The sequence below is a fragment of the Oncorhynchus masou genome, chromosome 28 (genome assembly GCF_036934945.1).
Source record: "Oncorhynchus masou masou isolate Uvic2021 chromosome 28, UVic_Omas_1.1, whole genome shotgun sequence".
Taxonomy (NCBI): domain Eukaryota; kingdom Metazoa; phylum Chordata; class Actinopteri; order Salmoniformes; family Salmonidae; genus Oncorhynchus; species Oncorhynchus masou.
In genome coordinates this window covers 47,672,549-47,742,597 of record NC_088239.1, presented here as the reverse complement: position 1 = coordinate 47,742,597, position 70,049 = coordinate 47,672,549, and the positions used below count along the sequence as shown (strand labels likewise).

The window sequence follows — 70,049 nt, the reverse complement described above, 5'->3', positions numbered from 1 at the left end:
ATTGGCTGTTGATTACATACTTTTTTCCCACATGGTTGTGTTCGCAATACTTGTCAGATAACAAAATGGGGTCGTGGGCCCCCCAAAAAGTTTGGCCCACCTAAAATAGCCTTTTTCCTTGTGGGAACCGGCAAAATGCCCCCCCCCCGTCCGTTCCTTGTTTTACTGTCCTTGTGAGGACTTCTCGTCCCCACAAGGATAGTAAAACCAGAAGCACACACACACACCTCTAATTGCAGGGCGTCTATCTTCTCCTCATGGCAGGTTTCTCCTTCACACCCGTACTGAACCATCTTCCCATCAGTCTTACTGGCCACCAGCCTGTGAACGTAGTTATCTACAACACACACGCACAATCAGTTAAGCACCTTAGCAATGCTACACACAGCGTTTTATACACATTGGCGTTTAAAAACACAGAAGTCTGAACTCCCCACAGTCTGCTGTACCTCCAGCATAGTCCCAGACACGGTGGTTAGTGAGCTGCATGGCGTACGTGTGTTGCGTCTCTTCAAAGTGTTTGTAGGCATGACGACTGACGTAGCGACCACAGCCAATATGACCACAGATCAGACAGATCCACAGGTTCTGGAGAGGGAGGGGCGTAGGAGGGAAACCATGAACCAGGGGGAGGGGCGTAGGAGGGAAAACATGAACCGTGCTATTTTTTTTACACCAATAGCAACTGTAAATGACAGGAGTACCTTTAGAGTTATGTAAATGTATGTCATTTTAGTATGTAAATAAGGTTTACTTCCTGTACGCCACATTCAAAGCACTTGTTCTCCTCTACAGGCTCTGGGGTCTGGCAGTACCGACACACAGGACACCTGGAACAGACCAGTCAACACCTTTAAACACACATCAAAACTACCAGCTACCACTTTTTTTGTCTCCATGCTAAAACACAATGCCATATTGTTCAAATGTGGTGTCAAAAAAGGACCCATTCAAAAAACAGGGTTAAAACAGCAGCATATGACGGTGATTCACTGGCCAGAGAGAGAGGAATGATGGAGAAAGAAAAACAAGGCCATGTTGTGAGTAGGGCCGGGATGATACCAGTATCGCGATACTCGTTAGTATCCCGGCAAGGAAACAAAACACGAAAACAGCCCTAATGTTGGCAACAAACGTCATTATGTTGCGTATTCATTTTTGCCATGGGAAAAAAATAGTGATACTGGTATCGTCCCGGCCCTAGTTGCGAGTTGAATCAGGCCCAAGTACTCACGAGGCGTCCTCCCAGCGTTGCAGACACAGGCTGTGGAAGCTGTGGTTACAGAGTGTGGTGAGAACCCCGTTCACTGACTCGTCCATCCTCTCCAGACACACGGTACACTTAGGAAGCTCTGTCAGCTCCATCACTGGAAGACTGGCGCCCTGAGGGTGGGAAAGGTTATTATAATCCATATCCTGTAGGTACACTGCTAAGACAGTCTTCAAAAGGACTAGTGTACATACGGCACCTGCTCAGACTTGATGACCTCGGCTCTCTCAACATAGACCAGCTGGCAGACTGCATCCTCTATGGAGTTGAACGTACGGCCATTACACGCTGTGTAGAAACTATCTGCGTCAGCCTGGAAGGGGGGGGGGGGTAGAAGAAAGGTGAGAGAGAGAGACCCGAGTAAATAATTACACAGTTTATAAGCAGACCTTAAATTACAACAAACGCAGTGTTCTATGACCATACTCATCTCACCTGGCTACTGAACTTAATCAGCACCATGTACTGGTTAGGGGTGGGGTCTCGTATGATCTTCATGTGCTCCATGACGTCATAAAAAGGTGCCACAAACTTCATGAGGTCGTGACTGGTCATGGTGGAGGGGACGGTCAGGATACACAGCATGGCACTGCGACGCACGTCCTCCGTCAGGGATGTCATCTTGCTGCGAGGGGACAGACAGGGGAAACCAAATTGTCTCAATACCAGTGAGATACCTCTTCAATAAATCATATCATCTTTGGTATACTGTAGTCAAAGGGAAGACTATGTATGCATGTACACTGAGCAAAAATATAAAAACGCAACAACTTCAAAGATTTTACTGAGTTACATTTAAAAATCTGTCAATTTAAGTAGATTCATTAGGCTCTAATGTATGGATTTCACATGACTGGGAAAACAGATATGCAACTGTTATATACAGTGCCTTGCGAAAGTATTCGGCCCCCTTGAACTTTGTGACCTTTAGCCACATTTCAGGCTTCAAACATAAAGATATAAAACTGTATTTTTTTGTGAAGAATCAACAACAAGTGGGACACAATCATGAAGTGGAACGACATTTATTGGATATTTCAAACTTTTTTAACAAATCAAAAACTGAAAAATTGGGAGTGCAAAATTATTCAGCCCCTTTACTTTCAGTGCAGCAAACTCTCTCCAGAAGTTCAGTGAGGATCTCTGAATGATCCAATGTTGACCTAAATGACTAATGATGATAAATACAATCCACCTGTGTGTAATCAAGTCTCCGTATAAATGCACCTGCACTGTGATAGTCTCAGAGGTCCGTTAAAAGCGCAGAGAGCATCATGAAGAACAAGGAACACACCAGGCAGGTCCGAGATACTGTTGTGAAGAAGTTTAAAGCCGGATTTGGATACAAAAAGATTTCCCAAGCTTTAAACATCCCAAGGAGCACTGTGCAAGCGATAATATTGAAATGGAAGGAGTATCAGACCACTGCAAATCTACCAACTGGCCGTCCCTCTAAACTTTCAGCTCATACAAGGAGAAGACTGATCAGAGATGCAGCCAAGAGGCCCATGATCACTCTGGATGAACTGCAGAGATCTACAGCTGAGGTGGAAGACTCTGTCCATAGGACAACAATCAGTCGTATATTGCACAAATCTGGCCTTTATGGAAGAGTGGCAAGAAGAAAGCCATTTCTTAAAGATATCCATAAAAAGTGTTGTTTAAAGTTTGCCACAAGCCACCTGGGAGACACACCAAACATGTTGAAGAAGGTGCTCTGGTCAGATGAAACCAAAATTGAACTTTTTGGCAACAATGCAAAACTTTATGTTTGGCGTAAAAGCAACACAGCTCATCACCCTGAACACACCATCTCCACTGTCAAACATGGTGGTGGCAGCATCATGGTTTGGGCCTGCTTTTCTTCAGCAGGGACAGGGAAGATGGTTAAAATTGATGGGATGATGGATGGAGCCAAATACAGGACCATTCTGGAAGAAAACCTGATGGAGTCTGCAAAAGACCTGAGACTGGGACGAAGATTTGTCTTCCAACAAGACAATGATCCAAAACATAAAGCAAAATCTACAATGGAATGGTTCAAAAATAAACATATCCAGGTGTTAGAATGGCCAAGTCAAAGTCTAGACCTGAATCCAATTGAGAATCTGTGGAAAGAACTGAAAACTGCTGTTCACAAATGCTCTCCATCCAACCTCACTGAGCTCGAGCTGTTTTGCAAGGAGGAATGGGAAAAAATTTCAGTCTCTCGACGTGCAAAACTGATAGAGACATACCCCAAGCGACTTACAGCTGTAATCGCAGCAAAAGGTGGCGCTACAAAGTATTAACTTAAGGGGGCTGAATAATTTTGCACGCCCAATTTCAGTTTTTTATTTGTTAAAAAAGTTTGAAATATTCAATAAATGTCATTCCACTTCATGATTGTGTCCCACTTGTTGTTGATTCTTCACAAAAAGATATATATATAGATATATATATATATATATATCGGCATGGATCAGAAAACCAGTCAGTAACTGGTGTGGCCACCATTTGCCTTATGCAACGCATCTCCATCAGAGTTGATCAGGCTGTTGATTGTGGTCTGTGAATTTGCCAAATCAAAAATTGGCTTTTCTATATTCATGTTTACCCTTTCCAATATTCATAAATTAATGTATTTAGATTTTTTAAAATCAAATGGCAGTATGAAGTTGCTGGATATTGGCGGTAACTGGAACACGCCATCGATCCAGAGCATTCCAAACATGCTCAATGGGTGACAAGCATGGTGAGTATGCAGGCCATGGAAGAACTGGGACCTGTTCAGCATCCAGGAATTGTGTACAGATCAACATGGGGCCGTGCATTACAATGCTGAAACATGAGGTGATGGCGGTGATGAATGGCACGACAATGGGCTTCAGGATCTTATCCCGTTATCTCTGTGCATTCAAATTGCCATCGATAAAATACAATTGTGTTCCTTGTTTGTAGCTTACGCCTGCCCATACCATAACCCCACCATGGGGCAACTCAGCAAACCGCTCGCTCACACAACTGCCCAGTACAGTTGAAACCGGTATTCATCCTTGAAGAGCACACTTCTCCAGCGTGCCAGTGGCTATTGAAGGGGAGTATTTGCCCACTGAAGTCGGTTACGACACGCCAAACTGCAGTCAGTTCAAGACCCTGGTGAGGACGACGAGCACGCAGATGGTTTGTGCAGAAATTCTTTGGTTGTGCAAACCCTCAATTTCATCAGCTGTCCGGCTGTCTGGTCTCGGACAATCCCGCAGGTGAAAAAGCCGGTTGTGGAGGTCCTGGGCTGGCGTGGTTACACGTGGTCTGCGGTTGTGAAGCCAGTTGGATATACTGCCAAATTCTCTAAAACAACGGAGGCGGATTATGGTAGAGAAATTGAGATTAATTTCTCTGGCAACAGCTCTGGTGGACATTCCTGCAGTCATCATTCCAATTGCACGCTTCCTCAAAACTTGAGACATCTTTGGCATTGTGTTGTGTATCAAAACTGCACATTCTAGAGTGGCCTTTTATTGTGCCCAGCAAAAAATGCACCTGTGTAATGATCATGCTGTTTAATCAGCTTATTGATATGCCACACCTGTCAGGTGTATGTATCTTGGCAAAGGAGAAAGGCCCACTAACAGGGATGCAAACTAAATTGATCACAAAATTTGAGCGAAATAAGCTTTTATGGAAGCTTGTATGGAACATTTCTGGGATCTTCTATTTCAGCTCATGAAACATGGGAGCAACACCTTACATGTTGCGTTTATATTTTTGTTTAGTATGTATGCATGTATACACAGTGCATTTTTAAAAATACATTGACATAAGTGTTCAGCTCTGAGACTCAAAATTGAGCTCTGGTCCATCGTGTTTCTATTGCTCATCCTTTAGATGTTTCTACAACTTGATTGGAGTCCACCTGTGGTAAATTCAATTGACTGGACATTATTTGGAAAGGCACACACACACCTGTCTACACAGAGTTCCTCTGTGGAGATGGGAGAAACTTCCAGAAGGACAACCACCTCTGCTGCACTCCACCAATCAGGCCTTTATTGTAGTGTGACCAGATGGAAGCCACTCTTCAGTAAAAGGCAAATGACAGCCCATTTGGAGTTTGCCAAAAGGCACCTAAAGGACTCTCAGACCATGAGAAACAAGAATCTCTGGTCTGATGAAACCAAGATTGAACTCTTTGTCCTGAATGCCAAGCGTCACATCTGGAGGAAACCTGGTACCATGCCTACGGTGAAACATGGTGGCAGCATCATATTGTGGGGATGCTTTTCAGTGGCAAGGACTGGGAGACTAGTCAAGATTGAGGGAAAGATGAACAGAGCAAAGTACAGAGAGATCCTTGATGAAAACCTGCTCCAGAGTGCTCAGGACCTCAGACTGGGACGAAGGTTCACCTTCCAACAGGACAACAACTAAGTACACAGCCAAGACAACATAGAAGTGGATTCAGTACAAGTCTCTGAATGTCCTTGAGTGGCCCAGCCAAGAGCCTGGACTTGAACCAGAATGAATATCTCTGCAAGGACCTGAAAATAGCTGTGCAGTGACACTCCCCATCCAACCTGACAGAGCTTGAAAGGATCTGCAGAAAAGAATGGGGAGTTCCTCCCCAAATACAGGTGTGCCAAGCTTGTAGCGTCACACCCAAGAAGACTCGAGGCTGTAATCGCCGCCAAAGGTGCATCAACAAAGTACTAAGTAAAGGGTCTGAATACTTCTGTATAATAATGATGGTCATTATGGCCAAACAATTATATTTTTTTCATCAGACCAGTGGACATTTTTCCAAAAAGTATGATCTTTGTCCCCATGTGCAGTTGCAAACTGTTGTCTGGCTTTTTTATGTTGGTTTTGGAGCAGTGGCTTTTTCATTGCTGAGCGGCCTTTCAGGTTATGTCGATATAGGACTTGTTTTACTGTTGATATAGATACTTTTGTGCCGGTTTCCTCCAGCATCTTCACAAGGTGCTTTGCTGTTGTTCTGGGATTGATTTGAACTTTTCTCACCAAAGTACATTCATCTCTAGGAGACAGAAAGCGTCTCCTTCCTGAGCGGTATGACGGCTGCATGGTCCCATGGTGTTTATACTTGCGTACTACTGTTTGTACAGATGAATGTGGTACCTTCAGGCAAGGTTGAACCAGACTTGTGGAGGTCTACAATTTCTTTTCTGAGGTCTTGACTGACTTCTTTTGATTTTCCCATGATGTCAAGCAAAGAGGCACTGACTTTGAAGGTATGCCTTGAAATACATCCACAGGTACACCTCCAATTGACTCAAATTATCTCAATTAGCATTTTTGAAGCTTCTAAAGCCATGACATCATTTTCTGGAATTTTCCAAGCTGTTTAAAAGGCACAGTCACCTTAATGTATGTAAACTTCTGACCCTCTGGAATTGTGATACAGTGAATTATAAGTGAAATAATCTGTCCGTAAACAATAGTTGGAAAAATTACTTGTGTCATGTGTAACCGGTGTGAAATGGCTAGCTATTTAGCAGTGGTGCGCGCTAATAGCGTTTCAATTGGTGACATCACTCCCTCAGACCTTGAATTAGTGGTTCCCCTTGCTCTGAAGGGCCGCGGCTTTTGTGGAGCGATGGATAACAATGTTTCGTGGGAGTCAGTTGTTGATGTGTGCAGAGGGTCCCTGGTTCAAGCCCAGGTAGGGGCGAGGAGAGGTACGAAGCTATACTGTTACACATGCACAAAGTAGATGTCCTAACCGACTTGCCAAAACTACAGTTTGTTAACAAGAAATTTGTGGAGTGGTTGAAAAACGAGTTTTAATGACTCCAACCTAAGTGTATGTAAAATTACGATTTCTACTGTATGTTTGTATATATACACACACACACACACAACATTTAGCAGCTGCTTTTATCCGATGGGACTTAGTCATGCGCACATACATTTTACATATGGGTGGTCCCAAACCCACTATCCTGACATGGCCAGCGCCATGCTCTACCAACTGAGCTAGTCTACTAAATGACTGAAATGTTATTGAAATATAAAGCCAAGGGTTTTCGACTGAGTGTTGCATATAGCAGTTGAGACTCACTTGGTCTTGTAGAGGTGCATGATGCCGTGGACTATCTCCACTGAGGGGTTTCCACTGAAGAAGGAGATCTGGTCTGGAAGATGCTTGGAGGGCGAGTCTGGAGCCGTCTCTGTGCCATCGGCACTGTCCTCTGTAGCGCCCTCATTAGGGTCTCTCTCGTCTGGTTGATTCTCTAGAGGGCGGGCTCCTCCACCCTCCTCTCCCTCTGCCCCAGTCTGCTCAACCTTTCCTTTATCTACAGAGGAGAGATGAGGTTTAACTAGAGACTTCTGTTCCCGAAGACTGACAGACGGATATTCACAGCTGTATTTTCTTTATGAAATCTCAGAATGTCATAACACATCCCAACCCTTATTAAAAAAACACTCAATTTATTACAGCATTATTAAACCCCAACAATCAATAATACATTGGTGTGTGTACATAATTGCATTAATTAAATATGTAATCCATATAGCTATACACCCTCATTTTTTACCAGGGTTGGGCGCGATGGTCTCGATGACCATGTCTCCCATGGCTCTGCTGCCGATGTGCTGGTGTAGGACTGCTGCTCTCTCCAGCTCGGTCTTCCCACTCAGAGAAAGCCTGGCTGAGCCCAGAGCTTTCTCCTGCAAATCCTCCTCTGACATATCCTCAGCTACAGGGGCAAAGAGAGGGACAGGTAGAAAGAGGGAGACTAGACAAACACAAAGCATCAACTTATGGAACGATACAATACCTATTATCATCATCCAAAACAGTGCGTGTATGTGTGTAGATAATTTGCCATAATGGCTGAGTCACTGAAGTTACTCTGAGCCAAATGTGTTCCAGAAAACGTAACCTGAGCAGGTCTCTACTCCTTAGAGGCGAGAGCTTCTTGCTCTGATGCTGAGGCTCAGAATATTAAATGTTTTAGCCTAGCTAGTTCTCATGCTCCTAGTCCTCATACTCCTGAGGAAGAGTGAAAAAAAGAGTGAAAAAAACAAAACAATTTGTCACTGTGGACGAGCTAATAAACAGTTGCTAGCTAACTAGCTTCTGCTAGTATCTAGCAAGTTGGTGACGTCGATAGTAAATCTGAAATGATTAAACTCACCGGCGGTGTATTGAAAATTCCGTGGAGAGAGAGACTGGTCTGCGAGCTCCAGACGGATAACGACCAGTGATACACTCATGTGTTATGAAAGAATGACGATTCTTCTCTACGAAAAACCAAACCAAACCAAAACAAAGACTGTCTGACAGCTAGCAAGTTACAGCTAACCTAGCCAGCAGCTACTTACGTGAGTATCTAAGTTAACAAGCCAAATGTCTGGTTAAAGAGAAGGATAAATTATGACGTTTAACGAAACACCAACATGACGACTTTTTAGCGATCACTCACATACCACTGAATTATCAAAATATGTGTTTCAAGAATTCACCATTTAGCTTCGAAAATGGATCTGACCCCGTGAGGAACTTCTTCCGGGTTATTAAATTGACGTCATGATAAAAACTGTTTGCCTAGGTATAATAATAATAACTAAAGCAGCACTGGAACTGCGTCCAATATGTCTGACCGTTGTTTTCATGTTTATCTACTCACGTTCACATACACCGATTCATGGGATCGACTAGTTACCACAGCCGCAAAGTCCAAATTGGGCTAAATCGTTAAAATGAATGAAAACAACAATTAATTTAAAGTAAGGCATACGGTTATCAGTGTGGTTTGGTTTCAAATCGGATCTTAAGAAGATCAAGTATATATTTGTGGCTATGATTATGGATATACTGACAAGAGACAATTGGCCTAGCGTCGTCCGGGTTTGGCCGTCATTGTAAATAATAAGTAATTATTATTAACTGATTTGCCTAGTTAAATAAGGACTACATAAACAAAATACATGTTTCTCCGCCCTATCAATGGAAGTCGTTGTCCACAAAGCGGCACGACGGGCTGCCGAGCCCCTGCCTATCCTTTCTTTGGATTGGTGGATACATCTTATTATAATTTTTTAAATATTCGACGAGGGTTGTTGACGCCTGTATTCAAAGGAAGATAGCCTTATAGTATGAATATTCATAGCCATCTCGAGACAACTCTTTTTTCTCAAAGTTGCCGGCATGTCACGTGTCCTACGTATATCAATCAAATGTATTTATAAAGCCCTTTTTCATCAGCCGATGTCACAAAGTGCTGTACAGAAACCGAGCCTAAAACCCCAAACAGCAAGCAATGCAGATGTAGAAGTGTGTGGCTAGGAACAACTCTCTAGAAAGACAGGAACCTAGGAAGAGACCTAGAGAGGAACCAGGCTCTGAGGGGTGGCCAGTCCTCTTCTGACTGTGCTGGGTTAAGATTATAACAGTACATGGCCAAGATGTTCAAATATTCATAGATGACCAACAGGGTCAAATAATAATAATCCCAGTGGTTGTAGAGGGTGGAACAGGACCCAAGATCCATAGATAATGCTGTACAGTGCATATAAGTATGCCCCAATGCAATTCTGAAGTCTAATACACACACAGTGCGATTTCAACAGGTATGCACTTTTTTTGTGTCAAATTAACTAAATTCCAAACTTGTTTAGCATTATATAGTCCAATTGTGGTACTGTTCCACTACATTTATTTTGAAAGCGAACTGCTGAGTCCACTATTGTTGCTCACACTTTAATGACAGTTTAGTCATTTAGCAGATGCTCTTCTCTAGGGCAATTTACAGGAGCACTTATAGGGTTAAGTGCCTTGCTCAAGAGCACATCAACAGATATTTCACCTCGTCGTCTTGGTGAAAAACCAGTTACTGGCCCAATGATCTTAGCTACCTGTGAGTTCAAGACACAGGGGTGCCAATATATGCATTTTTTTCCCGTACAACTTGATTTTATTTTGAGTAGGATAGCAGCCCAAACGAGAAATAACTACCAATATTGGTTGTAACCATCGGAAAGCCACCTTGATGTTTGTGTGCATCTGTTAGAGCCAATTTATGCTTGATCAGTAAAATGTGGAAGGAGGCGCCATATGGATGCTGTGGTGAAATTGCTGAGCCTCTGGTGGATGCAGAGGCCAATGAGCTCGTAGGGCATCGTGTGCGCCTCTCAAAAGTTCTAACTATGTGGAGTCTCCATATAGCTCAGCATTGACATGATTGGTTTGTGGTAGGTGAGGGCGGGAGGTCCTGAACAAACAAACTCACTTCCTTGACACAGCTCTGCGCTGCACTGTGAAGCACAAGAAGTATGAATGCCCTGGCTTCTGCAGAGGCCATATCACCGTAAATGCTTCCTGACTTATGCAGAGACCTTATCACCGTAAATGCTGCACGGCCAATGCAGACGGCGGATTGACCATGTACCTTTAAGTTGTTGTTTATAGACGTTTATATATGGGCAGAGGAAAATATTATAAAGGACAGCCACAATGATACAATCTACTATTCAATTGGGAGAATTTGCACTGCAAGTCGACAACAAAACAACATGAAGCAGTATCCTTCCCTCTCGTTTGTCGCAGTAAGGAACGGAAAGTAGCTAGATAGTGTAGCCACAAGCATAAACTGGTTAGTTGGGAAGACCTCCTCTGGACGATAGACTGAACCGAATCCGTTGGTATCCACTCGACTCTCACTGCGCGACAAATTGAATCAATTTGGGCACCAGGCGTGTCAATACACAACTGTGAACTCGGAAAAATAAAAGGTCAAATAATGTGGTCAGTGATAATCAGGTTGGAAAGTCGGAGCTCTAGAAGAGGCCCCAGTTGGATGACTTTCATATCTATTTTTTCCAGTCGGATCTAGTCTTTTCCAAGTTTTTTTGAACGCTCGGAAGTCGGAGATTTCCGAGTTCCCAATTGTTTTGAAGGGGGCATTAGTTCCACTATGAATCATAAAACCCGGAAATGGTTGCAATCTTTTTTTCACCATTCATTTTTCCATCAGGGATTTTAGAACTACTTTATGTAAGGTCTGTATTTCGTGTAGGCTTACCATGACAATCCCAGACAAGGTAATTTGTATCAATAATTACCATAGCTATTTTTTTTGAGTAAATTGAGGCGAATATATTGATAAAACTGACCTTGTCCGAGAGAGAATTACACAGCTATCAAAAATCACGCCAAGGGAAGCCTACACCAGACGCACAATTAATTTACATTTGTTATAAAATAAAATAAAAATGAATGGTGGAAAAACTATTGCAACAATTTCTATGTTTTTATGGGTATTATGACATGTCCACTGTGGCGGACTATTGCCACGTTCAAAACAGCTGTGAACTAGTACAGTACATTACTGGTAAGGACGGGAGTGGGGATCATTTCAAGTGATCTGGAGTTTAGTTAAAGTGGCAATCTGCAGTTGCTAAATATTTTTTTTGACATATAAACCATTGATATGTACCCATTGATTCTTGAAGAATATAACTTAGAAATGCCTCATTAACCTAGTTCAACTGTCGTACCCCATTAGAACCCAAAATGTAAGCTTGTTTTGTACCAATGTTTTTAAACAATGTAAACACAAACAAACACTGTATAGCATCAACATGGTTAAACTAAAATTTCGATATAACGAATGGCCGGTCCTTGCATTCTTAGCCCTGTCTGTGAATTTGAGTGGTTGCGTATCTTCAGCCCCACCCCTCAGCTTTTTAGCAAAACAGTGGCGGGGAATGTGCTTTGTTATTGTTACAACTGCTGTTTGCCACTTTAAGACGTCACCCTTTAACGCAGATCGGTAGATCACTAATATTGTGATCAATTACATTTTCTTGGAGACATTTTAAATTATAGTTCTGGTCTAATCTGAAATATTTTGTATCTCTAGAACAGGTGAGTCGGAGGGGTTTGATAGACCAAGGGCAAGAGTGATCCGATAATGGGGTCAGGTGCAGCAAAGAAAGACCTAGCAAAGCTGCAGCTGGCTCAAAACAAAGCAACACACCCTGCGCTTAACTGCACACACAGAACTAACATCATAAACATGCATGATAGTCTTTCATGGTTGAGGAGAAATGTACAACTTCTCCTCTAATCTTTTTAAGAAACATTTCTGTGTTGAAAATGCCTAATCACAGGTATAATCTATTTGCATACACTTCAAACAGACATACAGTACATACCCCACAAGACACACTGTTATGGGTTTCTTCACTGTGTTATGCGTCTCTCAGTTATGTATAGAGAGAGCATGTCATCGTGGAATGCTCTGCCACCAGAGGTTACTCAGGAAAAAGTTTCGCTTTAAAAAACAGATTTTAAAAAACCCAACAAATTGTATCACAGCACCTCTCCTCTTTCCAAAGGTCTAATTTAACTGTATATAATATGAATATGTATGAATAGTGTGTAAATAGTATATATATATATATATATTTTTATCTCTTGGTGTCTTTCCAATATATAACTCTTATTTTGTATTATTATTGTTTCATGTATTTATAGTTCATTTATTTATTGAAAGTCCTTGTCTATAACTGTTCTGTATTTTGACATTTATTTGTACGTTTTATGTGGACCCCAAGAAGAGTTGCTGCTGCATGTGCAATAGCTAATGGGGATCCTAATAAACTAAAATAAACTCCTAGTGGCACAGCTTAACACAACAGGCACGTGTCATTGTGAACTGGATGAAAGAAATAACAGTCTGATATTTTCAAATGATAACATGTCAGTCAATATGGGCTAATGGCAGTTGACAGACATACTTAGACTGTATTGTAACATTTATTTTTCATAAACTGTTTTGAATTTATTGAAAATTCAGTTGAATTCTACTGAAATCCTACTCCCGCTTTTAATTCCTGTCTGTCAGATTGGATTTTAACAGAAGAAGTAGCATGACTTTTGGTTAGTATTTTTTATTTTTGGTAGTTCAGTAGGAATTTGTTTTGGGGGATATTTTACTACCCCGTACAGTAGGTGGCGGCAATACACTTTATGAGTGTAGTCTGCCAATAAACCTCAAAGAAGAAGAAAAATCCCTGCCTGTTTGACGCGACTGCGCATGCTCGGCCATATACCCTGGTAACCTCCAACATGGCGGCGAGAGGCCATGTGCAAGACCCTAACGACAGGAGACTCAGACCCATTTACGGTAACAATTCGCAGAAAAGCAGCTAATCTCTGTCTGGTTAAATGTTTTGTCAGTGTTTATCGACCTACTGGAGAGGTCGTCTGGTCAGTACCTTGTGTCTGGGACTCGGTGGGCAGTACCGCGGCCCCCGAAGTCTTAGCCCCGTTCTCAATTCGCCTGCAGTGCTGAATGACAGTGCACCTTGAGTGGATGTCAGCACAATTCTGACAGCGCACAGCTGCAGACCGTTTGCCCACCAATAGCGCACAATGAGACAGCTTTGCTTTAAACGAAACCCCAAAAGAGCTTCAACGATCAGTCTCTCTCACTCGTAAAGTTCAGGTCTCCTATATTTGACAGCTAGCTAGTTACCGGTAAGCTACCTAATAAGCTAGCTAGCCAGCCATGTTAGTATGCAGAAACCGAGATGAATCTGAACCGCATTGCAAATAGTTCTGTTAGCTAGCTAGGTAGCTAGTTGTTCAGATACAGTACATCGGGGTGTATTATTAGTTACACAAATTGATCGGATACATTTTAACGTCCGAGCTAGCTCAGCTCGCTAGAAAATGCAGCCACAGGGGCAAGACAAAGTGTTCATGGTTGTGATCTGTGATGCCAACGTTAGCTAGCTGGTTAACTTGCATTATTAGCGGGTGTGTTTCATTTCGTGCCTCATTTTGCTGATTTTAGGTGATCAGATCAGTGATCATAGCTAGTTAACGGTAACGTTATGTGTCAGATGGGCATAAGAGGATTAAAGTTGGCTAACTTGATAGGCCTGGTTGTGTTGATGCTGCAACGTTAGCCTCTGTTTTTGGCCATTCGATTACATTCTAGTGACGTGTTCCATCATACAGATAACTAGATCCAGTTAGATTTATATCAATGATTGCTATAATAAACACTCACCATTGTTGAGGCTTCTGTTTTCTCTCAACTTTTCTCTTTCCTCAAAAGCTCTGCTAAAACCATGTAGAGTTGATTATCATCACGTGACAGATGCTGTCAGTGAGTGGGCACACAATGAAAAATAGACCTGCTATATGGGTCTAGATACTGTATATACGTTGGCACTGATCTTGGAGAACTTGGTTCATGAAGAGTGGGAAACCGTAATGGCCAACACGAGACACAATGATTATGGCCTAGCTGCCGTTTGGGCTGATGACATAGTGTAGAACACTGTGTGTGTCTGTCTGGCAGGGTTAATTTTGGCACCCAGCTGTCTAGAAGCCTAGACTCCAAGCTAGTGCTGGTAAAGGGACTGTGTGTGTGCTTGTGTGCTCTGCTGTGATCCACGGGAGGACCACGGTGAGAGACAGTTGTGTGTATCAAGGTCGCAAACAATGGCAGAGGTCAGAGACCGAATACACAGACACTGTCGATCGGTCATACAAATAGACATTCTAATCTCGTCACACTCTTGGGCACTCCCACAAATACACACATGCCCAAACACCTCCACTCAAGACAGTACACATAGTGAACCACATAAACACGTGCACACACACCACAGAGTGTATTTTCAGGTTTAGTTTATCAGACAGGCAGTATCAGAGTGCTGCAGTCTCAGCTGGTTTTAGAAATTTACTCCTCTCTTGTTTTTTTTGTCGTCTTCTAAACATCAGGGCCATAACTCTTTCTCCACCTCTCCCAGTTACTGTGTTATTGTTGTTGTCATGTAATTCATACATCTTAAAAATGCCATTTTAGAAACTCCTTTTAGAGCCTGAGACTGGCTTTGGTTGAATTATTGAAATCTGTGCCGGTCTATAAAAAAACTGTGGATGCTGCGGCATCTTAGGACTCTGTGAATGGTTTGTAGAGAAATAGAAGGAATAGCTCATTTGCCCTTTGTGTGGGACTTAACTGGGTGTGGGCGTGTGCGTCATACTATGTACTGTATGGAGTAGGTTGACTGATGCTGTGATGTCATCTCCCATCAGACTACTTGGACAATGGCAACAATAAGATGGCGATCCAGCAGGCTGACAAACTGCTGAAGAAACACAAGGACCTGCATTGTGCAAAGGTGGGTGGGACTCTGGCTCTGGGCTGTATTTAGGGCCCAAGATGGAGCCCAGAGTTGTTCAAAACTGACCCCATAGGCCCCTACCTCAAACCCTACCACTAACCTCTACTCCCCACCCCTATGATGATGATGATGGCATGTTACTGAGGCAGATCTCCCTCTCCCCAGGTGTTGAAGGCCATCGGTCTGCAGCGAACAGGGAAGCAAGATGAGGCGTTTAGCCTGGCCCAGGAGGTGGCCACCCTGGAACCTACCGACGACAACTCACTACAGGCTCTCACTATACTGTACCGAGAGATGCACCACCGTGAGTACACACACACACACACACACACACACACACACACACACACACACACACACACACACACACACACACACACACACACACACACACACACACACACACACACACACACACACACAGAGAGAGAGAACTCTCTATATGATCTTTTCGATGCTGTGGCGCTGTTGACTCTCCCCCTCCTCTCCCTCTGTAGCTGAGTTGGTGACTAAGCTGTATGAAGCTGCGGTGAAGAAGGTTCCCCTCAGCGAGGAGTATCACTCTCACCTGTTCATGGCCTACGCCCGCGTTGGGGAGTACAAGAAGATGCAGCAGGTCAGAACACACACACAGTAATAACATGTGAACAAATGATGTATTGTGCCACAGTAATTCATGTATTTTGTGTAGTTCTATCTAATGTCTCTCTTTCTCTCTGGCTGTAGGCAGGGATGGCTTTGTATAAGATCGTTCCTAAGAACCCCTACTACTTCTGGTCTGTCATGAGTCTTGTCATGCAGGTAGGCATGGTCTCTTACTATACAGTTGAAGTCGGAAGTTTACATACATCTTAGCCAAATACATTTAAACTCAGTTTTTCACAATTCCTGACATTTAATCATAGTAAAAAATCCCTGTCTTAGGTCACTTAGGGTCACCACTTTATTTTAAGAATGTGAAATGTCAGAATAATAGTAGAGAGTGATTTATTTCAGCTTTTATTTCTTTCATCACATTCCCAGTGGGTCAGAAGTTTGCACACACTCAATTAGTACTTGGTAGCATTGCCTTTAAATTGTTTAACTTGGGTCAAACGTTTTGGGTAGCTTTCCACAAGCTTCCCACAATAAGTTGGGTGAATTTTGGCCCATTCCTCCTGACAGAGCTGGTGTAACTGAGTCAGGTTTGTAGGCTTCCATGCTCGCACACGCGTTTTCAGTTCGGCCCACAAATTTTCTATAGGATTGAGGTCAGTGCTTTGTGATGGCCTCTCCAATGCCTTGACTTTGTTGTCCTTAAGCCATTTTGCCACAACTTTGGAAGTATGTTTGGGGTCATTCTCCATTTGGAAGACCTATTTGCGTCCAAGCTTTAACTTCCTGACTGATGTTTTGAGATGTTTCTTCAATATATCCACGTAATTTTTACTCCCTCATGATGCCATCTATTTTGTGAAGTGCACCAGTCCCTCCTGCAGCAAAGCACCCCCACAACATGATGCTGCTACCCCCGTGCTTCACGGTTGGGATGGTGTTCTTCGGCTTGCAAGACTCCCCCTTTTTCCTCCAAACATAATGGTGGTCATTATGGCCATACAATTATATTTCTGTTTCATCAGACCAGAGGACATTTCTCCAAAATGTACAATCTTTGTCCCCATCTGCAGTTGCAAACTGTAGTCTGGCTTTTTCTGGCGGTTTTGGAGCAGTTGCTTCTTCCTTGCTGAGCGGCCTTTCAGGTTATGTTTGATATAGGACTCGTTTTACTGTGGATATAGATACTTTTGTGCCTGTTTCCTCCAGCATGTTCACAAGATCCTTTGCTATTGTTCTGGGATTGATTTGCACTTTTCGCACCAAAGTACGTTCCCCTGTAGGAGACAGAACGCATCTCCTTCCTGAACGGTATGACGGCTGCGTGGTCCCATGGTGTTTATACTTGCATACTATTGTTTGTACAGATGAACCTGGTACTTTCAGGCATTTGGAAATTGCTCCCAAAGGATGAACCAGACTTGTGGAGGTCAACAATTTTTTTTCTGAGGTCTTGGCTGTTTTCTTTTGAGTTTCCCATGATGTCAAGCGAAGAGGCACTGAGTTTGAAGGTAGACCTTGAAATACATCCACAGGTACACCCCCAATTGACTCAAATTATGTCATTTAGCCTATCAGAAGCTTCTAAAGCCATGACATCATTTTCTGGAATTTTCCAAGCTGTTTAAAGCACAGTCAACTTAGTATATGTAAACTTCTGACCCACTGGAATTGTGATACAATGAATTATAAGTGAAATAAGTCAAAATGACTTGTCTCATGCACAAAGTAAATGTCCTTAACTGACTTGCCAAAACTATAGTTTTGTTGACAAGAAATTTGTGGAGTGGTTGAAAAACAAGTTTTAATGACTCCAACGTAAGTGTATGTAAATGTCCGACTTCAACTGTATATATACCCAGTGGCCAGTTTATTAATTCACAGAAATGGATTGCTCCTACCGACAGTGAGTCAGGTGGCTGTGGCTTTCTTTATAAAGCAGGCAGACTGGGATCAATGCATTCAGTTACTGTTCCATTGTACGTTAGAATGGGCAAAACGAGTGACCTAAGCGACCGCATCCAGTATCTCAGAAACGTCCACCTTCCTGGGCCTTTCACGCACTGCATTGTCTAAGGTTTACAGAGAATGGTGCAACAAACGAAAACATCCAGTCAGCGTCAGTCCTGTGGGAGTAAACAGCTCATTGACAAGAGAAGTCAAAGGAGAATGACAAGAATAGTGCAAGCAAACAGGTGGGCCACAAACCGACAAATAAAAGCGCAGTACAAAAGTGGTGCGCAGAACATCGTCTCGGAATGCACACCTCGTCTGTCCTTGTCACAGATGGGCTATTGCAGCAGACGATCACACCGGGTTCCACTCCTATCAGATGAAAACAAGAAGAAGCGGCTCCAGTGGGCACAAGATCACCAACACTGGACAATGGAGGAGTTGAAAATCATTGCCTGGTCCGACGAATCCCATTTCCTGTTGCGTCATACTGATGACAGAGTCAGGAGTCCATGGCCCCATCCTGCCTGGTGTCAACGATACAGGCTGGTGGTGGTGGGGAACTGTTGCGGGGAATGTTTTCCTGGCACACGTTAGGTCCCTTGATACCAAATGAGCAATGATTGAACGCCACGCCCCGAAGAATTCAGGCAGTCCTGGATGCAAAGGGGAGTCAGGCCCTGTACTAGATGGCTGTACCTAATACACTGGAGACTGAGTGTATATAGCTTGTGTGACTGAGTATGTATGTGTAATTCTGTGTGTGTGACACTGTGTGGGTGACTCACTCTGTGTGTATGACTTTGTATGTGTGAGTCTGTACGTGTGACCATGGGTGGTGGTTTGCTTGCATGTGTGTCATTGCTCTGTGTGTTTCAGGCCATCTCTGCGCAGGATGAGAAGCTGGCCCAGACCATGTTCCTGCCCCTGGCTGAGCGCATGGTGGAGAAGATGGTGAAGGAGGAGAAGATCGAGGCTGAGGCTGAGGTGCAGCTGTACTTTATGATCCTGGAGCGACTGGGGAAGTGTGTGGAGGCTCTTGACGTGGTCCGCGGTCCACTGGGAGGTAAGAGTGGTGTGTGTGTGTGTACGCAGAACAGAGATTGTGTGTGTGTTAGAGACCCAGAGAGAGGATCTGTGCAGCTTGTAGGTTGTGAATTATTCATGTCTTTCTACTCATTCTGTTTATGTGCATGCTTCCATAGAGAAGTTGACCAGTGAGTTGCGGAGCAGAGAGAATAAGTGTATGATGATGTACCAACGACTGCAGCTCTGGCCTGAATGCAACGCTCTGTCCTACAAGCTGCTGCTCAAAAAGTGAGAACCCACACACATATTCCGATAAATAGTCACATTTATGCGCATTCAGCATTTCTGTGTCTTAAAACTCTCCCACACTAACTCCCAATCTTTCTTCCGTTCTCCTCTCCTCACCTGTCTCCTCTCTCCTTTCTCCTCTCTTCTATCATTTCTCCTCTCCTTTCTCCTTTCTCCTCTCTCTCTTCTCTTCTTTCTCCTCTCTTCTCTCCTTTCTCCTCTCCTTTCTTCTCTTCTTTCCTTTCTCTTCTCTCCTTTCTCTCCTTTCCTTTCTCTCTCTCCTTTCTCTTCTTTCCTTTCTCTTCTCTCCTTTCTCTTCTCTTCTTTCCTTTCTCTTCTCTTCTCTCCTTTCTCTCTCTCCTTTCTCTTCTCTTCTTTCCTTTCTCATCTCTCCTTTCTCATCTCTTCTCTTTTCTCTCTCTCCTTTCTCATCTCTTCTCTTCTCCTTTCTCTCCTTTCTCTTCTTCTTTCCTTTCTCATCTCCTTTCCTTTCTCTTCTCTCCTTTCTCTCCTCTCTCCTCTCCTTTCTCTTCTCTTATTTCATTTCTCTTCTTTCCTTTCTTCTCTCCTTTCTCTTCTCTCCTTTCTTCTCTCCTTTCTCTTCTCTCCTTTCTCTCTCTCCTTTCTCTTCTTTCCTTTCTCCTCTCCTTTCTTTTCTCTTCTCTCCTTTCTCTCTCTCCTCTCCTTTCTCTTCTCTTCTCTTCTTTCCTTTCTCTTCTCTTCTTTCCTTTCTCTTCTCTTCTCTCCTTTCTCTTCTCTCCTTTCTCTTCTCTTCTCTTCTCTCATTTCTCTTCTCTCCTTCTCTCCTTTCTCTTCTATTCTTTCCTTTCTCTTTCCTTTCTCCTCTCCGTTCTCTTCTCTTCTTTCCTCTCTCTCCTTTCTCTTCTTTCCTTTCTCTCTCTCCTTTCTCCTTTCTCCTCCTTTCTCTTCTCTCCTTTCTCTTCTCTTCTTTCCTTTCTCTCATTTCTCTTCTCTTCTTTCCTTTCTCTCCTTTCTCTTCTCTTCTCTCGTTTCTCTCTCTCCTTTCTCTTCTCCTTTCTCTTCTCTTATTTCCTTTCTCTTCTTTCCTTTCTCTTCTCTCCTTCTCTTCTCTTCTCTCCTTTCTCTTCTCTTATTTCATTTCTCTTCTCTCCTTTCTCTTATTTCATTTCTCTTCTCTCCTTTCTCTTCTCTTATTTCATTTCTCTTCTCTCCTTTCTCTTCTCTTCTTTCCTTTCTCTTCTTTCCTTTCTCCTCTCCTTTCTCTTCTCTCCTTTATCTTCTTTCCTTTCTCTCTCTCCTCTCTCCTCTCCTTTCTTCTCTCCTTTCTCTTCTCTTCTTTCTTTCTCTCCTTTCTCTTCTTTCCTTTCTCTTCTCTCCTTTCTCTCTCTCCTCTCTCCTTTCTCTTCTCTTATTTCCTTTCTCTCCTCTCCTTTCTCTTCTCTTCTTTCTTTTCTCTTCTCTCCTTTCTCTCCTCTCCTTTCTCTTCTCTTATTTCCTTTCTCTTCTCCCCTTTCTCTTCTTTCCTTTCTCTTCTCTCCTTTCATTTCTCGTCTCTCATTTCTCTTCTATTTCATTTCTCTCCTCTCCTTTCATTTCTCTTCTCTCCTTTCTCCTCTCTCCTCTCCTTTCTTCTCTCCTTTCTCTTCTCTTCTTTCCTTTCTCTCCTCTCCTTTCTCTTCTCTTCTTTCTTTTCTCTCTCTCCTTTCTCTCCCTCCTCTCATTTTCTCTCATTTTGCCTCCTCTCTCGCTCCTCTCCTTTCTCCTCTCTCTCTTCTCTTCTTTCTCTCTCTCCTCTCTAGTCCTGATGATTGGCAGTTCTATCTCTCCTATTTTGACTCTCTCTTCCACCTGATGGACAAGTCCTGGAGCCAGCCTGAGGAAGGAGAGCAGTGAGTACTGTGTGTGTGTCTGTGTGAGTGAGAAAAGTTTATATAGTAGCTGACTAGACTATTCCTCTTGATGAATGCTTTACGATGTCATGTAAGACAAGACAAACTGATCTGACCCTCTCTCACTTTGTCCCTCCCTTCTTCCTCCAGCTGTGTGGAGGGCCCAGTGCAGACCACGGTGGCAGAGGCAGTGAAGTTTGTGGTGGACAGGATGGAGGAGCAAGACAAGAAGGAGTCGCGTCCTCTCAGAGGGCCTTACCTGGCCTGCCTGGAACTCATACACAGACTGAGACAGAGGGGCTGCCCAGATGAGAAAGAGCTAGGTACACACACACACACACACACACACACACACACACACACACACACACACACACACACACACACACACACACACACACACACACACACACACACACACACACACACACACACACACACACACACACACACACACACACACACACACACACACACACCAGTTTCCTTGGCTGTTTGCGTTGACTGTTTCTATTGGCTGTTGGTCTTCAGGTGACCCGTTGGAGTTGATGGTTCAGTTTTTTGGGAAGTTTGGAGACAAACCCTGCTGCATTACTGATCTGAAGATATACCTACACCTTCTTCCTCCTGAGCAACGCTCACAGGTACACACACACACTCTCACCTGCAGAATAGCAGTTGGTCAACCAACCAAGCCCTTCATGATTTCAATACCATATCTATTTCCCTCCTCTCCTGTTCTCTCTCCTTCCTCCTCCCTGTAGTTTAAAAAGCGTCTGGGGGAGTTGGTTCCGTTGGGGGAGGTGGGTGAGGATGGCTTTGGGTTTCCGGGGGACACGAAGGCATTGCAGAGACACCTGTGTGTGTGTCAGCTGAGCCGGGCGCTGGGACTGCAACATGCTCTGGACACAGAGGGCAAACTACGCCTCATCACAGAACTCAAAGCCCACTACCACCACGGACTACAATTTGGTAAGAACAGCAGCACCCCTCTCTCTCTCGCTCTCACTACCACTATGTGGGCTGCAATTTGGTAAGGGCATCCGTTCCTCGATATGTCTCTAATCCATCTTCATCCTTCCCTCTCCGTCTTTCAGTCTATCCAACATTTTATGCATCTAACTTAACTGCAGGAAGAGATGCAATGACAATTTTGTGAAGACAGATGAATGGTTTGAGTCTGACTGTAGTTAGTGTGTGTATAACAGGGAAGTCGTGTCTGAAGACAGAGCTCCAGTTCTCTGACATGTACTGTCTCATGGCCGCCCACGTCTACGTCGACCTCTGGACAGAAACTGGTGAGTCGTCTCTCTCGCTTTCTCTCTGCCCTCTCACTCGACGTACACTCTTTCTCTCTCGCCTACTCTCCCTCTCCGCCTCCTACTCTCGCTGTCTCCGGTCGTTCGTCAACATGCAAACATACATTTGTGTCTGTGCGTTGTTAGGCGATGAGAACATGCTGTGGCAGTGTCTCGGCGTGTTAGAGGAGGGCTTGTCCTTCAGTCCCTCCAACGCCCAGTTCAAACTACTGCTGCTGCTGCTCTTCTGTCGCCTGGGAGCCTTCCAGCCCGTAGTGGACCTCTACTCCAGCCTGGATGCCAAGCATGTGCAGCATGACACCATAGGGTGGGTTTATAGTACGAACACATCACCACACAATACGGTTACCATACTCAATGCACTGGTCCTTATATTCTCTCCTCTCTCCCAGGTATCTGTTAACTCGTTATGCAGGGTCGTTGGGGCAGTTTGCTGCAGCCTCCCAGTCCTGTAACTTCTCCCTCAGGTTTTTCCACTCCAACCAGAAAGATGTGAGTCCCCGTCGCATCTAAATACGTCCTTAAATATGTCATATATTCTGGTGACACTTCCCCGAGTTTTTTCTCTCACCTCGGTCCTCTTTCCTCGTCTCTTCTCCCCCAGACCTCCGAGTACATCATCCAGGCCTATAAGTATGGAGCGTTTGAGAAGATCCCAGAATTCATAGCGTTTAGAACCCGGCTCAACCAATCGTTGCACTTCGCTCAGGTCCGCACAGAGAGGATGTTACTGGACCTGTACACCGAGGCTGACGTGTTAGTACCCACGCACGCATACGCACACGCACACACACACACACACACACACACACACACACACACACACACACACACACGCACACACCTGTAACATATTCCTGTTTTGTTCCAGCACATTGAGTCTGGAGGAGAGTGTGAAGGCGATGGGTGTGTGTCCTGAGGAAGATGATATTCCCTGGGACAACATGAGAGACAACAGAGACCTGACTGTCCTCGTCAGCTGGGACCCCAAGGACAGGTACACACACACACACACACATATAACAAGGACTTATATCCACTTTTCTGCCGTCATCCTGTAGCTTTGGCGCCGTGCCCACGGCAAAATCATTGCAGCCACGCCACAAATATGGAACATGAAGAAATATCCCCGAAGATGCTTAAACAGTCCACAGACTGTTCCTCTGCAAACACAACAAGCAATGAATGGAACAAACAGACAAACCCATAGTTGAACAGTTGATCTATTTACCTAGTCATCGTGTGGTGCGTTCTAGGAGAGATGTATATTCCTCTCAAGGCAGATTGTAGTTGCGAGTGCCATAGGGAGGGAAAGATGCATTCTGACAAGTCAATGCTCAACAGTTCATCGTGTAAATCACTGGGAAAACAGCCATTCTAATGGCCGTTGTGAAAGTAAGGGGCCTCGCAGCTTTCCAGTCCTACTTTATTTATCAACTCCTAAATATTGCGCGAACTGCAGTATTTTAGCAGCGGCATGGTTACGCATGTTCCCACGTGGTAATTAGTTGTGAGTGGATAGAGGAGAGGGGCTGAAAGGAACACGGGTCAAAACAACATCCACCATCCCATTTTTGGGAGTGACTTACATTGCGATGAGAGGGGGGGGTGTGAAGGGGTTTCTTTGAGAAGAACAGGCAGTTGGGGTGTTACTCCGGGTGGCGTTTTACTGCCAAGTTACCCTAACAGGTACGCCTGCATTATTGTCACTGTTTATGCCAGTTTTGTGGGGCATCAAATTCATCAATATGATGCTGGTTAGTTAAAAGATGCCATTTAGGATCTAGCTAATGATTAGCTCAGTGAGGTAAATACAGATGGAGAACCCCATGCTTCAGCCTATTTATTTCTAGCCACTATGCTGCTCTGTTGGGCTACAGGTGATAAGGATTTCTTCTATTTTGAATTGAACCTTTATTTAACTAGGCACGTCAGTTAAGATACCTATTCTTAATTACAATGGCAGCATACCTCTGCCAAACCCTCCCCTCACCCAGACGCTGCCCTATGGGACTCCCGATCACGGCCGGTTGTGGATCAAACACGGGTCTGTAGTGACGCCTCTAGCACCTTAGACCGCTGCGCCACTCGGTCCCTTATGGACCATGCACAGGCTATATGCATGGTCCAATATGTTCAAATCATTGTATTAACAAATCATTTTACCAGTATTTTATTGGACTCATTTATGGAGATTTTATATAGTGTCATTATAATTACATTTACATTCGTTTCGGAGTAGAATGGCCTTTTAAAAGTCACCTGAACTGAGCTTCTTAGTCCTTCTGCATATAAAATGAACACAGTTAATTGTGTGTGTGTGTGTGTGTTCCAGGGAGCTGACTGAGGAGCATCGTCGTCTGTCTCTAGAAGAGGAGTCCGTCTGGTTGAAGGTTCGCTCTCTCACACTCCGCCTCCTCGCCTCATTGGCTCTGCTCGGACACGCCCCCTCGCCACGGAACTCTGATAAGACCAATGAGAATGGTATATCGGCCAAAAGCTCCACCCTCCAGACCCTACTCTCCCAGCTAGATCAGACACTTGAGACCGCTGCCCAGATCACAGAGAAACAGACACAGGTACACACACTAATATATTTAAGCAATAAGGCCTGAGGAGGTCTGGTATATGGCCAGTATACCACAGCTAAGGGCTGTTACTGCCCTTATCCGTGGTATATTGGCCTTATACCACAAACACCAGAGGTGCCCTATTGCTATTATAAACTGGTTACCAATGTAATTAGAGCATTACAAATAAATGTTTTGTCATACCCGTGGTATACATGATATACCATGTGGGCCAATCAGCATTCAGGGCTTGAACCACTCAGTTTATATAAAGTAATGTATGCTATTTAGCAGACGCTTTCATCCAAAGCGACTTACATCAGTGCCTACATGTTCATATGGGTGGCCCCAGCAGGAATCATACCCACGACCCTGAAATTGGTAGCGCCGTGCTCTTACCAACTGAGCCACACAGGACCACTAACTGTTGTTGTGTTGTTCCAGTACCCGTTCCTGGGGCCTCCCTCCTCCCGCCTGGCCTCTGCTCTGTCTAGTGGCAGCTGTCACTGTCAGGCCTCTGCTCTGCAACTATCACTGACTCTACGAGAACTAGAGACCACTGGACTGGGTAAGACAGGGAGATGAGGGGAGGGGAGGGGGTGGAGAGAGAGAGGGATGTAGGGTCCCCTACCACTTGCCTCCAACCATCTACAGGAGCAGCAGGACTGGGAAGGAGATGGAGGGAGGGAGAGTGGGTGGAGAAGGGAGTAGCGGAGAGGGGAAGAGGAGAAAGGAGGGAGGTCTTTGTCATGCTCTTTATTCAGTTTCTCTCTCCAGACGACTCGACGGAACTCCAAACCCAGATCTGCAACGCCTTCAAATCGTCAGTAGCACAGCTCCAAGGTACACCGTCACAGATATCTTTATTAAAGATGATCAACCTGTCCATGGTAATAATGACTGTCTAATCAGCCACAGGAGATGTCATAGCTTCAGGTCTCTAGTCGAGGTATCACTAGTGGGTCATTCTTATTCCCCCATGCTGATCTGTGCCCCTCGCTCCCCTCGTCTCTTTCCCCAGAGATGTTATCCAGATGTAAAGGAGAAGTGTTGGAGATGAAAGACGGCAGATTGACGACCCGACCCTCCCTATTAGAAACGCTGGTCTTCTTCGTGGAGGTCAGTGTACTACACTTATAGTCACGCTAGACATACACAAGTAATACATCACTAAAATGTACATGTATTATCATATAAAACATGCAATGGTGTGTGTGTGTGTCCTGGTCAGACGGTGTGTGTGGTGCTGTGGGTGGCCAGTTACTCTGCCAGCGTACTGCGACCGCTCAAGTCCAGCCTACAGAAGAAGAAGAAGAAGAAGAAGGACAGCAGCAGCGCCATGGTACTCCGTTACTACCTCACCTTTATCCCCCGGCGACCCTTTTCGAAAATCAATGTTATTTAGTCCCCCCCCGCAAAACTAAAATAGCATTTCAGTCATCAGAAAACAACGTATTATTTTCGAGACGAAAGGCTATAAAGTTCTGGGGAAAGTTGTGGAATTTACATAGAACTTTGGGCTACTTTTGGTGAATTTTTTCCATATTTATTACGCCCATTCTTATACGGAAGCAAATTGAGGCAGGACCTACCTGCATTTGTCCAATAGAAACTCTTGTTTTATTGGCAAAACGTTTTGCCACTGTTTGGACTAATTATTACACTCCTGCTCTTTCTCTTCGCTAATGATGCGAGTGTGTTCAATCTTCGGTCTGTTGCGTGTACAATATCCATGCCTATTCATTGATGATAGGCCCTGCTTTACTGAAGTCGCGAGACACATGCAAGCCAAGAGATTGTGAGATACAGCTTTTAATTACCGATAGATAGGTCTAGTGCACGGTTCTGACTGTCTGCCTGGTGGCTGACATGCCTATACAGTGCCCCCCCCCCCTTCTCTCTTCTGCCCTCACTAGCTTGCTATGAAAGATGCTTTGTGTTCTCAGAAGTTTGTGTTTTCGGAAGTACTTAGGAGTCAGTTACTAGTGGAATCGATTCTTTACACAGAAATGGATTCGGACGTGGAGTCTACTCTCCACCAGTACCTCATCATCATTAATAGTTGGGGAAATGTCAGAGACAGGCAAGAAATAGCATTGAAGTCCTGTATGGCAGCCTGGTCTCATAGTCTAGACGTAACATAGTAAATATAAATCTGGGACACTCAATTTAGTATGATGGTTACATAAGACGATTGATTACTTAAGCCACCTAGCTAGAATTCGTAAAATATTTTTCCTTTCGGAAATCTGTAACTATAATACAAATTGTAATTCAGAACATATCATACGAAATGGGTGATGGACATCCACAAATGAATACATACCATAATAAACATAACATATCACACTAAATGGAGTGTGTCGGATTTATATACAGAATAATGCAAAATGCTCAGAGACCAGGTTGTGTATGGCAATACTTTGAGAAGTTAAATGTGAACGAAATGCTCACTTGGCGAGGTGAAATTGAGATACAGTAATGGTAGTACAAGTGCAACGCTTCACCATCTGAAAGGGACTTACCATGAAACCCAACCCGATGCTGGCAGCAGCACAGCTGCATTGTTAATTTGCATTTTATGAAAATGTTATCGTTTTAACAGAAACCCCACCCCCCCTCCCCAAAAGGCAGTTTAAGCATTTACATGTATTTTCTTCGTTTATTCACAATACACCATAGCCATTCACGCAGTAGCCCTCTGCCCCTACAGCCAGTGGTGCTGTGTGGCTTCCAGGAGTGGACAGGCAGCCTGCAGGGTGTTGTGACCCAGGCTCTGGATCACGTGAAGGGGCAGGAGGCCAGCCTGACGGCCCTCAAACTAGCAGCACTCACCCTGGAAGAGGGATACTCACAGACACAGGTTGGTAGTGTTAGGCGTGTATGTATGAATTATTGATTTGTGCTTAAGCATTGGCTTAGTTCAAAACATGCTTCTTTCTGTTCTTATTTTTCTGACAATCTATACCTCTACCCTGTCTTTCCCTCTCTCGCTCCCAGGAGGAGTGTGGGTTTACGAGGGCAGCCATGGACAAGGTTCAGAGTAGTTATCTTGGCTCGCTGCAGGAGCTGGGAGATCTACTGAGGAAGAGAGCCGATTCGCTGAAGAGCCTCAAGATCTGACCTGCATCAACCATCCCTCTTCAATCAACATCTTCATACCCAACTATCACCATTATACTGTCACCATTTATCGTCTAACTCCACCCACATCCAAAGCCTTCTCCCCTTGCTCGTCTCAAAGGAGAGCTGCCTGCCACCAACACACCCTCTCTTTCACTTCACCCCCTTCCCTCTCCTTTCCCACATATCCCCCGGTCTGGGTGTCTTTATTATCACACAGGATTCTCCTCTCCCTCCCGCCATTTCTCACCCTGAGAACCATCACTGCTCTCGCTCAGCACAGAACCACAGTTTGTGATACCATCACAGAGAAGCTCCTCAAAGATACTACAACAACAGATAGACAAACAAAATAAGCAATTTTAGAACTACAATAATTGATTGTACATAGTCTGCAGACAGAACATCAACTCCTTGACTGAACGTGAATGAAATATAAGCTACCCCCCCCGTAGGTCGTTTTCTTTCTTTTCTCCAGTCTGTTTCCATGGTGAAGCCCAGTTAGATTAGAATATATACTCCTCCTTTTTTCCATGTTGGACTCCTCACTCCCCAAGCCTGATCTGGGTGCCCAAACATGGACACTTGTCAATCACACTCCTCTGCTCATAAGAACAAATGGGGTGGAGATGGTGCTTAGCTTACTGTATGAAAACAAAGGACAGCTGAACAAAGACGGTTGTTAACGAATTGTACACGCAAGGAAAGCTGAACGCTGGGGCCAACTCGGTCTTGCGGGAGTGCACAACTCCAGTGATTTCAGGCCTTGCCTTTCAGCCAGTAACCTGAGAAGCCAGCTGTGTGCACTCTTTTACGGGCAACCAGTGACTGAATGGGTCAGTAAAGAGCTGGGGAGAAATGAAGACAGCCCTGGAGTACCGGAGGTGTGTACCTCTGGGTGTGGTGCACTCTTGGTTAATTCATCTCCCTGCTCCCCACCAATCAATGCCTGTCTGATTTCAGTCCTCATCCCAAACTCCTTTTCAACTTGGTCGTTGTGTTTGCTTTATTTTTTCCACTGGTCTTTTTTATTTGTTTTTAATTTGGTTTGAAAGCCAAATAAAAAAAGCAATCACGGGACAAGATTATAATGAATCGGAAAATACATACAGTACCTAAAATGTATTTGCAAACGCTTATTTTTGAATTCTGTGTCGGTGCGTGTAGCTCGCCTGGTTTAGCTAACACCTACAACAGAGTGGATGGTTCGTTAACACCGTAGGAGAGAAACCTGACAGTCATTTCTCTGAATAAACGGGTAGAACTATATGAAACGGTTCTGACAACGGCTAAAACCCAAAGTTAAGATATCTAAATGCAAAGGAGACAAGATAACCAACCTGTCAGATTGCAATGAAGATGGGAAATGTGTTGATGTCCTTTGTTGTAGAAAAGACCGAGTCGATCTCTCCCCTATCTTGTCAACGGTTATGAGCTGCGCTGAATCGCCACATAATTAATTTCACCAACCAAAACTGTCAGTGTATGTAACTATATACCAAAAATGTGGCTCTGTTGCTATGGCATTTTAACTGACAGCTAGACCTACACCAAGCAGGGAGAGACTTGTATCAGACAGACATCACGGGTATGTTCAGTAGCATTGTGGAACGTTCAGATAAAATGCGCTGTGTAGAGCGAGGAATCATGTCAAGTCATGACGTTTATCTGCAACGTTCATTAGTACTGTTGTACGACCCCGAGCGAGGCAGACAAAACTAGCAGATGTTTTGTGCCACGACCACCAGGGGGCACTGAAAGACTATCCAATGCAGGCAGCAGACTGACTAATATTGAAGTATATGCTTTGGCTTAGTTTGATTTGTAGGTTGTTTAGCTATTCCTTCTTTAAAACAACACATGGATGGAAGGGGAGCAACAGTTTGATCCTCCTACAAAACACACCCCTCTAAAGATGACCTTTGGACGACTCGTGCCCAAATCCCCGGATGGATCGACCCTCTCTAGAGGCTGTTAGTGGACTGAGTAGAACTTATGTTGATGTGCAGAGAAGTGGTTGACAATCTGGAATGTCATCTCACCTGATACCCACCCAGTCTTTCTTTTGGTAGAAAATGGAAAACAAAAAACACTGGAATGTCAAAAGGATTTTTTTTTAAATGAATAAATCTGTTTTGTTTCAGTCTTGTATCAATGTTGTCTTACCAAAAATACTGAGTAGACCAACTGTATTGAGCATTGTCAAATCAACAGCACACATGGTGGAGGTTTGTTCCATTTTATTAGATATTCTGTTCAATTCCATTATCTAGACCTTGCCACAGTTCAGCAGCTGTGAAACAAAATATTTTTACATTCACTACTAAATTCCCATGAATTTGACCTTGTGATCAGAAAATCTTTCAAAGGAAATGAACAGTAGATTTTGCAAGTGCTTGGTCATGATGACAAGACATACAGTATGTTATGGACTGTAAGGCTCTATTCAATCTGCATCTTTGAAGCATTACAGAGTCCGTGATAGAAATTTAAAAGGTAATTTTTCAATTGAGCCGACATATGCAGTGTTTACCGCTAATGCGGGAACATTGCCTTTAAATTGCAATCTCGCTGTAATGCTGAACTTCCATGATACGGATTTAATAGAGCCCTAAGGCCAGTGTTTCTCAATCCCTTCCTGGGAGGATCCACAGAGTTGCACGTGTTTGTGCTAACACACCTGATTAAACTAATCAGTGGCTTGGTGATAAGTAGTTGAATCAGGTGTTCGTGCTGGGATAGAACAAAAATGTGCAACCCCTCCCCTCACCCCCTGGTTGACACTGGTGTTTCTATAAAGACTAACCCACATCATGGGACAGTTATGGGTCACATTCGACCCAATAGACAATGATCCAACAGGAATGGCTGAAATCTACAAGACAAAACATTAAAAAGAGAAACAATACAATGGCCCCAAAAAATAAAACGTCACTGTTTCACTTAACAGTGTCTCACTCCAAGGGTTCATTACCCAGGAGATCAAAATCTTAAACAATATCACAATGGGAATTAACTATCAAAATCTTCAGCTAGTTTAAATAGAGATACTTTATATATCCTTATCTGTTAATGCTGCAGCAGCTACATGGTCAGCATTGCACCGATGGAGAACGTATTACTTACTGTATCTGCACTAAAATATTGTCTTTGCATACTTCAGAGAAATTCATTACCTCAGACACATTGTATTACCCTCGTACAGTCAAACTGCAGAATTGATGAAAGCCATGGGGGCGGAACATCAAATGACCACAGTCACAGATCTGGGATCAGATTATTCTCCAAATCCGAACCTTAGCCATTGGCAGAAAAAAAGAGTGAATCTTTCGAAGCAGTGTCTGAACAACATGCTGATCTGAAATCAAGAGTATGATTATATTTTACACCTGAACACCCCATTTACGATATTGTCCTGCCAAAAGTAGTGTACTATATATGGAACAGGGCGCCATTTGAGCCAGCGTCCTGCTGTATATAGTTACAGTACTGGGAGACAAGACAGGAACATTAGAGTAGACCCGACTACCATGTATTATCGTCAATATGAAATCAGAGGACGGTCAACACTGCAGTAGTAGAACTAGGCTGGTAGTCCCACAGGACAGCTGGACAGTCACAAGGACCATGTCTTTCTGTCCCTCCTAATGGTATAGCAGACCTGGGGATCATCTATCAAATACTATATATATATTTTTTTTAAAGCCACCAGTCTAGCTCTCGCTCCGATGTCATTAACACACGACGTGACTCCAAGTAGGCAGAAAGCAAAGGGGCATGAAGGAGGTACTAGATACAGCTGATTTAGCAGCACGAGGCAAAAAAATAATGACGAAATGTTTAAAACCTTAACACGTTAAAAAGGGAAATGACGACAACATACATGATCAATAGACAGTAATGCAACAACAAAAAACACAGCAAAAAAAACTAAAACATACAAGAAATGTAGAAGTATGCTAAACCACTCGATCACAACCCTTATCTGTTAGACAGATGGTTGCTGCCTGGGACAGTGGTGAGTGGAGGGAGAACAGCATGACAAACAGAACTACAATTGTCCAAGAGGATATACAAAACCCTTTACAGTATACACACACTCTTCATCAGTTATAGTAAAATAGAAGCTAGGTTGCCCTGGGGCAGACCAGCCCTCTTGTTAAAAACCAGAGGCCAATTCCATTTCAATGGAGTCCATTCAGGAAATGCATTGAAAGTCCAATCCAAGAAATGACATGTTTAAATTGGAATTTCTGGTTGAAGTCCTTAAAGGACTGAGTTGAAGTAGACCCGGCCCCCAGCCCTGGTATTGAAGCCCTAGTTTACAGGAGAGGGGTGCAGCCACAGCGCAAGGCCAATTTACAACAGGCTGGAACAGGGAGCAGCGAGAAGCCTAGCTGTACCAAAACCACTCAGAAGCAGCATCCTAAACACACACGTAGCCATAGTTGTGTCCACAGAGGATCCTAACCCTTTCTCGTTTGGACACAATCCCTAACGGCAGGGTACGGAGGCATCTGAACACACATGCACTGCCAGTCACTGTGGGTTGCAGTTGTACACATGCACTCACGAGTGTGTGGGTCTGGCTTATATGTTGTAAGGTAGCGAAGGATAATCAAGTCATGCAGAAACATCACGTTCTACGAGAGAGAGCCACAGACCTGGGACAAATCAAAAGAACAATTGTCTCCCCAGCCACCTGTCAGACAGACAGGACAGTGACCAGGGGTTAAAATGCTTCATCTACATCCCAAAATGGCACCCTGTTCAGACCCAGCGCTCAGGCCAGAAGTGGTGCACTATATGGAATAGGGTGCCATTTGGGACGCGTTTCAAGTCTGCAGACCACTACAACTGGGATAAGGGCTTGTACGGACCGTAGTCTCGGGAGGGGGAAGAAACACGGATGAAACCAACCAGAGCAATGGCTGAATGACAGATACAGTATGATAAAAACAGGGAACACAAATACACGACAAATTAAAATTGGTCCAAAGCCTGTTAATACATCATCTTATTCCAATTTTGGGGGAAATTATAACATACCGAGAACTGTAAAACAACAAATAACATTCTTATCTGTTTAAAAGGCTTTCTGTGTCTCTGGATACAAACGAAGCCCGTCTTATAATCAACTAACAATTACATTTTACCTTCTGTGCAAAGAGTTTAAAATTTTTCTTTAAATGCAAAACCGCTTTTGTTTTTCTGTGTGAATAGGAGGCATGTGATTGAGGGTCAGTACAATAACATTGACCAATCAGGACAACCCCCCCCCCCCCCCATATGAATCATTGGAGACAGGAAGTAGAGCAGAGACTTCCTCTCCTCTGTGGACATGGTAACATCATCATGGAAGGGTTTTGTTGGTCAACCTCACTGCTCATGAGCCGCAGTCATGCCTCGAACCTGACCTGACCTACGCAGCTGGGACGAGGAGGAGGGAGAAAGAACAAGAGAGATTAAAATAATGCCGGTGTCACCACAGTACCCCCTAAAGGACAAGAGTCTGTCTGTGATGAGACGGAGAAGTGAACCACTTTTGTCATTCCATCAAATGACTATTGCCTGGTTCATATAATGTACTAGCTACACTGCCAATGTTCACTTCATGAAATACAAAAAGAGTATTTCCCCTTTAGAGCACATCAACCCATCTCCATCACAGTAAAAACTCTTATCCTCTCTGTCCACATGACAGATAATTCCCCATGTAGGCAGCATGACATGCAGAAAGATGGCAGATAGCAACAGTGTAGTGGCGCAGCCCCAACACCTGAAACCACACACATAAAAACACACCATGTTCGTTAGAAAGTGGACAAAAAAACAAATGAAGGTTTGAAAAAGGAGGATGAAAGTGGTGCAGCAGAACTGCTGAGAGAGCCAGACGGAACGGAAGGCAGGCGTGATGGAAAGAGGCAGAAACAGAATGAGACAGCCACATGGAGACAGAGCCAAAGCCACCATAGACAGGACAGACTGGCTCAGAACGTTTGATTAGACTGGCAACATGCAGCTGGCAAAGAGTGAAAAAAACAACAAAAAAACAGGCGATGAGCAACAAAAAACGAGTGGGGGTGAACGAAAGATACAATGAAGACGAGTACAGGCATGGGATGAGTCCACAACGCCACGATGATGTCATTTCCTGTGTCCTGCTGGGGAACTTACTCAGCCTCTGACCTACAGGGGCGGGGGCTACTCTTCCGAGGTTGCCGAGGTTCCTCGCACGGTGCCCTTCTCACGCATCTAAAGGCAGCAGAGCAGAACTGTCAGCTGGACCAATCAGACCTCCATAGGAGGGTCAAAGGTTAAGGCCTAGTGAGGGTCACAGTCAGTCCTAGAGAGGTGATTTGTTGTTTGTGGTTCCTGATCCCTTCATGCCTCTGGAATCAGGTGTTAGTTACCTCTTCATCATCACAAACATCAAAATAAGTCTCCCCACCACAAAAAATATGAGCACTTTCTCAAACTCTAAGGCACAAGTCTAAAACCTAGGAAACAATGGCAGACATCAACTGTGCATTTGTGTATTACCTCTTCCAGCTCTTTCTTGGTCTCCTCTTCCATTCGTCGGATGTCTGCCATGGTCAGCTCCACCCAGTTGTCGATCCAACAGAACAACTGCCGATGGAAGTTAGTGAAAATACGCTTCTCTTGCTAAAAGAAGGAGAGAGGTGGAGGTAGGAGAGATGAGTGATGACAATATTAGGTATCAGTCTTTTCTCATTAGAAGCCCTAAAAGTAATGTGAAAAGGCTAAGACAGAGATAGAGAGAGAGATAAAAGCATTGTACCTTCTGGATGAAGTTCTCTACTTTGGTCTGCAGGCCCCACCACTTGAACTTGACAGTGACCAGTTTGTAGGCACACATCTTAGGACAGTCTGTCTTGTTCATCAGATCGTTCTGTCAGAGGAGAAACACAGGAAGGGTGACGAGGGAAACATTTCAAATGACATTTTCTACAATGTTGATTTTGGGACAGTAGCGTCCAGCAACGCAAACAAGAGAAGCGTGGCACGATGATTTAACCCTCTTCTAAACGAGTTCAAACGTCAACATGACCAATTAACACAGACAAGGCAGGAGGGAGTCTCGTCCTGTACCTTCCATTCAGGTGAGAGTGGTCCTCTGCCCGTCTTTGTCGATTTGAAGAGAGCAGGGTCCTCCTCTGGTTTATAGTCCTGTAGGAGAGAACGTACATTACAGAACATGCATACTGAAAACATATACACATTACAGCCCATTATAATCCTGCAGGAGTGAACACGCACACAGAGTAACTATTGAAAAGGGAGCACTATTGTACATGAAGATAATATTATCTAGAATGAAGCCTCTACCAGACTTCTCACGGTTCACATACTACTGTGTAAAAGGAGATGTGTGGATGGTACGATGATCTGAGGAACTGGGAGATCAACGCAATTCCCTTATGATGAAGGAATGCCACAAACGACCACAGGCTCTCCCCTAGTCCCCACTTTAAAAAAATTTAAGAAATAAAAAAAATTGGTCAGACCCGTGTGTGTGTGTGTGTGTGTGTGTGTGTGCACCTGCACCAGATGGACCCTCAGATTAAGCCGTGGCCCTGCCACTGATCCACTTATGTCATTAGGAGTACAGGAGCCACTACTGTAGCACATGCTCTCTCTCTGTCCTGAGTGTTCAGTCAGTACTGTACAGGAGAGACTGACAAGACAGACATGGTAGGCCCACCACAGACAGAGAAGCTCACTCCAATACCAGTCTCTCAACTACAGTGCTTGGGGATCCTGCACTGTGGCTTTTGGGTGGGAGGAAGGCTGATTACGCAGACTTACAGCGACAACAAGTCACGTCAGCAGTGTGACAGTAAGGTGACGTGTCGATGAGAGTTTCTGCACAGGCACATTTTCTGGTAGGCAGGAAGAGACTGCCAGGCTAACAGCAGATACAGGCTAGGGATGACACTAGCCTGGTAGTAATCGCGTGGACAGATGCACGTTACATTAAAAAAAATCTGTCGACAGACTGTGGGATGCGACGACTAAAAATGAATTTCATTCCGGACCGCTGATTTCCAGTTAAGAACAAATTCGTATTTACAAAAACGGCCTACTCTGGACGACGCTGGGCCAATTGTGCGCTGCATTATGGTACTTCCAATCACAGCCGGATGTGATACAGCCTGGACTCGAACCAGGGACTGTAGTGACGCCTCTTGCACTGAGATGCAGTGCCTTAGACCGCTGCGTTACTCGGGAGCATGAAACTTGCCTTGGACTTGCCAGAAAGACTCCGTTTAGAGGGGTGAGAATTCGGTAGCGTTGTTAGTGTATTTTCTAACACGTCTCCCCCAGATCTTAAACGAGTATGAAGCAATTAAGCAAGATTTTAGTTCTGGGTGTTCAAGATTAGATTGGCACACAGCCAGTCAACATGCAGTGACACAACTCGTCCACATGGGGGAGACAAATACATTGACATAACCGTCAGTGCCTGGGACAGGGGCGCTGTACTGGGACAGATTAATTTACCACCTGGGAAGAGAGCCATCTTCATGTCACTGATCTCAAACGGCTGATGAGCGGTTAAAACCTCACGGCTTAAACCAATAGTCATGTCAGGTCTGACGAGCAATATAGGACGAATCTATTTATTCAAATATTGTTTCGAAGTATTCAGAAATATTGGTCACATACACGTGTTTTGCAGGTGTGTGTGTCCACTCACCCCATGGGCCACCACATCTTTGTCTGCGATATCGATGGGGACTACCTCCACTGTCTTCCACGTCGGACCATCCAAGTCATGCACGTTTTCCAGCGTTCCCATGTCAGGTTTGTGCCACGTCTCAATCTTTATCAGGAAGTCATCTTTCATATACTCGTTCTGGACGGAGTGAAGTGAGCAAAGAAAGGATAGAAAAATCGGCCCATGTTTTAATCAAGTCTCCTAACTTAATTCTAGACGATGTGGGTCGGGGCGGCAGCCATATTGGGTGTACCATTCCAAATGTTTAATTAGTTACTACACCTCCTCTGTACAGTAGCCTTAAAACGTTAGCCAATGGAAAGCTACAGAATGCCTTAAATAGAGAACCAATGGGAATCTCTAATGCTGAGAAAGCCTTGAATGGAGGCCGGAGGCCTATTTAAACCCAACAGCTAAGCTAATTAACTGATCGGACTGAAACGACATGTCTGGTTAGTGAACTTCTGCACTCTGCCCAACTAAACCTTGGCGTGCTAGCATTAGCAGCGCAGCTAGCTACACACCACCACACTACGGAAGTCACACTAACGGGAATGAGTGTCAACAACACTACCCCACACAGACAATGGCAAGAGTCTGGGGATGATGGTGTGTGTGTGTGGTCCGTTCACTACTCACCGTTATAACTGCAGCAGATGGATAACACAAGCAATAGAAGAAAGAAGGAAACATTGGTTAACTTTCAATAAAAACTATTAAAATGTGACAATGTTGGCCAGTCCCAATCAGAATTGGTCTCGATTGAGTGTTGAAACAAGAGTTGTGGGACTCACCGGTGCGACAGAATGGGTAGGCGTTCCAGGCTTTTTCATGGAAGACTAATGCTCCCTCTGGTGCAATATACCTCAACCAGGCTGGGACTTTACTGCCAAGAGAGACAGGAGTCAATCATATGGCTGCAGTTTACACATGTAGTTTCCACTAACTGGTCTTTTGAGATCAGCTCTTTTATCAGTAACTGGGCAAAAGATCAGAATTGGGCTGCCTATGTAAACAAAATCTTAGGAAACTATGCATGTACACTCCTCCACCACCCCAATACTGTATGTGTGTAGCTCTTGTGTGGCAGATTTGGTGTGTGTGTGTGTGTACCTCTTTAGATGGTAGACTTTGTGCGTGTACTGTCCCTTCTCTCCCTCGTCCTCGTAGGGTTCATTTATCAGCACCTCGATGCCCTCTCCTCCCCCCGTCTCATTCTTACTGGCCTCTGCTACAGTGAACAGCTGACCGACTTGGTACTACAACCGAGAGAAGAACACAGAAATGTGTCACATACACGCAGAACATCAAAGTGTCACTAAACACACATCAATGGGGCCAATCACTGACAGAGTCACTGTTAGTGGTTGAAAGGGGATGTTATTTGACGTTGTGTTTATATGGTTTATGACCATCCACATTAAGGGTTAGTGGTTTAGGATATGGCAAGCTAATGACATTTCTCACACACAAACTCTATACATATCAGAAAGAGTGTTGTGACTTCATGGACTAGGAGCCGGACAACACAAAGCTCTGCATTGTGTGTGTGTAGAAAAAGATTGTGAGTGTGTGTCGTTGCGTTGCGTCGACAGTACCACAGAAAGACGGCCAATACAGTCACCGGCCCAATTCTGCAACCCTGTCTTATTGTTCTTTAACAAGGGACCTATTGTACCCCTGCATCGGCCCGAACACACACAAAGTTCCACTTTAGGGACAAGAGAGGAGGAAAGGAGATTCTCAGACAAATTGGAACAGTGGGCCTTAGTTGGCTGCAATGTATTTGGCTTGTTTTGAATTGATTCTAAGGGAGAGATAGGGAGGGAGGAAGATTTTTTTTGTGGGGGGGAGGGGGGCACATCTAGAGGTGATGGGGAAGCCAGGCAAACACCTTGACGAAGGGTTTTTATACCAACATGTACAACTCTGCCTAGGGATCAATAACGCCCAACTACTCCATATCATGAATATACACTGAGTGTACAAAACATTAAGAACACCTTCCTAATATTGAGTTGCACCACCTTTTGCCCTCAGAACAGCCTCAATTCTTCAGGGGGATGGGACTCTACAAGGTGTCGAACACGTTCCACAGGGATGCTGGCCCATATGTTGACTCCAATGCTTCCCACAGTTGTGTCAAGTTGGCTGGATGTCCTTTGGGTGGTGGGCCATTCTTGAAACATTTAGGAAACTGTTGAGCATGAAAAACCCAGCAGCAGCAGAGAAACCCAGTGCGCCTGCCACTTACTACCCATACCCCGTTCAAAGTATTTGGGTAACAGACAACAGAAGTGTCGAGGCTTAAATATCCTTCTTTAACTTGTCCCAAGGCTTAAAAATCCTCCCCTTTATCTACACTTGAAGTGGATTGAAGTGGATTTAAAAAGGTGACATCAATAAGGGATCATAGATGACACCTGGATTCACCTGGTCAGTCTGTCTTTGAAAGAGCAGTCATTCCTAACATGTTGTACACTCAGTGTACAGTAGTTGAAACTACAACCACACATTACAAGCCTTCAGCGCTGCAGCCTGCTCTGAAGTTAATCTTTATACGGAAGGGAGGTGATTGACCTCAGTCCGTAGGACCTGACTAAGCAGGAAATGGCCTTCCCTGTCAGGATATATGACCCCTCCGGGGTGGTGACTTTACAGCTGTCACACTGTGTACCTGCACTAAAAAAATTTATATGCTGCTACAACATCACATGCTTCAGGAGAACATCATGTGTTCATCATGCTGGAGTATTAATGCTGTGACAAAACGGACTGCAGTGGAAAGAAAGGCATGCCACAGACATTCACTGATATAGGCTGCTGCTACTTGGGATGTGACAAACAGACATGTACCAAGGCACATTGAAGCTGTTCTGGTGGCCCAACACCCTATTAAGACACTATGTTGGATTTTCCTTTGGGTCACTGACAAAAACACAGGGATGGAATTTGAGCAAGCTAAATATGTTGGGCACCGCACTGGTAAACAGTGTGCAGAATGGCACTTATTTATGATAGTTTGACAGCTCGCTGATTAAGTTGTTTGACGTGTTCCCAGCAGTCAGTCCGTACTTCAGCAGTTTTTCCAACTTAACGACGATGTGCGGAGAGCTTTATATACACGTGTGGCAAAAATTCAAAAGATGCATATCTCCTACTAACGTTACAGCATTGTTGCATTAGGTATGTCATTTTTTGTTATTGTCTTTATGAAGATCGGGAGTTATTAGTGGTAGTTTTGTGATAACAGCACTGTGATAAAAATTGTGTGAAAGATGTTTTTGTTTTTCTGTCAGAGATTTGTTCTTAACGTTAACATCCCAATTTCATTTAAACGTTTACACACCTAGTTGGTATTATTATCAATCCTGCTGCTCACTCACTGTTACCCCTGCCCAGGGCCGACTCCAGGCAAAAGCCGCCGCCCCCTTAAATTTGTAAAAGTTTCCTTTGTCAGCTAACAATTTGATTGTTTAATTAGTTAGAACTGCAGAAAAGTAGGTCTAAAACTTTTTTAATCTCTGCGCTGCATGGCAAAATTTGTGGAATTGTAGTAAATTCACTTTAAAAATGTACATTTCTCTTCGGCGGCAGGGGGGGATACTATGTTTTGCTCGCTTAAGGCCCCCAAAAGGCTAGAGCCGGCCCTGCCCCTATGTGCATATCTACCCCTACTACCACTGTATCCCTGCACATTGAAATGATACTGACCTTGTACACAGTATAGCGTACATTCTCGTGTTTTACTTCTCATCCGATTTCTTTGTTGTACATCTGACCTAGTATAAATTCTGTGCTCTTTAAGATCCTATTCTGGATTTTGACCTTTAACATTAAACACTGCATTGTTGAGGAAGAGCTTGTAAGTCAGCATTTCACACCAGATACATCCTGTGCATGCAACAGATACACCTACTGTCACAAACAAATCAAAGTTTATCAGGGCATTATCAATTCCAACACCAATTATGACCTGCTTTCATACATGTAGACTTGCATGCATGAAAGCAGGAAACTAGCATAACAATTGTGTTTGTGTGGGCTATGACATGGTTGTACTCACCTCTTGCACAGAGATCGGTAGGATCACACGGCTGTAAGAGAGAGAAAGAAATAAAGATAAACATAAGAAAACAAAGATGTTCTACTAGTGTTTTGATTTATTAGGACGCCCATTAGCCGACGACATCTAGTCTTACTGGGGTCCGACACACAACGAACGAGACATCACTGACAAAATACTTTACATACATTTAAAACCTTAACATGTAGTGTGTGTGTGTGTGTTACACACAGTGTCACATGAAGAGACTAAAGGGGTCCTTGCAGTAAACCAAACCATATCCATGCCTCAGCCTGTCTTGGCAGAGTTCAACCAGAGCCAGGAGTGAACTCCAGTAACCCCACACACTGTGAGACTTGTCGGTTCTTCATCATTCAGACGCACTGAGCTGAACATTTTCTAATAGGAAAGAACTAACATTTTTAAAAACGGACGATTTTACACAGTTGATTTGAACATTTAATTTGGGTACTCATTCATCTTGTTCTGGGAATATGAAGAGATTTGTCTGCCCTACACAGTACTTTCCAGTGAATGTCCACCAGATCTGTTGCCAGAGAATTTCATGTTCATTTCTCTACCAAATGCCACCAACATCGTTTGAGAGAATTTGGCAGTGCGTCCAAACAGCCTCACAACCGTAGACCACCTACGTGTATGGCGTTGTGTGGGCGAGCAGTTTGCTGATGTTAACGTTGTGAACAGAGTGCCCCATGGTGGCAGTGGGGTCATGGCACAGCCAGGCATTAGCTACAGACAACGAACACAATTCAATTATATTGATGGCAATTTGAATGCACAGAGATACCGTAATGAGATCTTGAGCCACCTTTCATGCCATTCATCACCTCATGTTTCAGCATGATAATGCACGGCCCCATCTCGCAAGGATCTGTACACAATTCCTGGAAGCTGAAAATGTCCCAGTTCTGGCCTGCATACTCACCAGACATGTCACCCATTGAGCAAGTTTGGGATGCTCTGGATCGACGTGTACGACGAAGTGTTCCAATTCCCACCAACTTTACACAGTCATTGAAGAGGAGCAGGACAACATTCCACAATCAATAGCCTGATCAATTCTATGAGAAGGAGATGTGTCACGTTGCATGAGGAAAATGGTGGTCACACCAGATACTGACTGGTTTTCTGATCCACACCCCTACCTTAAAAAAAAAAAGGCATCTATGACCAAGAGATGCATATCTGTATTCCCAGTCATGTGAAATCCATAGGTTAGGGTCTAAAGAATGTATTTCATTTGACAGATTTCCTTATATGAACTGTAACTCAGTCAAATCTTTGAAATGGTTGCGTTTATATTTTTGTTCAGTATATGTAGGAGTAATTTCTCACGAAACGTAGACCAATAAAGACCCGGTCTTGAGGGATTTTAACTAAATGTAATCCATAGAATAGTCCTTTGGAGAAAGGATTGTTAACATACTGTATATTTGACATATTAAATGACATTTTGGCCTTAATCAGGCCTCCTTTAAGACTCCATAATGTTTCATCTGTAGATGCTACAAATCTAAAATCGGAGTCATGAAGCTTTACCACTTTCTCTGTAATATGAGTAGTATTTTGATTTCAATAAATTAAAATACATTAATTTATGAATTTTGGAAAGTATAAACACAAATATAGAAAACAATTTGGCAAATTTTTTCTCCAGTCAAATGTCAACTTGAATGGGGATGTCTATGATCTTTTAAATAAGTTTCCTATGGCAGATTGATTAATTAAATAAATAAATTAGTTTAAAACCATGGATATTCTCAAACACTCAAGTCAACATTCTCTGATGTGTGGGCCTTCAACCATCTTTGTAGTACCTTTTGAAAGTTGAAATTTCAATTGTATTCACATTTTAGTTAAATTTATCAGCCAAAACATGACACCCACCCTGTATTCAAGAGCCAACCGATGGTGGGCACAACAGACACCTCTGAAGATGTAGCTTAGACCCTATTTTACATCATACACTGAGTGTACAAAACATTAGGAACACCTGCTCTTTCCATGACAAGTTGAAAGCTATGACCTCTTATTTATGTCACTTGTTAAATCCACTTTAAAATCAGTGCAGATGAAGGGGAGGAGACAGGTTAAAGAAGGATTTAAGCCTTGAGGCAATGTTGTCTGTTACCTAAAAAAAATGCACATGGATTGTGTATGTGTGGCATTAAGAAGGTGAATGGAAAAGAGAAAATTATTTAAGTGCCTTTGAAAGGGGTATGGAAGTAAAGGTGGCAGGAGCACCGTTTGTGTCAAGAACTGCAAAGCTGCTGGGTTTTTCATGCTCAACAGTTTCCCGTATGTATCAAGAATGGTCCACCAAAGGACATAAAGCAAACTTAACACAACTGTGGGGCGCATTGGGGGGGGGGGGGGCAGGGTAGCCCAGTGGTTAGAGCATTGGACTAGTAACCAACAGGCTGCAAGTTCAAATCCCCAAGCTGACAAGGTACAAATCTGTCATTCTGCTCCTGAACAGGCAGTTAACCCACTGTTCCTAGGCCATCATTGAAAATAAGAATGTGTTCCCAACTGACTTGCCAAGTTAAATAAAGGTAAAATTAAAATTAGAGTCAAAATGGCCCAGCATGCCTGTGGAATGCTTTCGACACCTTGTAGAACCCCGACAAACAGAAAGTGTATATGAACATATACTATGTTATATATAAAATAGTTTGACACCTCTGTAAGCTATCAAATTCAACCGTTTATCTTTTTCAGTGACAACGACATGGATGTCTCATGGTAGGTTGGGGTATGCAAAATGGGTCAACTTTGAGAACCTCGATCTCCTGAATCTTCTGGCATTCATGTCCAAAAAGTCCATTTTTCTGACCACTTCTACCATGGGCAAATGTGTATGGAAGGTTTAGTTCAAATCAAAAGGGGTGCGGTCAGAAAGTGATTGAAATCATATGGAAATAAGTCAAATCTTAATCTTTCCAAAACAAAGTCCAAGGAGTGGCTGCAAAAATCACAATGATGTCCTCAGTTCAGAAGGTTATTTGAAGTTAGTCGATTCAGCACATGTGCACTCCAGGATAAGAGGAGACATGTTTAGTTTACTCTGATAGTGTGCTGTACACAAAACCAGCTGTGTCCACCGCATGGTCTGCAAATACACCATACGGGTTCTACATAGTAGAGCAATTACAAGCCCTAGCTATGGTAACTGACTTCCCACAGACATCATACAACATGATACAGGAAAGCAGAGCTGTCCGTGGGAAGACCTTTGGAAAAGGCAAACAGATTTATTGATCTTTCAGTCATGTCCCAAGTAGTTTAATTCCTGGATCACCTGAGGAATATCTGGTGAGCTGACTGTTCAGTCACCACCCATAGACCTTAAAAGGGAATAGGCACCGCTTTAGTTTTCTTGACAACCGATAGGGGATATGTCATGACACCCTGAGCAAAACGACTTCACACACACACACACACACACAACTTGAGCCTGGGTCTGTTGGGGAATTAATCAATTTAAATCTAGACAGCCCTAAACCAAATCTGGATGAAACACTAGGACAGTCACTGCACACTTGGTCAGCATGTCAGGAATGACTTGGTCATCTACAGCATTGAGCAATACTGCCAGTGCATTTAGTGCGCTTGCTTTGCGGTGATGTGACTCACACTATATCAAGCAAGACAACGGGGGAGGATAATTTATTGCCATTTGATTACAATGCTTGATGATGCAGCCAAACACAAGTGTGAGTGAACTGAAGGCCGGTAACGAGCTATATATGGTTGCCATGAAACCCGCTGCAGCTGAAGAGACAAGCAAACATTTAGCGCTTAACAAAATCATCAGGGAAACGTGCACCCTGCAAGTAAAGTCAGACGGAGATAAAAGCTTCTACACTGTCGGCCGGTTGCATGTTATGCCAGGAAAGAGTAGACTGAACACAACAGATACTGTCTTTGACAACACGGTCTAAAAATAACGGGCTAGGTAGTTGCTGGCTAGGTAATTGTAATTAGCTTAAGTGTCATTTAGCCACCCAAGCTGATGGTTAGCTTGCATGCTAGCTCGTGAACGATTTACTTGGAAAAGTGAACGTTAGCTAGCAAAATAACTAGCATAGTAGTGTGTGCCGACTCGCACAGTCATTTGAGTTGTATGGTATTTTTGCATTTCGTAGAAACGTCTCACTGACGGAGTCTTGAGTACCTCGTCTTGTTTAACAGAGCCCCCTGAGATGGAACCTTGATAATCTGTCACTCGCGAGACCGAAGCTTATGGCACCGTGTTAACCAGCTAACCTATATGCTAACTTTACAGGAGTAGACACATAGCTACCCCGTTAGTTACTTCGTTTCCTCCATTCAGATTCATTCAAAGGTAACGTTAGCTCGCTATCGCTGTTGTCTAGGCCTAGATACCGGTATCGTGAAGACATCCTGATCCACCCAAACACTCACAATATCCTCTCAGCTGCCACAAATACGCAAAGACTTATTTCAAATTACAGTCACGTTGACTCAATAAATTGCCGAATATAATTATATGTTAAATACTTCAACTCACTATTCCTTGATAAGCACCATCTTCTCCTCCCGGGCTGCGGCTGCGCAAGGTTCTCTACGTCACCAGCAATTATCAACAACGAATTGTTTCCGCCCACGGGAGTCGCCGATTGGTCAGAACTTGCATACCTTGTGAACCGGGATGGAGACGAGTCAGCGCTATCTAGATTCCTTGCGACTTTTTTTTTTGGATTCCTTGAGACTTCCTATGCCGAACTCGGTCCTCGTGACACGAAGGATTGCACGTTTTGTTTTTTTGCCCAACCACTACACAGTTGCAAACGTTGATCAATTGAAGCATCTGTATATTGTTAGGGGGAAAAAACTAAACGTGCACCGAGTTTGGAAAACGCTGCCCTAACCTTAACCCTTATTTACATATCAACTGCAATGGGGGGTATGGACGTCCCAAGTTCCAGAATAGCACAGACCGATGGAGAAGGGACGATTAATAAATGTTGGTATAAATGATCAATAATATGTCTTATGTGTGTTATATATATATATCTTACTAATCTCTGGTTCGAATCATAAAAATATCAAGGTTTCCAGAGGTTTCTCTGGGCAAGAACTATCCCAAATAGCAGTACAGGTAGACAGTATGTGTCTAAACAAATGTCACTTATCTCAATATTATTGGTAATTACAATCATTACATTTCCATAACCAAAACATGTATATGGGTTTTGCTCTAAAGAACCAGGATGTCACCAGCCAAGTCCTCACTTTCAACAAGCATCATCATAGGCACACCTAATTCCATCTCTTACCGCTATGGCAAGCTTGATCAAATTCTTATTTTATAGTGTATAAAGTTGATCACACTATAAATATCATGGTTGAGGGTTCAGTTTTGTTCACGAAGGCAGGAGCAAAGTCCAGGCCGGCAGTAACATCCCTGTTAATAACAATTAAAATGAGACAAGAGAGCAAAACTTGTTTTAATTGAAAAGAATTTACTGAGAAAAAAAAGATGCATCTGCAAAAGGTGTTTTAAAAAGACAATACATGTTTCAATAGTAAGAGAGTTCATGCTTTCAGACTGACACTACATTGACATAGGTCTTCTCACATGTCTTTTCAGCAATTTAATACAAATATGATATGTGTTTTTATTTGTGTACTGTTTGCTTTTTAATATATAATACATTTAATACTGATGACAAAACACTGGATTTAATTTACAAAATAAAATAACAACATAACAGTTACAATCCTTTATAATAACAGTTAACAATAATTATATTCAAATAAGTCATACATTTTATTGTTTTAGATAGAAAGTAAAAACACAATTTTTGCATTTTCAGTCATCGTAACAGTCTCCGAGCCTGAGACAGAGTCTGCCTGTATAAGGTGTCTTTACAGTGTAGAAGGAGACATGAGGACTACATGCTCTGTTGTCAGTGAGGAACCATAGGCACCATAACCCAGGGTTATTATTACAGACCAATCTGACCCTCTGTCCTTCAGTGACTGCATGCACTCTTCTCCTCTATGATCTAGCACTGATCTGTCCTCCCCACTAGGGGGCAGTCAGTCACCGCAAAGTGCAAATCGGAACTTCAGTTTTGGTGGTCCCCAGTGGACCTTCTTGCTAACGTAATGTTCAGTCCCTTTCATAGCTCGCAGCCCAGCTAGTAAAACCCACCAGAAGAGCCTTAGAGTCAGGAGCAGATCTCTAACCATGAAGAGTCTCTAACCCACGGCTCTCCAACCCTGTTCCTGGAGAGCTACCGTCCTGTTGGTTGTCGCTCCAACCCTAATCTAGCGCACCCGATTCTAATAATTGGCTGGTTGATGAGCTGAATTGGGTAAGTTACAACTGGGGTTGCATTAAAAGCCTACAGGAGGGTAGCTCTCCAGGAACAGGGTTGGTGAGCTCTGCTCTATCCCCTCTCAGCATTTAGAGGAGGGGAAGAACTTCCCAGGCGAGGGGAACTTGAAGCCATTCCCAGAGGGCAGTCTGACAGGGTGTGGGGGTGCTCCAGGACTACCTCCCCTGGAGGAGTCAGTAGCAGTCTGAGGAGGAGGCGCCACTGGTGGTTTTGAACCCAGCATTCGATGTCCGTTAAGCGAGTTGATGGGGCTCTGGGGCCCCTCAGCGTCCTGGTTCTTGTTGTTGGACCCATGTCTTGGAGAGAGGTGGAGAAGCCCCAGGACATCTTTCTGGACCGTGCTCATCTTCTTCCCCCCATCTCGGAGCACTCTGCCTGGGCCGGGAACCTCCTGCCTCTGGGTGGCATTGGACCAGAAGGTTTTCAGGTTGTGGATGGCCTGGACCCTCTCGTCCACCAGGCCTGCCTGTTTCAACCGGCGCAGGCCAGGGGTTTCAGCCAGGCTGGAGCGGGACGCGGTAGAGCCTGTAGAGGAGTAGGAGAGGGCAGGGGAGGGGGCCAGGGAGAGGGCTGGGGAGGCGGCCAGGGACAGGAGGCTGCCGGCTGGAGAAGGGTGGCCTGAGCTGGGGGAGATGGAGATGCTATTGGGGGAGTGTGAGATGTGCGGGGTGTAAGGGGAGCTGGGGTATTTAAGTCTGAGCTGCGCATGGATGTGGGGGTCTGGGGTTCTGGAGGGTGAGGGGTGGGGGTGAGAGAAAGAGAGGGAGGAAGAGAGGGAGGAGAGGGCCGGGCTGTTGTAGCCGGAGCTGATCTTCTGTAAGGACGAGCAACGAGAGGGGGGTTTGGGCCTGGTGGAGAGGAGAGGGGTGGAGATGGGTGAGAGAGTGGCAGGGAGGGGTGAGAGAGGACTGGAGAGGGAGAGAGGTGAAGCCCGGGCCTGTAGGCTGGCTCTACTACTGGGTCTGCTGAAAGCGCTGGATTCAGACGAACGGAAGCCCAAACCAACTCCAGTGGGGGTCAGGGGGGCTAAGGTGGAGGAGGGTGTACATTCTTGTCCTCTTAGCCCCTTCTCCCCTCCCCCATTGCCTGCCCTTCCTGTCCTCCCCCTCTGGAGGCTCTCCAAAGCCTGCATGTGGCTCTGGGTCTCTTCCAGGATCCTGGTGGCCAGCTCCTGGGGGTCCAGAGGGGTGAAGGGTGGCTTGTCTTCCTGGGACTTGACGGTGCTGTCTGTCTCTGTACTGGACTGGTCAGACTCCGAGAGGACTGCCTCTGTACTGACCACCTGACCTTCAGACAAGCTCTGAGAACTGGGGAGGAGAGGAGGGAGAGAGATGTTTAACTTGACGTGACAAGTTGGTGAAGTTGCGAACAGTTAAAGCAAACAAGTGTCTTTTTTAGCCTAGTAAGAAAAAAAAAGCAACAGCTTACCCCTGGGACTTAACGTGTGTGTTAGGGCTGGGGGTATGGCCAGGGGCGGGGGGAGGACTTTGAGCGGTGAGGTGGGAGTGCTGACACTCCCCTTGGAGGAGATCGAGACGGGGTACCCCCTCCCTGCCGCCCCTCCCCTCCCTGCTCCTCTAATGTGTCTGTGTCCCCCAGGGAAGGGTAAGGTGTCACACTCCCTCCCGCCTCCTCCCCCTCCTCCCAGAGGCTCACTGCTGATGATAGAGAATCCTTCATACTTATCCTCCCCCTCTGTCCCTCCGCCTACTCCTCTGTGATTCGTTAATCTGTTTCTCGACACATTTCCTGTGTGTCGTTGAGAGACTCCTCCGCGGTGCCGCTCCAGTTCTTGCTGCCGCGAACGCTGGCTGATGCCATCACTTCCTGCGGGTTCAGGGCGGGACAGGAAGCTGAGAGAGGAGGCGAGGGAGCTGAGGCTGTAGAGGGAGATGGCGTCGCATGAGAGACTGTCTGGGCCGCCAAGCGGGGGCGAGAAGGGAGGCTGGGGGAGGTTAAGGGGGACAGAGGCACACTGGGAGGAGGAAAGAGACTCTAGAGATGAAGAGCTGTCCAGGCTGAGGCGTCTGGGGAGCTCTGTGGAGTCTGCAAGGGAGAGAGGAGAAGATGGAGGTGAGACAGGGGTAAGATGAAACGGTGAAGCACACTGTAACTATAGGAAGTCCAGATGCCTAGATCCTGTAACAATGTAGAGAGAGGACTTGGAGACTCTTACCAAACAGTGCCAGTAGAGACTGCAGAGCAAAGTGCATTGTCCGTCTGCAAGCCTGTTTGCCAGTCTTCAATAGCACCTCCTCCTGTCCTGCCTCACACAGGTCAAAACCTGGAGGGAAACAGAGAAGGGAAAAGAATGACACACACAGCTAACGCTTTAGCTCAATGGGCTAACACAGCCTTGTGCCATGAAGGAGACCTGGGTTCAAACTTGACACACCCACAGTGGCTCTCAAAAGATGAGATTGGCCGACCCTGCTATAATACAAGTATATCTACCGCTCAGTGCGGTGATGACTCACCCAGCGCAGCCAGAAACTCATGACAACCAGGAAGTCTCCACAGCTGGACACTAATGGATACCTGGATGGGAGCCAATGAGAACTCCTGCTCCTTGTCACATGTCTGTTGCTGAACCAATACCTGGTGGAGCTGGAGACAGGGAGAGGTAGTTTATTAGGTTATCGTAGTTTAGGTTACTTCTGCCTTGTCCTACTTTTTTGCCTCAGTATGAGTTTCTCATGCCAGAAAGATACAACACACAACTTACCATTCCCACCATATTTTTAACAGCCTTCAAGTGGTGGGTAAGAGGGAGAGCGAAAGAGATAGAGGACTTAAATTGTTAGGAGCAGACCATTAGAAAGTAACAAATCTTATAAATGAAGACCACGCAGGGACTACCACTATTTATAAGCCCTAAAAAAATCCAAGAAGTTATGATGATATTGATATTGACCCCATGCAAACATTACCAGGCCCATCACATGCATATTCAAATCATATTTCTGGGGGAGCACTTTTGTGAAACAACCAAACTGGGCAAACTGCCAATCGCCATAGCCTACCCATGAGAGAACGGGGGTAGGGCGGGTCCCAAAGTCAAATTTATTTCTACATGATATCAAGTTGATTCTTATACATGCTATTTAAAATACTATTAACATGGATTATCAAGCTATTTGATTCTAGATTTTAGGACAATTGGGGTTATCAGAAACTCACGCGTAAAAATAGTTTGATGAATCTTTTTAATCTGGCTTTATTTTAGTAATAGCACAAATATATGTCAAATCAGGTAATGATACATTTTTATGTTTTGGGGTGATTGAAATGCATCAGAAAGGTATCGGAAAGTTCAGGAAAACATCAGGGATGATCATCAAACAATCTTTGTGTGTGATCTTCTGAAATAGAGAAAACAGCTTGTCAATTAATCAGTGTGTCTGTGTGCATTGAGGCCTACCTTGTTGATTAGCTGTTCTCCAGTCTCAGCAGCAATGACCAGTTTACAGAGGGCCTGGAATGCTGAATGAGGCAGACCTGGATGACAGAAAGGATTGATTGATAGTTTTCCATGTAGGGACTGGAGTATAGTGCTGTGCTGGCAGTCTGATTGGTTTATTATTTGGTTGAACGATTGACTAATTCATTGATAGGTTACCTAGTAGTGACTGCAGAGTGGTGCTGCAGAGCTGCAGCCGGTCTCCAGGGTCGGCCATAGGGAAGAAGACAGCAGCGGGGAGACCACTGCCGGTACCGGGACAATCTAACCGGAACCCCACGGCTGACAGCAGGGCCTGCCATCCCGGTACGCCACCAACCTGGTGGATTCATAGAAAACAGATATATTCATTACGATAACACAGAATAACTAAGTAATGAGAAACACCAAAGACCTTACACTGAAGTAAAGAGCGCACACACACACACACACACGCACGTATGCAAACACACACACATACACACCTTGTTCTCCACACTCTGCTGCAAGGTGTACATAGCATTACTCTGACCACTCTGTATGCGCTGGAGAGACTTCTCAACCTGAGGGATGGAGGGTAAATCATATTATTAGGCAAGGTTCTTTAAAGTCTCGTGAATGGACATAGGTGAGACGGCAAACTTTGTGCATGATCATTACCAGGTGCAAAAGTACTCTCAGGGAGTCTCTAGCCCTCTCAGGGTATTGGAGGATCTCTGCCAGAGCCTGTCCAATCAGAGATGAGGGGCTGTTCAGCTTCACATCACAGCCAATCAGCATGAAGCCTGTGAGAAAACAGGAAGTGGAGTGAATTACGTGTGATGTGTGTGTGTGTGTGTGTGTGTGTGTGTGTGTGTGTGTGTGAGTGTGTACTAACCCGCCCAGTTAGAAGGGTGTGAGAAGTGTGTGCTGCTCTGTAGAGTCTTCATGGCCTCAGTGAGAGCTGCACTGGCCTTGGTCCCATTCAGCAGCGCCGTGTAGAAGGTGTGTGTGAACACCTTGGAGGCTGCCATGGGAACGGGCCACAGTGACACACACACACACTGCACCCCCGCTGCAAGGAAGGCACGAGTCAGACCCACCACCCCGTCAGCTGTCACCCTGCTAACACACTCCTGGTACGACCTGAGTGCAGAGAAGAGAGATAACAAGTTTATAAACATAGGAGTACGGCATAAAAATAAATAAAAACTGCTTGGTTGATAATTCGGTATTTGTTTGTGTGTGTGGCTCACCCCAGCACCACCAGTTTGATAGGCAGTCTCAGGTCCAGTATGTCTGCCGCAGTGAGCAGAAACTCCTGAAGTGGTGGACTGTCACACACACTCTCTGCATCACACACACTTCCTCCGTCATCGCTCCCGTCCTCCAGTTGCTCAGTCCTTGCTCCCACATCCCCAGTCTCGTTTGAAAGCGTTCCCCCACACGGTGCACTCTCCTTGGGCCGTGTTCCCGAGTCCATCCCTGTATCCTGGCTGGGGGAGAGAACCAGGGCAGCCAGCTTCCAGGAGACATGAGTAGCAAAGTGAACACACTCTGCCTGGCCCATGGCTGCTATCACATGGTCCTAGAGAAGAGAAAAGAGAAGTGAGGAGAATGTTTCCTGATTGTGCGTCTCAATAAACCACAGGAGTAGAACACACATGCTTTATTTTCAGTACCTTGGTGGCCTGTGTTCCAGTGAGGGGCTGGCAGCCCAGCAGTTCCCCCAGGCGGAGGGCCTCGTCGTGTGCAGAAGGCAGCGGACCCCACAGCCAACGCTCCATCACCCTGGAGGGCAGGCGTGGAGCCCCTACTACTGCAGTCATGGAACCCCCACCGTTGTAGAGGAAGGGAGCCCCGCGACGAGGGAAGGACTGGAGGTGGGGAGGTGACGCAGATTTAAATGATTGATCGGTCAATGACACAATCAATAACACAATTATTATTATGGCAGCATGGTTATCAGTATATTGAATTGTGCAGGTTGTGCTGTTGTCTTGTGTAGTGTGTGTGTGTGTGTGTGTGTGCCTTGAGGAAATTTGAGTGTGCGCTGTACTATACACCCACCTTAGCTACAGGCCCCAGGCTCCCTAAAGATGGGACAGCTAGAAGGTTGAACCTCTCATACAGGTACTCATTAGAAGAGCTACCTTTGAGCAGAGCGAAGGGAACCAGGTACAGCTCTCCCTCTAACACCAACACCAGCTGTCTATGTCTGCCCACTGCACCGCTACTGGGCATCAGCACCTAGCGAGGGATGGCGGGGAGGGCGAGAGAGAGCGAGGGTGAAGGAATGAGTATAGACAGATAGAAGATGTAATTCGATCTAGGTCAAATGGTAACGCGTGTGTGACGGTAAACACACACACACACACTCTTACCCCCTCCATAGGTGCAATGAGCAGGTGGTGAAGTGCTCGTAGGGGGGGTTTGCCGAGGGAGCTGGGTGGGGGTCTACAGGGTAGAGAGGGGGTCTCGCTCACTGGAGACACTGTAGAACTGACCAGACAGGAAGAACTCCTACTATCCCTGTAGAAATATGCAAAAAGAGGCTTGTTGTTTAACAACGGGTGCTGTCTACAACAAGTAGATATTGCATAGGAACGTGCGACGTGACACTCTCTCCATATGAAACATCAGACTTGATTTGAAATATGGCGACGTTTTGAGTCTTCCTGCAGAAGACACCCACCCACCTGTTGAAGAGGTTGTTTCTGGAAACCATGCGTAGGTAGTCTGTCGGGTCGCTGGCTGAGCCCAGACGTTCCTCAAACTGCTGTTCCAACAGATCACCCGCTTCGCTCTCTGTCTCACCGCTGTTACACACACACACACACACACACACACACACACACACACACACACACACACACACACACACACACACACACACACACACACACACACACACACACACACACACACACACACAGTAAGGTGCTGTTGGCTAGGGCAGCAGTACTGCAGTGGTTGTCAGTGAGAACAATTTGTGAGGGGGAACATTTGCTGACACAACACAGAGGTCCATGACAAATTAGCCTGCAGTGCTGGCGCCGATGGGAGCTGCGTGTGGTATTCAACTTTATTACCCTCCGAGGTGTGATAGTCTCTCTCTACTTTATTAAAGATTGTTTGGCGCTTCACTGACGGGTAGCCAATGTGCAGTGTGTGTGTGTGTGCAGTGTGTGTGTGAGAAAGCGAGAGAGGCTGTGAACTCCCATTATCATTTGGAGGGGTGCAATACGTGTCACCTCTGAACAGGCCCATCCATTCTACAGAGGGAGGGAGGGAGGGAGGGAGGGAGGGAGGGAGGGAGGGAGGGAGGGAGGGAGGGAGGGAGGGAGGGAGGGAGGGAGGGAGGGAGGGAGGGAGGGAAAGACAGAGCACCGAGCCAAACAATAAAGAGCGTTTGTAGTCTATCAGTGAAGCACTGCACAATATTTGAATAAAACAAAGACCATTGCAAGGGAAAGACACACACATACCTGCAGTAGTAGTCGTCAACTCCCAGAGCCTCTCTAGCTGCAGTGATGTGCTGCTCCAGAGTCTGGCAGCCACTAACTCCTCCCCCCTGGATCTCTGAAGCCTGCAGCTCGGCTCCTCCCTCACCCAGGTACACCTCGTGGAACTTCACTATACCTGCACACAACAGAGGGTGAGGGATTTAGAGGTGTGTGTATATGTGTGTGTGTCTCTGTGTGTATGTACCTACCTGTGCCTGGTGCCAGTAGCCAGCTGTAGAGGTACCCTGCGGCCAGAGAGAAGTACAGTACCAGTGACTTTTGACTGTTGACCGTATTCAGGATGTGTTCTACGGTTACCGGGGAGTAAGGGTCAGGGGTCGGTGTATAAGGGTCAGAGGTCAGGGGTTGGTGACCCTGCTGCCGCTCCACCAGGAGGTCGGCGAACGCCCGGGTCCGACCCCGCTCTGCCACTGCTAGGGCCTCGTCATAATGACCTGGAGAGGAGAGAGGGATGAACAGAGGGATGAGAAGAGAAGAGAGAGAGTGATAAGAGATGGGAAAGTGTAAGTAGAGAAAGAGAGAGAAAGAGAGAGAAAGAGAGAGCGAAATAGAGACAGGAAGAGAGAAAGAGAGAGAGAGAGAAAGAGATAGAGGGAGAAATAGATAGAAGTGGCTCAATAAGCTTGAGAGAGTGAGAAAGTGAAGGAGATGGATAACAAGAGAGATGACATAAAAACTGAAAGAGAGTAACGAGAGTGTTACCCAGGCTGACGAGGATCCTCTGGAGAGCCTGGTATGATGATGTCTGCAGGTCAAACAGAGTCAGCCTGTAGTCTGAGCTGAGTTGGGCTTCATGCCGAATCGACTCAAACAAGGCAGACGCTCGGTACAGCTGGAGAGAGAGAAAGAGAATACACACCTACATCACACATTCATTCACACCTGAATACACACCCATGTGGCACCCCCATCGTGATATACATGCAATTCGTTTTAATTTTAAACATAGGGAATGTCAAAACCCCTAAGGTTAGAATCAGAGACTGCAGTTTCATAGTCAACCAGCAGGTGTCAGCAGGACTCAAGAGAGGCAACATTAACTTTGAAACACACAAGTTGGTACCTGGTTCTGGGCCTCCTCCAGGTTGCTGCTGGCCCACAGTGACAGGCCCAGACGATGACGGATCCTAGCCTCCTCCTCTCTCCTCCCACACTGCTCTGCTAAACGCAGACCTGAAACAGAGAAAGAGAGAGGAAAGAGAGAGAGGGAGTCTCAAAACATCATCAAATCACCCCTCTCCTACTCTCCCTCTTTCTCCAAGAACCATGTCTTCATTCATACTCTCTCTCGATCTCTCTCTCCTCTCACCTTCCTGCAGGTACATGACAGCCTGTGTGTAGTTCTGTAGCGCATGGTGTGTCCTCCCCAGGCTGCCGTACGCCAGTGTCTTGGCTGTGAGGTCATTATTCTGCGCTGCCACACTCAGGTGCTGCTCCTGATGACATCACCACAGACAGAAAGGTCAAGTCCCAAACCGTTTACTTGACAGAACCCACAGCAGAGAGGAAGAGGCGAAGCAAGAGGGATAACTGGGCCCAAAATATGTCTTCTCCAGCAGGAGGAATTTTTCCTTTTTTTCGCTCACCAAGTGAAACGTTTTTGTATGGAGGTCAATGAGAGTGCCAAATTTGGTTGACAAAAAATGTAATGGCTTATGTGCTAAGTGTGTCTTACTTGATCTAATATAAGTTTTAGAATGATTCGGTTGTTACAATTGACATCCTGGCAACTGTGAGAAAAAACACTTTATTTCGGAGTTGTGCCTGTTGTTCACATGAGTATCTGCCCTCTCATTGGCTAGAATGGTCCAACCTGATCTTGCCTCCTCCCGACTGCCTTCCATTTTTTAAGACATTTATTTTCATTGTTAGAGCGTCAGCTTGAGTATCTGGTCAATATAATGGATAATCTGTGACCATAGCGTGTGTTTACCTGACAGGCCACAGCCCTTTCGTAGTTTCCCAGCTCCTCATAGGTCAATCCCAGGTTCCCGTAGGCCCTCCCCTGACTCCTCACACTTCCAGTTTCCTCCGCAATCTCTAATGCCCTCTGGTGCCACTGGAGAGAGAAACAGAGATGGATGGATGGACAGACGGACACAGACAAACAAACAATGGACCATTGCACGGGGAATATAATAATATCATTATAAGAACCAACCTGTAGAGCTGTCTCATTCTCTCCCATCAGCTGGTACACTCCACCCAACGCACTGCTTGCTTCGCCCTCTAGTGCCCGGTCCTGGAACAGATTTAGAATATAATATATTATAGATTTATAACACATATATATATATATATATATATATATATATATATATATATACACACATATACACGCATACATATATACATATATACCGCACATATATTTATATATACACACACATACCTATATACACATACATATATACACACATATATATATATATATATATATACATGCATCGAGCGAGAGAGAGAGAGGGGGGGAGAGAGAGGGAGAGAGAGAGAGAGAGAGGGGGAGAGACACAGAGAGAGAGAGAGACAGAGACAGAGAGAGACAGAGAGACAGAGACAGAGAGAGAGAGTTTTGACTATTTTCTACATTGTAGAATAATAGTGAAGACATCAAAACTATGAAATAACACAAATGGAATCATGTAGTAACCAAAGAAGTGCCACTTCCACTACAGGTATTTATTCCTACCTTCCTCCCATCAGTCATTCACTCATTCGAGAGGTAGAAGTCTTACCCCTGCGGTGGAGGCGATGTTGAGTTGATGCTCCAGGCAGGATAAGGCTTGTTCATAATTCCCCAGCTGGCTGTGTAGGTCTCCCAGCTCCCCATATGCCTGGGCCTGGGCCTTCCTTCCTCCCTCTCCACCTCCCGATCCTCCCAGCTCATGGGCCACCACCAGACGCTTCTCAAAACACACCAACGCCTGCTGGAGACTACCTAGAGATCTGACAGGAGAGGAGGAAGGGAGGAGATAGGAGTTAGTTTTGTTTCGTCCCATATCTCTCTTTAGAGTTGCTAACGTAGGCCTGCTGTTTGCTGCAGATGAGTCACTATTGCACTCAGAAGGAGCCCTACCAATGATTTACATAAATGTGACTCGTTTCAGGAAACTAGGCGTATGTCACTACTTCACAGGAGAGCCATTTGAACGTAAACTTTTTATTTTTATCATAATGCATTTTTTGGGCAGAAAAGCATTCTGGAACATGTGAACTTTCATGTGCCTTAATAACAAACGTGTATGCCATCTGTAAATACAAATACAATTGTTAAATTACGAGCCTAGTTGGTTTAGCCACAGAAAAAGTCAGCAACCTTCCCGCTAGCCATGATTGGCTGAGACAATGAGTGGGCTGGACATGCCGAGAGACATGCTGTGGGCTGGACATGCCGGTCTGTCACTTCTGTCTATAATATGAGCTGGTCAGTATGTGTAGGTAATCCTTTCCAAAGTGCATTTAAAAAAAAGATATTGTAGTAGAATTCCATAAGTGTTGCTCTCCACTTTCTGGAGGACCGAGTTTTGAAATCAGTGTATGATAGCTAAGGAGAAAATTCTGCCGGTTGATTCCAAATATGCAGACAAAGTTGAAAATAGAACACACAGAAGGCTGTTGTATTAAAACACCTGTCTCTGGATTACATCTTCAAACTAAGGGCAACCATCCATGACAAAGAGGGAGAAGCGTCCATCCATATATATGGGTAAGACAGTCTAGATAGCTACATTTTCAGATATTACACATTTCTAATTTTGTCAGGAAGTAGTTATAATTTCAAGTTAAAGTGCACTGTTAGCTAGCTAGCTAGCTAATGTTACATGTATGATCTGTGTAGTAAAATTATTCAAATCTCACAGTCATTTGCATTGCTAGTTATAGCCTAATGTTAGCTAGCTAAAATTGAACTGTTGGTTAGCTACCTGCAGATTCATGCAGGGTAGTAATGTTATGATTTGGGATTATGGTTCATTGTTTAGCTAGCTGTCTAAACAAAAGACTCCACTATGCAAGTAACTATTTCAATAGAATGTTTATGATGTCACTGCGACAACTGTCGATAGACGTAGCTGGTAAATTCCCTCTGGCTATCTACTCCAAATTCAGAGCACTCTCGTCTGAGTGTGCCAGAGCGCAGAATAACTGACGAATTTACAAATGGCTGGTGTCAGAAAGGGTCAGTAAATGTTGGCAGAAAAGCATAATTACATTTTTGCCAACAACATGGTTTTAGTTGGCAAACGCTCTGGCAGTTTGCAAACGCTCTGGATAACATTAAAAAAGCCTAACCATCTCTGCTAGGGCGAGTAAAAAGGTCAGAGTGAGCTGTTCTCTCATTTGTGTCTGGAAGTAGCTAACAAGCTAGCCAACGTTAGCCAGTTAGCTTGGGTGCTTGACTACTGTTGTTAGGTCAGAATACTCGGATCGACCCTACTCCTTGGCCAGAGCATCCAGTGTGAGCTCTGAACGCTCCGAGAGCGAAACACTCTGAATTTACAAGCGAACAATGTGACAACGCTATGAGTTTATAAACGCCCAGAGCACACTCTGGCACTTTGGATTAAATTTATGAACACACCCTTGGTATAACCCAGTCTTGAAACGTTGGTTGTTTAGTACATAGCCTCACACGTGAATCCTTAAAGAGATGGGTGAGGCTAAAGCTTAAGGGGGTGTGAAAAATGCTAAATGGGTGTAGACAAAGAAGAGCTCTCCACTAGGTACCAAAACATTCAAGGGACATTTTCTCAAAAGTGAGATTACAAGTTTATCAACTTTCAAAGCAGAATTACCTTCCCATTGTTCTTCAACTGTAGTGTATGATATACCAGTCTCTACTTTTATCTAATGTAAAAATGTTGCTACGTAAGAGCGAATTGAGCCGGACGGTCACAAATGCATTTCATATTAAGTACACATAAGCCACACCATAAAACACTCCACTCTCAAAACAGCAAAAGCTTCTAGTTTCCCACAGAGCTATATGTGAAACATAAGGAGGCTAACAAGCTAACAATTAAGCAATAACTTCAGGACATGTTGATTTTGCTAGTATGAGATGAAAATAAACATGCACAGCTTTGGGAGAGGGAATGTCAAAGAGGCTGTGTCTGATAATGAACATCAAGCTGTGGCTTTTATCAGTATAATTACATCACTTATTCTTTCATTATTCTGTCCTTCCCTCACCAGGGATCAGCAGAGAGGGAGAGAGAGAGAGAGCAAGAAAGAAAGATGGATAAAAGGAGTAGGGGGTTAAAAGAGAAAGAATAGAGAGATATAAAGAGGAAGCAACAGCCAGACAGAGAGAGTGTGTGTGTGTGTGTGTGTGTATGTGTGTGTCTTTTACCTGTGTGCGTTACCCAGTCCCCTGTAGGCTCTCTCCTGGTCCTGAACATGGTTGAGACTCTGAGCCACAGTCAGAAACATGTCACAGTACTTTATAGCTTCCTCAAAGTCTCCCAGAGAGTCATAACAGTCTGCTAGGTTCCCGTAGGCCCTGCCTCTATCCAGCACACACTCAGCCCCACTCAGCTGCTCCAGCATGGCCAACTGCTGCTCAAAATACCCAATGGCCTCCTCCAGGACGCCCATGTTCATCTTGGCGATGCCCATGTTGCCCTGGACCTGTGCCTCCACGCAGGCATCTCTGAGGCCCTGTGTCAGGGTGAGCTGGGCCTGGTAACACTGGAAGGCTGTGGGGTAGTCTGTCAGGGCCATGTGGACGGCTGCCAGGCGGCCCAGAGCACTACACTGCCCCCGCTGGTCGTCTAGAGCAGTGCGGGCAGACAGCTCCTGCTGGTGGAAGGACAGGGCCAGGTCGTACTGACGGAGGAGTCTGGGGGAGGACATTTCTATTACTTCCCAGTCAATATTAACTAAAAACTTATGAGAAGTTAATAAATAACATTTTAGATGCTATCTGGGCTAGAAGCCTACCTGTGGGCAGAGCCTAGCGCTGAGTAGGCGTCAGCCTCCATCTTGTGTTCTTTGACCTCCTGAGCCAGGGTGAGCTGCTGCTGGTAGAACCTCACCGCCCCGGCCACGTCACCCCGACACACACACACATCCCCCAGGTTTCCCAGGGCACGGAACACTGCCTGGACACACACACACACACACACACACACACACACACACACACACACACACACACACACACACACACACACACACACACACACACACACTTTTAATGTAGAATCTCGCCACCCCTGTCAAGTCCCCCCAACACACACGCAGACCCACTTCCAACCCATTCCTCCAATCCCAGTTGTGCTAATGACTGTCTGTACCTGAGTGTTGTTCAGAGCCTGAGCCAGGGACAGCAGGTATCTCTGACAGTCCTCAGCCTTGCTATATTCCCCCAGGGCTTTGTAGGCCAGACCCAGGTTACAGTAGGCTTTAGCCTGGGACAACTTATCACCCAGGTCTTTAGCCAGGGCCAGGTCCTGCTCATAATACCTGTCAGTAAAGGAAAAAAAAGAAAATGACTAAGAGTGTGTGGCTCATCTTCTTCACAAAGTTGAGACCTTTGTGTCATTTATTTGGAGAGGTCAGGACAACCTTTATGAGTTATTATTATACATACAAGGTGCATGAAGAGTGTGTCCTACCTGACGGCTTCCCTGTACTGTCCCAAGCAGTAGTGTGTGTAGGCCAGGTTGTGGCAGACCTTGCCCTCTCCCTCCAGGTCCTGTAGCTGAGGTGACAGGGTCAGGTACTGCTGGTAGTACGGAACCGCCGGGGCATACTCCCCTCTACAGCAGTGGAAGTTACCCAGGTTACCTACACACACACACACAAACACACACACCCTTTACCTTTAGGAATCATTCAAGTTGATTTAATATTGTTTTGTATTATTTTGTCCATCTGTCCGTCCGTTACCTAGTGCCCTGGCCGTGCTCTGCGTGTCTCGTAGCTCGCGTGCGATGGTCAGGTGGTGCAGGTAGTGCTGGAGAGCCTGGTCGTGAGCGCCCAACGCCTGATAAGCTACAGCCAGGTTACCATGGGTAGAGGCCTGGGAGGGACGGTCATTCACCTGGGAGAGGAAAGAAAGGTCAATACCAGGGCCGCATTCAGCAGAACACAAAGTTGGCCAACGTTCAGATAGAAATGTATGATGCAGAACAAACATATCTCTTTGGTATATAAAATAAGGAATCACGTCAGCTCTAGTCATGGCATTTCTATATGCAACATTCTACAATGGTTTCATCCTGAACATGGCCCAGGTGTCTGCCTCCAGTGATATCGGCTATCTACGATACCGTACAGCCAGATCGTACGTCCCCAAAGCGCTCTGTGTGTGTTTGTTCACGTGTGTGCGTTCACGTGTGTATTCAAGTGTGCATCCTCACCTCGAGTGATATGTGCAGTTCCTGCCGGTGGTAGCGTACAGCTTGGTCATACATCCTCAGAGCGTTGTAGGCATTTCCCATGTTCCCATATGCCCTGCCCTGAGCAGCATAGTCCCCCAGCTCCTGGACCAAACACAGGTGGGCCTTGTGGAGCTTCAACGCTGCATCGTACTCCCCCTTCATCTGATGGATTATACCTGAGAGAGAGAGGCACAGAGGGGCATTTTCAGTCCAGTCAGTGAGAGTGAGTGACGGCCAAACAGAGATTAGACATGAGGATGACCGATTAGGATCGCAGTCGACCGTCTGACACTAGGCCTATTCAGGAGGACGGAACATTACGGAACATTCAGATAGGGAATTGTCGGGTACACCATCAAGCACAACTACAGTTAACCTGTTTTCTTGCTAATGGACTCTTTTGGCACCGCTAATAACCAGTCGTCATTGTCCCCCACCTCCACCTCCCAGCTGTGAATCCCTGAGGCGAATCCCTTTGAACCCAGAATGTCTAAGTACCCACTAAACCTCTCTGGGTTGTCTGGAAGGCTCCTATCCTCAGTCTTCGTTCTTAGGCTGGTCAGGTCCTCTGAGAGATGGAGAGAGCATGAAGCTGTGTTTGGGTCCAGAACTACAGGTGTGCAGTCCAAAATTCGCTGCATCTTCTGCTAGACCTATAAGCCAAGGTTGCCCAGGTGATTGCCACGTCGACCAGAGCTCCAGAGACAAGCGGAGGTTCAAGAGGAGAATCTCTGCTTTCATCTTCACGGTCTTGAAGCTTTGCAGGAATGCGGTGTCATCACCCGACAGCTTCTCCTCTCCCTCCCTGATTCTTTTAGACAGAGATGACATCCTTTTAATCTTCTCCCCTCTTCCTCCCTCAGCTTGGCTATTCTCTCTGCCTCTCAAATTCCTCTTTTATCTCTGTTTTCTGGGCCTGCGCCCCGATGTAAGATGACATTTTCTCCCAGGAGGGTTTGGTCTTGTCAACGACAGCCATTTTATTCTGTAGCGCCGTCAGTGGTGTTCTGAGCTCCTCCCTCTGTGTAGCAGCCTTCTTCACAGAGTAGAAACTGTGGCCTGCATGCTCAGAAATACTCTACACACTCACCCTCCAGGCAGAACAAGCCAAGCTTATGTTAGCGGAGGCCACACATTATGTAGGCCTGTGAAGTGTGTTTGGCGCATTGGAGCCTGTGGGGGTTCTCCATGCGAGGTCTCCTCTTTGGCTATCTTTCTGGGCAGCTGGCTGTCTGTGCACTGCTTTTCCCTCTGCAGGGTCTCAGGGTTGCCGAGAAACGTCTGTCTGCAGACAGAGCAGACCTTGGTCCCGCCCTGCTTCCAGGTGGCCTCCAGGCAGATCCTGCAGAAGCTATGGCTGCAGTAGAGGATGATGGGTCTGTGAAGATCTCACAGCAGATGGGACATGACAGGTCATCCTCCAGAGGGGAGAGACAGGCTGCCATCCTCTCTGGACAACTGGAGAGCGAATGAGAGAGGTTGCTAGAATTATATTTTTAAGACATTGAGAAAGAGCCAGTGCCAATGAGAGTGTGAGTACGTGTGTTGTGTGTTAGTGTGTTCAAATACAACGTTGGTTAGATATAGAGAGACTGTCTAAGAGGATGCTGCAGTAGTCATAATGGCAGCTTAACTTTGCCCAGCAACCCTAGCTACGGAACTGTAACGTGATATGTGATGCTCCATATCACAGTTATGGCTTAGCTACTGTAAAGTATAGCAAACAATTTTTCAACTAACCTGTTCCTGGCTGTCACGCCCTGACCATAGAGAGATTTTTATTCTCTATGTTGCTTAGGTCGGGGTGTGACTAGGGTGGGTCATATAGGTGATTTATATTTCTATGCTGGCCTGGTATGGTTCCCAATCAGAGGCAGCTGTTTATCGTTATCTCTGATTGGGGATCATATTTAGGCAGCCATTTCCCCTTTGTGTTGTGGTGGGATCTTGACTATGGATAGTTGCCTGTTAGTACTATTGTTAGCTTCACGTTTCGTTTGAGATTTATTGTTTTGATTTGCTGTGAGTTTCAATTAGTAATAAAAAGATGTGGAACCCAGATCACGCTGCACTTTGGTCCACTTACTATAACGAGCGTGACACTGGCGATATTTTCTTTGTTCTCGATACGGGGAAAATGTGTATCTTATAAATGTCCAGTTGCAGGTGGTTCTATCAAAAACCTTAGAAACGACTAGATCCTGCAAAGATACTGGGCGGCTCACAATTGGCCCTGTGTCGTCCGGGTTAGGCCATCATTGTAAATAAGAATTTGTTATTAACATGCCTGACTAGTTAAATAAATGTTAAAAACCAAAACAATGTAATCATAATAATGTGCAGAACCTAAGATGGCGAGGAACCTCCAAGTGCGGTACAAAACATGGACTTAATATCTTTAATAATTGTCTCTGGTTTTGGTAGCACCATCTGCAACTGGACATTTATTAGATACACATTTTCCCTGTATCGAGAACAAAGAAAAATATCGTCAGGAACAGGTTAGTTGAAAAATTATTTGCTGTACTTTACAGTAGCTTAGCCATAACTGTGATATGGAGCATCACATAGCTATCACATTACAATTCAGTAGCTACCAGCAACCTTAGCTAGCGGATTATAACGGACTAATGTGATGTTTCATTAGCCGTTACAGGTTAGGGACCGTTTGCATAGCACAGAGAATTTACAACCAACCTTAACTTGTCGATACTCAGTGGTGTAAAGTACTTATGTAAAACTACTTTAAAGTACTACTTAAGTCGTTTTTTGGGTTATCTGTACTTTACTTTACTATTTATATATTTGACAACTTTTAATTTTACTCCACTACATTCCTAAAGAAAATTATGTACTTTTACTCCATACATTTCCTTGACACCCAAAAGTACTCGTTACATTTTGAATTCTTAACAGGACAGGAAAATGGTCCAATTCATGCACTTATCAAGACAACATCCCTGCTCATCCCTACAGCCTCTGATTTGGCGGACTCACTAAACACAAATGCTTCATTTGTGAATGATATCTAAGTGTTGGAGTGTGCCCGATTATACGTCAATTTAAAAAACAAGAAAATTGTGCCAATCGACTTTGCAATATATATGGAATTTGAAAATATTTATACTTTTACTTCGATAAGTATATATTTTTTAATTCCATTTACTTTTGATACTTTAAGTATATTTAAAATCAAATACTTTAGACTTTTACTCAAGTAGTATTTTACTGGGTGACTTTCACTTTTACTTTTTCTGTTAAGGTATCTTTACTTTTACTCAAGTATGACAATTGGGTACTTTTTCCACCACTGTTGAAACTCTCTTTATTCCCGACTTGGAAGACAACCAATGTCTTCTAAACATCTATGTCTAGTTTCAGGGGGTGTGTGCCTCAATCTTGTCTATTTCAAATCTTCTCTCATTGATCAAGACATGCGAGTGTCATCTTGACATGCAGCTCTTTGTGGTGGACACCCACCTGTCTCAATCAAATATTTTTATGGACGGCTCTATGACCATGTGATGAGTGGAGGAGAGAGACAGCGAGGGAGACTGTCTGTCGGTCTGATCCAGTGTGTGTGTGTGTGTGTTTCCACAATTTGTTGGGCCATTGACCACTGAACCTGTAGTGTGTGTCTGTATGTGAAATGTTCAAACGTAAAGAACGACTTGCCCCAATAATACATGTGAGATTTACAAGGGAATTACCAGGGCTCAGCCACATACCCTCCCCCTGAAAACCCCTTTAAATCAATTAAGGTGGTTCGGGTTGAACCGGGCTATGGCCCGTCAAGTGACCGGGTGAAGCTGCTGAGGCAGGAGCACCCTGCTCAAATCTAAAAGTAATCAGTGCCGCTCAGTGATGTTGTCAAGAAGATTATTTCCTTGTAACAATTTTCGTTGGTGGAAGAAGGAGAGGAGGACCAAAGTGCAGCGTGGTAGGTATCCATAATACTTTTAATCAATAATGAATACACAAACAAAAAAATGATAAACAAACAGTTCTGACAGATGCAACAAACACTAACCAGAAAATAACTACCCACAAACAAGAGTGGGAAAACAGGCTACCTAAGTATGGTTCTCAATCAGAGACAACGACAGACAGCTGTCCCTGAACCATACCTGGCCAAAAACAAAGAAATACAAAAAAATAGAAAAAAGAACATAGATTGTCCACCCTAGTCACACCCTGGCCTAACCAAAATAGAGAATAAAAAGCCTCTCTATGGCCAGGGCGTGATACACCTGCTCGCAGAGGGTCAATATCATCAAGAACATGGAAGCAAAAGTGAGAAGTCTCTTCAAAGCAAGTAGAAACCTTAGTGAGACTTTTTCTTGCTGTTCCTGCATCCTCTGCTGAGGCTGAGAGAAGCTTCAGTGCCCTGAGAAGACTGAAAATATGTCTCAGAACATCAATGACACAGAAGAGACTGAACAGTGTGGCTGTTTGCCATGTTCACCAAGTTAGACCAGACAAAAACCTGTGTGGTCTGAGAACTTTTTCCACTTTGTAAAACATGTTCAGTCAGCAACAGAAGAAGCATGCTACACCCGAGGGAAGCTCAACTAATCCAACCGGCATTTGACAGGGATCTTACAAGAAGATTTCTGGGAGAATGTAATGATCGTTTACTCAGGAAGTTCCACAGAGCATCAAGGAAGCTGCAGCTCTTTTGAAAAGGTAAGATTGTTTCAATCTAGCTGGTAGGTTTGTGTCAAAATCTTGCCTTAGTGTGTAGGGCGCTGTCCATGGTGCTGATAGAGCGCAGTGAGATTTCGTGCCATTTGAACCTGTCACTTCTTGGTCAAAAGCGTTTCTTTTACTTGTATGTTTGTTGTGGTATAGCATGATATAAGCCGAATTCAATACAATTCCAATGCAATAACCCAAGTGATGCCCCTGGGTATAGCTACACATCGAGATGTTTCATTACAGAAATAAATAGGCTACGTTCTATTGTCGTTTTATTGTTAGCCAATTGGTTTTCGTTGCTGTGGAACTGTGCATATTGCTGGTACTGCTTAATTAATTCCAGGGGGAGGGTCAATGTAAATAGTCCGGGTGGCCATTTGATTAATTGTTCCGCAGTCTTATAGCTCGGGGGTAGAAGCTGTTAAGGAGTCTTTTGGACCTAGACTTGGAGCTCCGGTACCACTTGCCATGTGGTAGCAGAGAGAACAGTCTATAACTTGGCTGACTGGAGTCTGTGACAATTTTTCTTCCTCTGAAACGCCTAGTATATAGGTCCTGGATGGCAGGAAGCTTGGCCCCAATGATGTATTGGGCCATACGCACTACCCTCTGTAGCGCCTTACGGTCGGATACCGAGCAGTTGCCATAACAGGTGGTGATGCAACCGGTCAGGGTGCTCTCGATGGTTCAGCTGTAGAACTTTTTGAGGATCTGGGGACCCATGCCAAATCTCTTCAGTCTCCTGAGGGGAAAAAGGCGTTGTCGTGCCCTCTTCATGATTGTCTTGGTGTGTTTGGACCATGATAGTTTGTTGGTCATGTGGACACCAAGGAACTTGAAACTCTCGACCCGCTCCACTATAGCCCTGTCGATGTTAATGGGGGCCTGTTTGGCTGTCTCATAGTTGTCGGTGATCAGGCCTACCACTATTGTGTCTTTAGCAAACTTAATGATGGTGTTGGAGTCGTGCTTGGCCACGCAGTCATGGGTGAACAGGGAGTACAGAAAGTGGATAAGCATGCACCCCTGAGAGGCCCCCGTGTTAAGGATCAATGTCGCAGATGTGTTGTTGCCTACCCTTACCATCTGGGGGGGGGGGGTGGCCCATCAGGAAGTCCAGGATCCAGTTGCAGAGGGAGGTGTTTAGTCCCAGGGTCCTTAGCTTAGTGGGCACTATGGTGTTGAACACTGAGCTGTAGTCAATGAACAGCATTCTCACATAGGTATCCTTTTTGTCCAGGTGGGAAAGGGCCGTGTGGAGTGCAATTGAGATTGCGTCATCTGTGGATCTGTTGGGGCGGAATGCGAATTGGAGTTGGTTTAGGTTTCTGGGATGATGGTGTTGATGTGAGCCATGACCAGCCTTTCAAAGCACTTCAAGGCTACCGACGTGAGTGCCACAGGGCGGTGACCTTCGCACAAGGACTATGGTGGTCTGCTAGAAACATGTAGGTATTACAGATTCGGTCAGGGAGAGCTTGAAAATGTCAGTGAAGACACTTGCCAGTTGGTCCATGCATGCTCTGAGTACATGCCCTGATAATCCGTCTGTCCCTGCGGCCTTGTGAATGTTGACCTGTTTAAAGGTCTTGCTCACATTGGCTATGGAGAGCATGATTACACAGTCATCTGGAACAGCTGGTGCTCTCATGCATGCTTATGACCTTATACAGCTTGTTGAGTGCGGTCTTAGTGGCAGCATCGGTTTGTGGTGATAAATAGACAGATATGTATAATATAGATGAGAACTCTCTTGGTAGATAGTGTGGTCTGTGAATGTTGACCTGTAGATAGTGTGGTCTACAGCTTATCATGAGGTACTCTACCTCAGGCGAGACAAAACCTGAAGACCTCTTTAATATTAGACATTGCGCACCAGCTGTTATTGACAAATACTGTAGACACACACACCCGCCTCTTGTCTTAACAGACGTAGCTGCTCTGTCCTGCCGATGCATGGAAAACCCAGCCAGCTCTATATTATCCGTGTCGTCGTTCAGCCATGACTCAGTGAAACATAAGATATTAGTTTTTAATGTCCATTTCGATCATAGATCATGGAGTTTGTTTTCCAGTGATTGCACGTTGGCCAATAGAACCGATGGTAGTGGCGATTTCCCCACTCGCTTACGAATCATCACAAGGTACCCCGACCTTCTCCCTCTGTATCTCCGCCTTTTCTTCACGCGAATAAAAGGGATTTGGGCCTGGTCTCTGGAAAGCAGTGTATCCGTCACGTCAGACTTATTAAAGAAAAACTCTTTGTCCAGTAATCGCTGTTCTGATGTCCTTAAGCTCTTTTCGGTCATAAGTAACGGCAGCAACTTTATGTACAAAATAAGTTACAAACAAAATAGCACAGTTGGTTAGGAGCCCTTTAAAACGGCAGCCATTTAATGCATTTGTTTACTGTTAATATAACTAGCCTAAATATAGATTGTGTCATGCCTTTACCAATCTGATATTTTGTCTACTAAGTGGTACTGCTGTTTTGTTCCATTCGCATTCATTCACATTCGCAGTTGTGTCAGTATTCTAAACCAAACTGGTATTCATTATTTTTGTTTGCATGCATGAATAACTAGGTTACTACTTTCAGCATTTAGTTTGCATTGTTTTGGTAAGACAGCTCTGTGTATGGCTGCATTCACATAAGGCAATTCACCTGTTACAAACAGCTTATTTATCTTGTAGACTATATTCATTACCGAAATGGCCTAGCTGTAGGGCATTGTCCATTGTGCTGAAACAGTGTAGTAGAGGTAGGCTACAGATTTCAAAAACACTCAATGAGTCTCGGCATTTGAACTTCATCTTTATTGATGTATAGTGTGGTTGTATAAGCAGAATTCAATATAATTCCAATACAAGAGCCCAAAAATGTTTGGCCCCTGACCAATTTCAGTTCACAATGAAGCGTGACAGAGAGCTCTGGGCCCGGTTTCTCGATAGCTATGGAAATTAGGCTTACAAGTGTTTTTTTAATGATGTGTCACGTTCTGCCCTTAGTTTCTTTGTTTTGTCTTTGTATGGCGTGAGTTGGGGTGGGCATTCTGTTTGTTTTTCTATGTTGGTTTATGTGTTTATTATTTTGTTCCAGTGTTCAGTTGTGTTTTTTGAATAAATCAATATGGACACTTACCACGCTGCGTTTTGGTCCAATCCTTACTCCTCCTCAGACGAGGAAATCCGTTACATGATGCATTTTTTAATTTTTTTTACAACGGATGAAGATCTAACATGCATTTCCCAAAACACCATGCAGAGAGAACGTTCGCTAAGGAGAAGGGTGTAATTGCGGCCCGCAATTTAGGGCGTTCCTGCATGTTGGCATTCCTGCATCTGCAGGAGCCCCTCTTTATACTTCTATTGGTACATTTTTAAGATAGGACTTACACTATAATTACCTTCTAATACTTAACCTATAATAATGCACTAAATCAAGATTTGGCACATTATTGCGCACGTTAAATATATTGAGGAAAAAATTGGACAGTAGCTCAATAAAACTCAATTGAATTAAATTGGATTTCAATATATCATTGAAATATATAGGCCTGTAGCCTATACTGTAGGTCCCGAAAACTCAATTCTGGACCTCAATGCCAGTTCCACTGCATTTTTCATTGTTCCCATCTAATCAGGGACT

The 70,049-nt window shown here is 44.8% G+C and overlaps 4 protein-coding genes across 7 annotated transcripts in view; 1 reads left to right on the top strand and 3 right to left on the bottom strand.

Annotated features, from left to right (window-relative positions):
• brap (BRCA1 associated protein) overlaps window positions 1-8,896 on the bottom strand; it is a 13,119-nt gene extending 4,223 nt beyond the window's left edge. Inside the window, exons 1-9 of one of the 2 annotated variants that reach the window (XM_064942288.1) lie at window positions 8,413-8,896; window positions 7,810-7,971; window positions 7,332-7,566; window positions 1,706-1,895; window positions 1,470-1,583; window positions 1,235-1,383; window positions 755-830; window positions 450-588; window positions 228-337 (exon numbers count right to left, since the gene is read on the bottom strand). In XM_064942288.1, the coding sequence (XP_064798360.1) occupies window positions 228-337; window positions 450-588; window positions 755-830; window positions 1,235-1,383; window positions 1,470-1,583; window positions 1,706-1,895; window positions 7,332-7,566; window positions 7,810-7,971; window positions 8,413-8,491 (1,254 nt within the window). In that variant the 5' untranslated portion in view covers window positions 8,492-8,896. Of the gene's footprint in view, window positions 1-227; window positions 338-449; window positions 589-754; window positions 831-1,234; window positions 1,384-1,469; window positions 1,584-1,705; window positions 1,896-7,331; window positions 7,567-7,809; window positions 7,972-8,052; window positions 8,366-8,412 lie in introns of those variants that run through there. The other variant, XM_064942289.1, reaches the window with a different exon arrangement.
• Window positions 8,897-13,300: 4,404 nt separating this feature from the next.
• Window positions 13,301-30,314, top strand: LOC135517728 (N-alpha-acetyltransferase 25, NatB auxiliary subunit-like). Its single transcript, XM_064942287.1, has 23 exons — window positions 13,301-13,407; window positions 15,336-15,421; window positions 15,590-15,728; window positions 15,922-16,040; window positions 16,151-16,225; window positions 18,851-19,037; window positions 19,177-19,288; window positions 21,070-21,159; window positions 21,310-21,482; window positions 21,691-21,803; window positions 21,924-22,131; window positions 22,368-22,457; window positions 22,605-22,785; window positions 22,871-22,970; window positions 23,083-23,234; window positions 23,350-23,475; window positions 24,814-25,057; window positions 25,493-25,616; window positions 25,826-25,891; window positions 26,070-26,167; window positions 26,280-26,390; window positions 27,762-27,911; window positions 28,049-30,314. The coding sequence occupies exons 1-23, from the start codon at window positions 13,350-13,352 to the stop codon at window positions 28,169-28,171; spliced, it is 2,925 nt and encodes a 974-aa protein (XP_064798359.1). The 5' UTR covers window positions 13,301-13,349; the 3' UTR covers window positions 28,172-30,314.
• An 82-nt stretch (window positions 30,315-30,396) lies between these two features.
• Window positions 30,397-45,599, bottom strand: LOC135517727 (phosphatidylinositol transfer protein beta isoform-like). The gene is made up of 11 exons (XM_064942286.1): window positions 45,536-45,599; window positions 40,981-41,011; window positions 38,028-38,173; window positions 37,709-37,800; window positions 37,554-37,561; window positions 36,894-37,052; window positions 35,285-35,362; window positions 34,974-35,084; window positions 34,715-34,837; window positions 34,349-34,426; window positions 30,397-33,601 (listed from the first exon to the last, which is right to left on the bottom strand). The coding sequence occupies exons 1-10, from the start codon at window positions 45,553-45,555 to the stop codon at window positions 34,376-34,378; spliced, it is 819 nt and encodes a 272-aa protein (XP_064798358.1). The 5' UTR covers window positions 45,556-45,599; the 3' UTR covers window positions 30,397-33,601; window positions 34,349-34,375.
• An 857-nt stretch (window positions 45,600-46,456) lies between these two features.
• Window positions 46,457-70,049, bottom strand: part of LOC135517726 (tetratricopeptide repeat protein 28-like) — a 105,145-nt gene continuing 81,552 nt past the window's right edge. For 2 of the 3 annotated variants that reach the window (XM_064942282.1, XM_064942283.1), the window contains 28 exons: window positions 61,682-61,878; window positions 61,209-61,362; window positions 60,935-61,106; window positions 60,614-60,782; window positions 60,258-60,418; window positions 59,668-60,156; window positions 57,053-57,263; window positions 56,479-56,559; window positions 56,251-56,376; window positions 55,627-55,753; window positions 55,381-55,490; window positions 55,020-55,149; window positions 54,506-54,751; window positions 54,279-54,432; window positions 53,490-53,609; window positions 53,175-53,322; window positions 52,861-53,040; window positions 52,473-52,667; window positions 52,047-52,378; window positions 51,689-51,936; window positions 51,472-51,596; window positions 51,297-51,374; window positions 50,992-51,151; window positions 50,794-50,870; window positions 49,850-49,979; window positions 49,549-49,656; window positions 48,801-49,418; window positions 48,339-48,679 (listed from right to left, as the gene is read on the bottom strand). In XM_064942282.1, coding sequence (XP_064798354.1) covers window positions 48,432-48,679; window positions 48,801-49,418; window positions 49,549-49,656; window positions 49,850-49,979; window positions 50,794-50,870; window positions 50,992-51,151; window positions 51,297-51,374; window positions 51,472-51,596; window positions 51,689-51,936; window positions 52,047-52,378; window positions 52,473-52,667; window positions 52,861-53,040; window positions 53,175-53,322; window positions 53,490-53,609; window positions 54,279-54,432; window positions 54,506-54,751; window positions 55,020-55,149; window positions 55,381-55,490; window positions 55,627-55,753; window positions 56,251-56,376; window positions 56,479-56,559; window positions 57,053-57,263; window positions 59,668-60,156; window positions 60,258-60,418; window positions 60,614-60,782; window positions 60,935-61,106; window positions 61,209-61,362; window positions 61,682-61,878 — 5,294 coding nt within the window. In that variant the 3' untranslated portion in view covers window positions 48,339-48,431. Of the gene's footprint in view, window positions 48,680-48,793; window positions 49,419-49,548; window positions 49,657-49,849; window positions 49,980-50,793; window positions 50,871-50,991; window positions 51,152-51,296; window positions 51,375-51,471; window positions 51,597-51,688; window positions 51,937-52,046; window positions 52,379-52,472; window positions 52,668-52,860; window positions 53,041-53,174; window positions 53,323-53,489; window positions 53,610-54,278; window positions 54,433-54,505; window positions 54,752-55,019; window positions 55,150-55,380; window positions 55,491-55,626; window positions 55,754-56,250; window positions 56,377-56,478; window positions 56,560-57,052; window positions 57,264-59,667; window positions 60,157-60,257; window positions 60,419-60,613; window positions 60,783-60,934; window positions 61,107-61,208; window positions 61,363-61,681; window positions 61,879-70,049 lie in introns of all 3 variants that reach the window. The other variant, XM_064942285.1, reaches the window with a different exon arrangement.

Bases quoted from the DNA above. Each gene is read 5' to 3' on its own strand.
- LOC135517728 (XM_064942287.1), top strand. From the start codon at position 13,350: ATGGCGGCGAGAGGCCATGTGCAAGACCCTAACGACAGGAGACTCAGA. The intron at 15,729-15,921 runs GTGAGTACACAC...CTCCCTCTGTAG, and splicing joins GTACCGAGAGATGCACCACC to CTGAGTTGGTGACTAAGCTG. The intron at 26,168-26,279 runs GTCAGTGTACTA...TGTCCTGGTCAG, and splicing joins CGCTGGTCTTCTTCGTGGAG to ACGGTGTGTGTGGTGCTGTG.
- LOC135517727 (XM_064942286.1), bottom strand. From the start codon at position 45,555: ATGGTGCTTATCAAGGAATA. The intron at 35,363-36,893 runs GTGAGTGGACAC...TCTCTCCTACAG, and splicing joins AAGATGTGGTGGCCCATGGG to GACTATAAACCAGAGGAGGA. The intron at 34,427-34,714 runs GTAATACACAAA...TGCTGCCTTTAG, and splicing joins CCAAGAAAGAGCTGGAAGAG to ATGCGTGAGAAGGGCACCGT.